This window comes from Leptonotus elevatus, chromosome 22 (assembly GCF_054856555.1).
Source record: "Leptonotus elevatus isolate MCC_2025b chromosome 22, RoL_Lele_1.0, whole genome shotgun sequence".
NCBI classification, from domain to species: Eukaryota; Metazoa; Chordata; class Actinopteri; order Syngnathiformes; family Syngnathidae; genus Leptonotus; species Leptonotus elevatus.
In genome coordinates, this window is record NC_141260.1 from 8636002 (window position 1) to 8708090 (window position 72089).

The 72089-nt window shown below is 41.0% G+C and overlaps 2 long non-coding RNA genes across 2 annotated transcripts; one reads left to right on the plus strand and one right to left on the minus strand.

Annotated features, from left to right (window-relative positions):
• The first annotated feature begins 31251 nt into the window (after positions 1 to 31251).
• On the plus strand, positions 31252 to 33673 carry LOC147155480 (uncharacterized). The gene is made up of 3 exons (XR_015092301.1): positions 31252 to 31653; positions 31731 to 31774; positions 31860 to 33673. It is a non-coding gene; the product is annotated as an uncharacterized LOC147155480 (long non-coding RNA).
• Positions 33674 to 41622: 7949 nt separating this feature from the next.
• Positions 41623 to 46350, minus strand: LOC147155481 (uncharacterized). The gene is made up of 5 exons (XR_015092344.1): positions 46242 to 46350; positions 45950 to 46114; positions 44609 to 44750; positions 42398 to 42512; positions 41623 to 42029 (listed from the first exon to the last, which is right to left on the minus strand). It is a non-coding gene; the product is annotated as an uncharacterized LOC147155481 (long non-coding RNA).
• Between the last annotated feature and the right edge of the window lie 25739 nt (positions 46351 to 72089).

The window sequence follows — 72089 nt, forward strand, 5'->3', positions numbered from 1 at the left end:
ATAGTTTAAAACCCTACTTTGAAACCCTAACTCGAGTTTAAACCCCTACTTAAGAACCCTAACCCTAGGTTAAAACCCTACTTTGAAACCCTAACCCTAGTTTAAACCCCTACTTTAAAACCCTAACTCTAGTTTAAAACCCTACTTTGAAACCCTAACCCTAGTTTAAACCCCTACTTTGAAACCCTAACCATAGTTTAAAACCCTACTTTGAAACCCTAACCCTAGTTTGAAACCCTAACCCTAGTTTAAACACCTACTTTGAAACACTAACCCTAGTTTAAACCCCTACTTTGAAACCCTAACCCTACTTTAAACCCCTACTTTGAAACCCTAACCCTAGTTTAAACCCCTACTTTGAATCCCTAACCCTAGTTTAAACCCCTACTTTGAAACCCTAACCTAGTTTAAAACCCTTTCTTGAAACCCTAACCCTAGTTTGAAAACCTAACCCTAGTTTAAACCCCTACTTTGAAACCCTAACCCTAGTTTAAACCCCTACTTTGAAACCTTAACCATAGTTTAAAACCCTACTTTGAAACCCTAACTCGAGTTTAAACCCCTACTTAAGAACCCTAACCTTAGGTTAAAACCCTACTTTGAAACCCTAACCCTAGTTTAAACCCCTACTTTAAAACCCTAATCCTAGTTTAAAACCCTACTTTGAAACCCTAACCCTAGTTTAAACCCCTACTTTGAAACCCTAACCATAGTTTAAAACCCTACTTTGAAACCCTAACCCTAGTTTGAAACCCTAACCCTAGTTTAAACACCTACTTTGAAACACCAACCCTAGTTTAAACCCCTACTTTGAAACCCTAACCCTAGTTTAAATCCCTACTTTGAAACCCTAACCCTAGTTTAAAACCCTACCTTGAAACCCTAACCCTACTTTGAAACCCTAACCCTAGTTTAAGCCCCTGCTTTGAAACCTTAACCATAGTTTAAAACCCTACTTTGAAACCCTAACTCGAGTTTAAACCCCTACTTAAGAACCCTAACCCTCGGTTAAAACCCTACTTTGAAACCCTAACCCTAGTTTAAACCCCTACTTTGAAACCCTAACCCTAGTTTAAACCCCTACTTTGAAACCCTAACCATAGTTTAAAACCCTACTTTGAAACCCTAACCCTAGTTTAAACCCCTACTTTGAAACCCTAACCATAGTTTAAAACCCTACTTTGAAACCCTAATCCTAGTTTAAACCCCTACTTTGAAACCCTAACCATAGTTTAAAAACCTACTTTGAAACCCTAACCCTAGTTTGAAACCCTAACCCTAGTTTAAACACCTAGTTTGAAACCCTAACCCTAGTTTAAACACCTACTTTGAAACATTAACCCTAGTTTAAACCCCTACTTTGAAACCCTAACCCTACTTTAAACCCATACTTTGAAACCCTAACCCTAGTTTAAACCCCTACTTTGAAACCCTAACCCTAGTTTAAAACCCTACTTTGAAACCCTAACCCTACTTTAAACCCCTACTTTGAAACCCTAACCCTAGTTTAAACCCCTACTTTGAAACCCTAACCCTAGTTTAAAACCCTACTTTTAAACCCTAACCCTAGTTTAAACCCCTACGTTGAAATCTTAACCCTAGTTTAAACCACTACTTTGAAACCCTAACCCTAGTTTAAAACCCTACTTTGAATCCCTAACCCTAGTTTAAACCCCTACTTTTAAACCCTAACCCTAGTTGAAACCCCTACTTTGAAACCCTAACCATAGTTTAAAACCCTACTTTGAAACCCTAACCTTACTTTAAACCCCTACTTTGAAACCCTAACCCTACTTTAAACCCCTACTTTGAAACCCTAACCCTAGTTTAAACCCCTACTTTGAATCCCTAACCCTAGTTTAAACCCCTACTTTGAAACCCTAATCCTAGTTTAAACCCCTACTTTGAAACCCAAACCCTAATTTAAACCCCTACTTTGAAACCCTAACCCTAGTTTAAACCCCTACTTTGAAACCCTAACCCTAGTTTAAACCCCTACTTTGAAACCCTAACCCTAGTTTGAAACCCTAACCCTAATTTAAACCCCTACTTTGAAACCCTAACCCTAGTTTAAACCCCTACTTTGAAACCTTAACCTTAGTTTAAAATCCTATTTGAAACCTTAACCTTAGTTTAAACCCCTACTTTGAAACCCTAACCCTAGTTTAAAACCCTACTTTGAAACCCATAACCCTAGTTCAAACCCCTACTTTGAAACCTTAACCCTAGTGTAAAACCCTACTTTGAAACCCTAACCCTTATTTACACCCTACTTTGAAACCCTAACCCTAGTTTAAACCCCTACTTTGAAACTCTAACCCTAGTTTAAACCACTACTTTGAAACCCTAACCCTAGTTTAAAACCCTACTTTGAAACCCTAACCCTAGTTTAAACCCCTACTTTGAAACCCTAACCCTAGTTTAAAACCCTATTTTGAAACCCTAACCCTAGTTTAAAACCCTACTTTGAAACCTTAACTCTAGTTTGAAACCCTAACCCTAGTTTAAACCCCTACTTTGAAACCCTAACCCTAGTTTAAGCCCCTTCTTTGAAACCTTAACCCTAGTTTAAACCCCTATTTAAGAACCCTAACCCTAGGTTAAAACCCTACTTTGAAACCCTAACCCTAATTTAAACCCCTACTTTAAAACCCTAACCCTAGTTTAAAACCCTACTTTGAAACCCTAACCCTAGTTTAAACCCCTACTTTGAAACCCAAACCATAGTTTAAAACCCTATTTTGAAACCCTAACCCGAGTTTAAACCCCTACTTAAGAACCCTAACCCTAGGTTAAAACCCTACTTTGAAACCCTAACCCTAGTTTAAACACCTACTTTGAAACACTAACCCTAGTTTAAACCCCTACTTTGAAACCCTAACCCTACTTTAAACCCCTACTTTGAAACCCTAACCCTAGTTTAAACCCCTACTTTGAATCCCTAACCCTAGTTTAAACCCCTACTTTGAAACCCTAACCCTAGTTTAAAACCCTACCTTGAAACCCTAACCCTACTTTGAAAACCTTACCCTAGTTTAAACCCCTACTTTGAAACCCTAACCCTAGTTTAAACCCCTACTTTGAAACCCTAACCCTAGTTTAAACCCTTACTTTGAAACCCTAACCCGAGTTTAAACCCCTATTTTGAAACCCTAACCCGAGTTTAAACCCCTATTTTGAAACCCTAACCCTAATTTAAACCCCTACTTTGAAACCCTAATCCTAGTTTAAACCCCTACTTTGAAACCCTAACCCTAGTTTAAACCCCTTCTTTGAAACCCTAACCCTAGTTTGAAACCCTAACCCTAATTTAAACCCCTACTTTAGAACCCTAACCCTAGGTTAAACCCCTACTTTGAAACCCTAACCTTAGTTTAAAATCCTACTTTGAAACCTGAACCCTAGTTTAAACCCCTACTTTGAAACCCTAACCCTAGTTTAAAACCCTACTTTGAAACCCTATTCCTAGTTTAAAACCAGACTTTGAAACCCTAACCCTAGATTAAACCATTACATTGCAACCCTAACCCTAGTTTAAACCCCTATTTTGAAACCCTAACCCTAGTTTAAACCCCTACTTTGAATCCCTAACCCTAGTTTAGATCCCTACTTTGAAACCCTAACCCTAGTTTAAACCCCTACTTTGAAACCCTAACCCTAAGTTAAACCCCTACTTTGAAACCCTTACCCTAGTTTAAACCCCTACTTTGAAAACCTAACCCTATTTTAAAACCCTACTTTGAAACCCTAACCCTAGTTTGAAACCCTAACCCTAGTTTAAACACCTACTTTGAAACACTAACCCTAGTTTAAACCCCTACTTTGAAACCCTAACCTTAGTTTAAGCCCCTACTTTGAAACCTTAACCATAGTTTAAAACCCTACTTTGAAACCCTAACTCGAGTTTAAACCCCTACTTAAGAACCCTAACCCTAGGTTAAAACCCTACTTTGAAACCCTAACCCTAGTTTAAACCCCTACTTTAAAACCCTAACTCTAGTTTAAAACCCTACTTTGAAACCCTAACCCTAGTTTAAACCCCTACTTTGAAACCCTAACCATAGTTTAAAACCCTACTTTGAAACCCTAACCCTAGTTTGAAACCCTAACCCTAGTTTAAACACCTACTTTGAAACACTAACCCTAGTTTAAACCCCTACTTTGAAACCCTAACCCTACTTTAAACCCCTACTTTGAAACCCTAACCCTAGTTTAAACCCCTACTTTGAATCCCTAACCCTAGTTTAAACCCCTACTTTGAAACCCTAACCTAGTTTAAAACCCTTTCTTGAAACCCTAACCCTAGTTTGAAAACCTAACCCTAGTTTAAACCCCTACTTTGAAACCCTAACCCTAGTTTAAACCCCTACTTTGAAACCTTAACCATAGTTTAAAACCCTACTTTGAAACCCTAACTCGAGTTTAAACCCCTACTTAAGAACCCTAACCTTAGGTTAAAACCCTACTTTGAAACCCTAACCCTAGTTTAAACCCCTACTTTAAAACCCTAATCCTAGTTTAAAACCCTACTTTGAAACCCTAACCCTAGTTTAAACCCCTACTTTGAAACCCTAACCATAGTTTAAAACCCTACTTTGAAACCCTAACCCTAGTTTGAAACCCTAACCCTAGTTTAAACACCTACTTTGAAACACCAACCCTAGTTTAAACCCCTACTTTGAAACCCTAACCCTAGTTTAAATCCCTACTTTGAAACCCTAACCCTAGTTTAAAACCCTACCTTGAAACCCTAACCCTACTTTGAAACCCTAACCCTAGTTTAAGCCCCTGCTTTGAAACCTTAACCATAGTTTAAAACCCTACTTTTAAACCCTAACTCGAGTTTAAACCCCTACTTAAGAACCCTAACCCTCGGTTAAAACCCTACTTTGAAACCCTAACCCTAGTTTAAACCCCTACTTTGAAACCCTAACCCTAGTTTAAACCCCTACTTTGAAACCCTAACCATAGTTTAAAACCCTACTTTGAAACCCTAACCCTAGTTTGAAACCCTAACCCTAGTTTAAACCCCTACTTTGAAACCCTAACCATAGTTTAAAACCCTACTTTGAAACCCTAATCCTAGTTTAAACCCCTACTTTGAAACCCTAACCATAGTTTAAAAACCTACTTTGAAACCCTAACCCTAGTTTGAAACCCTAACCCTAGTTTAAACACCTAGTTTGAAACCCTAACCCTAGTTTAAACACCTACTTTGAAACATTAACCCTAGTTTAAACCCCTACTTTGAAACCCTAACCCTACTTTAAACCCATACTTTGAAACCCTAACCCTAGTTTAAACCCCTACTTTGAAACCCTAACCCTAGTTTAAAACCCTACTTTGAAACCCTAACCCTACTTTAAACCCCTACTTTGAAACCCTAACCCTAGTTTAAACCCCTACTTTGAAACCCTAACCCTAGTTTAAAACCCTACTTTTAAACCCTAACCCTAGTTTAAACCCCTACGTTGAAATCTTAACCCTAGTTTAAACCACTACTTTGAAACCCTAACCCTAGTTTAAAACCCTACTTTGGAACCCTTACCCTAGTTTAAACCCCTACTTTGAAACCCTAACCCTAGTTTAAACCCCTACTTTAGAACCCTAACCCTAGTTTAAACCCCTACTTTGAAACCCTAACCCTAGTTTAAACCCCTACTTTGAAACCCTAACCCTAGTTTAAACCCTTACTTTGAAACCCTAACCCTAGTTTAAACCCCTACTTTGAATCCCTAACCCTAGTTTAAACCCCTACTTTTAAACCCTAACCCTAGTTGAAACCCCTACTTTGAAACCCTAACCATAGTTTAAAACCCTACTTTGAAACCCTAACCTTACTTTAAACCCCTACTTTGAAACCCTAACCCTACTATAAACCCCTACTTTGAAACCCTAACCCTAGTTTAAACCCCTACTTTGAATCCCTAACCCTAGTTTAAACCCCTACTTTGAAACCCTAATCCTAGTTTAAACCCCTACTTTGAAACCCAAACCCTAATTTAAACCCCTACTTTGAAACCCTAACCCTAGTTTAAACCCCTACTTTGAAACCCTAACCCTAGTTTAAACCCCTACTTTGAAACCCTAACCCTAGTTTGAAACCCTAACCCTAATTTAAACCCCTACTTTGAAACCCTAACCCTAGTTTAAACCCCTACTTTGAAACCCTAACCTTAGTTTAAAATCCTATTTGAAACCTTAACCTTAGTTTAAACCCCTACTTTGAAACCCTAACCCTAGTTTAAAACCCTACTTTGAAACCTTAACCCTAGTGTAAAACCCTACTTTGAAACCCTAACCCTTATTTAAACCCTACTTTGAAACCCTAACCCTAGTTTAAACCCCTACTTTGAAACTCTAACCCTAGTTTAAACCACTACTTTGAAACCCTAACCCTAGTTTAAAACCCTACTTTGAAACCCTAACCCTAGTTTAAACCCCTACTTTGAAACCCTAACCCTAGTTTAAAACCCTATTTTGAAACCCTAACCCTAGTTTAAAACCCTACTTTGAAACCTTAACTCTAGTTTGAAACCCTAACCCTAGTTTAAACCCCTACTTTGAAACCCTAACCCTAGTTTAAGCCCCTTCTTTGAAACCTTAACCCTAGTTTAAAACCCTAATTTGAAACCCTAACCCGAGTTTAAACCCCTATTTAAGAACCCTAACCCTAGGTTAAAACCCTACTTTGAAACCCTAACCCTAATTTAAACCCCTACTTTAAAACCCTAACTCTAGTTTAAAACCCTACTTTGAAACCCTAACCCTAGTTTAAACCCCTACTTTGAAACCCAAACCATAGTTTAAAACCCTATTTTGAAACCCTAACCCGAGTTTAAACCCCTACTTAAGAACCCTAACCCTAGGTTAAAACCCTACTTTGAAACCCTAACCCTAGTTTAAACCCCTACTTTAAAACACTAACCCTAGTTTAAACCCCTACTTTGAAACCCTAACCCTACTTTAAACCCCTACTTTGAAACCCTAACCCTAGTTTAAACCCCTACTTTGAATCCCTAACCCTAGTTTAAACCCCTACTTTGAAACCCTAACCCTAGTTTAAAACCCTACCTTGAAACCCTAACCCTAGTTTAAACCCCTACTTTGAAACCCTAACCCTAGTTTAAACCCCTACTTTGAAACCCTAACCCTAGTTTAAAACCCTACTTTGAAACCCTAACCCTAGTTTGAAAACCTTACCCTAGTTTAAACCCCTACTTTGAAACCCTAACCCTAGTTTAAACCCCTACTTTGAAACCCTAACCCTAGTTTAAACCCTTACTTTGAAACCCTAACCCGAGATTAAACCCCTATTTTGAAACCCTAACCCGAGTTTAAACCCCTATTTTGAAACCCTAACCCTAATTTAAACCCCTACTTTGAAACCCTAATCCTAGTTTAAACCCCTACTTTGAAACCCTAACCCTAGTTTAAACCCCTTCTTTGAAACCCTAACCCTAACCCTAATTTAAACCCCTACTTTAGAACCCTAACCCTAGGTTAAACCCCTACTTTGAAACCCTAACCTTAGTTTAAAATCCTACTTTGAAACCTGAACCCTAGTTTAAACCCCTACTTTGAAACCCTAACCCTAGTTTAAAACCCTACTTTGAAACCCTATTCCTAGTTTAAAACCAGACTTTGAAACCCTAACCCTAGATTAAACCATTACATTGCAACCCTAACCCTAGTTTAAACCCCTATTTTGAAACCCTTACCCTAGTTTAAACCCCTACTTTGAATCCCTAACCCTAGTTTAAACCCCTACTTTGAAAACCTAACCCTATTTTAAAACCCTACTTTGAAACCCTAACCCTAGTTTGAAACCCTAACCCTAGTTTAAACACCTACTTTGAAACACTAACCCTAGTTTAAACCCCTACTTTGAAACCCTAACCATAGTTTAAAACCCTACTTTGAAACCCTAACTCGAGTTTAAACCCCTACTTAAGAACCCTAACCCTAGGTTAAAACCCTACTTTGAAACCCTAACCCTAGTTTAAACCCCTACTTTAAAACCCTAACTCTAGTTTAAAACCCTACTTTGAAAACCTTACCCTTGTTTAAATCCCTACTTTGAAACCCTAACCATAGTTTAAAACCCTACTTTGAAACCCTAACCCTAGTTTGAAACCCTAACCCTAGTTTAAACACCTACTTTGAAACACTAACCCTAGTTTAAACCCCTACTTTGAAACCCTAACCCTACTTTAAACCCCTACTTTGAAACCCTAACCCTAGTTTAAACCCCTACTTTGAATCCCTAACCCTAGTTTAAACCCCTACTTTGAAACCCTAACCTAGTTTAAAACCCTTTCTTGAAACCCTAACCCTAGTTTGAAAACCTAACCCTAGTTTAAACCCCTACTTTGAAACCCTAACCCTAGTTTAAACCCCTACTTTGAAACCCTAACCCTAGTTTAAAACCCTACTTTGAAACCCTATCCCTAGTTTAAACCCCTACTTTGAATCCCTAACCCGAGTTTAAACCCCTACTTTGCAACCCTAACCCTAGTTTAAAACCCTACTTTGAAACTATAACCCTAGTTTAAACCCCTACTTTGAAACCCTAATCCTAGTTTAAACCCCTACTTTGAAACCCAAACCCTAATTTAAACCCCTACTTTGAAACCCTAACCCAAGTTTAAACCCCTACTTTGAAACCCTAACCCTACTTTAAACCCCTACTTTGAAACCCTAACCCTACTTTAAACCCCTACTTTGAAACCCTAACCCTAGTTTAAACCCCTACTTTGAAACCCTAACCCTAGTTTAAACCCCTACTTTGAATCCCTAACCCTAGTTTAAACCCCTACTTTGAAACCCTAATCCTAGTTTAAACCCCTACTTTGAAACCCAAACCCTAATTTAAACCCCTACTTTGAAACCCTAACCCTAGTTTAAACCCCTACTTTGAAACCCTAACGCTAGTTTAAAAACTTCTTTGAAACCCTAACCCTAGTTTAAACCCCTACTTTGAAACCCTAATCCTAGTTTGAAACCCTAACCCTAATTTAAACCCCTACTTTAGAACCCTAACCCTAGGTTAAACCCCTACTTTGAAACCCTAACCTTAGTTTAAAATCCTACTTTGAAACCTTAACCTTAGTTTAAACCCCTACTTTGAAACCCTAACCGTAGTTTAAAACCCTACTTTAAACTCTAACCCTAGTTTAAACCCCTATTTTAAAACCCTAATCCTAGTTTAAACACCTACTTTGAAACACTAACCCTAGTTTAAACCCCTACTTTGAAACCCTAACCCTACTTTAAACCCTTACTTTGAAACCCTAACCCGAGTTTAAACCCCTACTTTGCAACCCTAACCCTAGTTTAAAACCCTACTTTGAAACTATAACCCTAGTTTAAACCCCTACTTTGAAACCCTAATCCTAGTTTAAACCCCTACTTTGAAACCCGAACCCTAATTTAAACCCCTACTTTGAAACCCTAACCCTAGTTTAAACCCCTACTTTGAAACCCTAACCCTACTTTAAACCCCTACTTTGAAACCGTAACCCTACTTTAAACCCCTACTTTGAAACCCTAACCCTAGTTTAAACCCCTACTTTGAAACCCTAACCCTAGTTTGAAACCCTACTTTGAAACCCTAACCCTCGTTTGATACCTTACTTTGAAATCCTAACCCTAGTTTAAACCCCTACTTTGAAACCCAAACCCTAATTTAAACCCCTGCTTTGAAAACCTAACCCTAGTTTAAACCCCTACTTTGAAACCCAAACGCTAGTTTAAAAACCTACTTTGAAACGCTAACCCTAGTTTGAAACCCCTACTTTAGAACCCTAACCCTAGGTTAAACCCCTACTTTGAAACCCTAACCTTAGTTTAAACCCCTACTTTGAAACCCTAACCCTAGTTTAAACCCCTACTTTGAAACCCTAATCCTAGTTTAAACCCCTACTTTGAAACCCTAACCCTAGTTTAAACCCCTACTTTGAAACCCTAACCCTAGTTTAAACCCCTACTTTGAAACCCTAACGCTTGTTTAAAAACCTACTTTGAAACCCTAACCCTAGTTTAAACCCCTACTTTGAAACCCTAACCCTAGTTTGAAACCCTAACCCTAATTTAAACCCCTACTTTAGAACCCTAACCCTAGGTTAAACCCCTACTTTGAAACCCTAACCTTAGTTTAAAATCCTACTTTGAAACCTTAACCCTAGTTTAAACCCCTACTTTGAAACCCTAACCCTAGTTTAAACCCCTACTTTGAAACCCTAATCCTAGTTTAAACCCCTACCTTGAAACCCTAACCCTAGTTTAAACCCCTACTTTGAAACCCTAACCCTAGTTTAAACCCCTTCTTTGAAACCCTAACCCTAGTTTGAATACCTAACCCTAATTTAAACCCCTACTTTAGAACCCTAACCCTAGGTTAAACCCCTACTTTGAAACCCTAACCTTAATTTAAAATCCTATTTTGAAACCTTAACCCTAGTTTAAACCCCTACTTTGAAACCCTAATCCTAGTTTAAACCCCTACTTTGAAACCCTAACCCTAGTTTAAAACCCTACTTTAAACTCTAACCCTAGTTTAAACCCCTACTTTGAAACCCTAATCCTAGTTTAAATCCCTACTTTGAAACCCTAACCCTAGTTTAAACCCCTACTTTGAAACCCTAACCCTAGTTTAAACCCCTACTTTGAAACCCTCACCCTAATTTAAACCCCTACTTTGAAACCCTAACCCTAGTTTAACCCCTTACTTTGAAACCTTAACCCTAGTTTGAAACCCTAACCCTAATTTAAACCCCTACTTTAGAACCCTAACCCTAGGTTAAACCCCTACTTTGAAACCCTAACCTTAGTTTAAAATCCTACTTTGAAACCTTAACCCTAGTTTAAACCCCTACTTTGAAACCCTAACCCTAGTTTAAAACCCTACTTTGAAACCCTAATCCTAGTTTAAACCCCTACCTTGAAACCCTAACCCTAGTTTAAACCCCTACTTTGAAACCCTAACCCTAGTTTAAACCCCTTCTTTGAAACCCTAACCCTCGTTTGAATACCTAACCCTAATTTAAACCCCTACTTTAGAACCCTAACCCTAGGTTAAACCCTAACCTAACCCTAACCCTAGTTTAAAACCCTACTTTGAAACCCTAACCATAGTTTAAACCCCTACCTTCAAAACCTAACCAGAGTTTAAACCCCTACTTTGCAACCCTAACCCTAGTTTAAACCCCTACTTTGAAACAATAACCCTAGTTTAAACCCCTACTTTAGAACCCTAACCCTAGGTTAAACCAATACTTTGAAACCCTAACCCTAGTTTAAAACCCTACTTTGAAAGCCTTACCCTAGTTTAAACCCCTACTTTGAAACCCTAACCCTAGTTTAAAACCCTACTTTGAAACCCTAACACTAGTTTAAACCCCTACTTTAAAACCCTAATCCTAGTTTAAACCACTACTTTGAAACCCTAACCCTAGTTTAAACCCCTTCTTTGAAACCCTAACCCTAGTTTAAACCCCTACTTTGAAACCTTAACCCTAGTTTAAACCACTACTTTGAAACCCTAACCCTAGTTTAAAACCCTACTTTGAAACCCTAACACTAGTTTAAACCCCTACTTTGAAACCTTAACCCGAGTTTAAACCCCTACTTTGAAACCCTAACCTTAGTTTGAAACCCTACTTTGAAACCCTAACCCTAATTTAAACCCCTACTTTGAAACCCTAACCCTAATTTTAAAACCTACTTTGAAACCCTAACCCTAGTTTAAACCCCTACTTTGAAACCCTAACCCTAGTTTGAAACCCTACTTTGAAACCCTAACCCTAGTTTGAAACCCTACTTTGAAACCCTAACCCTAGTTTAAACCCCTACTTTGAAACCCTAACCTTAGTTTGAAACCCTAACCCTAATTTAAAGACCTACTTTGAAACCCTAACCCTAGTTTAAAACCCTATTCCTAATTTAAACACCTACTTTGAAACCCTAACCCTAGTTTAAAACCCTACTTTGAAACCCTAACCCTAGTTTAAAACCCTACTTTGAAACCTTAACTCTAGTTTGAAACCCTAACCCTAGTTTGAAACCCTAATCCTAGTTTGAACCCCTACTTTGAAACCCTAACCCTAGTTTAAACCCTTACTTTGAAACCCTAACCCTAGTTTAAAACCCTACTTTGAAACCCTAACCCTAGTTTAAACCCCTACTTTGAAACCCTAACCCTAGTTTAAACCCCTACTTTGAAAACTTAAACCTAGTTTAAAACCCTACTTTGAAACCCTAACCCTAGTTTGAAACCCTAATCCTAGTTTAAAACCCTACCCCTAGTTTGAAAACCTAACCCTAGTTTAAACCCCTACTTTGAAACCCTAACCCTAGTTTAAACCCCTACTTTGAAACCCTAACCTGAGTTTAAACCCCTACTTTAAAAACCCTAACCTGAGTTTAAACCCCTACTTTGAAACCCTAACCTGAGTTTAAACCCCTACTTTGAAACCCTAACCCGAGTTTAAACCCCTACTTTGAAACCCTTACCCTAGTTTAAACCCCTACTTTGAAACCCTAACCCTAGTTTAAACCCCTACTTTGAAACCCTAACCCTAGTTTGAAACCCTAACCCTAATTTAAACCCCTACTTTAGAACCCTAACCCTAGGTTAAACCCCTACTTTGAAACCCTAACCCTAGTTTAAAACCCTAACCCTAATTTAAACACCTACTTTGAAACCCTAACCCTAGTTTAAAACCCTACTTTGAAACCCTAACCCTAGTTTAAAACCCTACTTTGAAACCTTAACTCTAGTTTGAAACCCTAATCCTAGTTTAAACCCCTACTTTGAAACCCTAACCCTAGGTTAAACCCCTACTTTGAAACCCTAACCCTAGTTTGAAACCCTAATCCTAGTTTAAACCCCTACTTTGAAACCCTAACCCTAGTTTAAACCCTTACTTTGAAACCCTAACCCTAGTTTAAAACCCTACTTTGAAACCCTAAACCTAGTTTAAACCCCTACTTTAAAACCCTAACCCTAGTTTAAAACCCTACTTTGAAACCCTAACCCTAGTTTAAACCCCTACTTTGAAACCCTAAACCTAGTTTAAAACCCTACTTTGAAACCCTAACCCTAGTTTGAAACCCTAATCCTAGTTTAAAACCCTACCCCTAGTTTGAAAACCTAACCCTAGTTTAAACCCCTACTTTGAAACCCTAACCCTAGTTTAAACCCCTACTTTGAAACCCTAACCCGAGTTTAAACCCCTACTTTGAAACCCTAACCTGAGTTTAAACCCCTACTTTGAAACCCTAACCCGAGTTTAAACCCCTACTTTGAAACCCTTACCCTAGTTTAAACCCCTACTTTGAAACCCTAACCCTAGTTTAAACCCCTACTTTAAAACCCTAACCCTAGTTTGAAACACTAACCCTAATTTAAACCCCTACTTTAGAACCCTAACCCTAGGTTAAACCCCTACTTTGAAACCCTAACCTAAGTTTAAAATCCTACTTTGAAACCTTAACCCTAGTTTAAACCCCTACTTTGAAACCCTAACCCTAGTTTAAACCCCTACTTTTAAACCCTAACCCTAGTTTAAACCCCTACTTTTAAACCCTAACCCTAGTTTAAACCCCTACTTTGAAACCCTAACCCTAGGTTAAACCCCTACTTTGAAACCCTAACCTTAGTTTAAAATCCTACTTTGAAACCTTAATCCTAGTTTAAACCCCTACTTTGAAACCCTAACCCTAGTTTAAAACCCTACCCCTAGTTTAAAACCCTACTTTGAAACCCTATTCCTAGTTTAAAACCAGACTTTGAAACCCTAACCCTAGATTAAACCATTACTTTGCAACCCTAACCCTAGTTTAAACACCTACTTTGAAACCCTAACCGTAGTTTAAACCCCTACTTTGAATCCCTAACCCTAGTTTAGATCCCTACTTTGAAACCCTAACCCTAGTTTAAACCCCTACTTTGAAACCCTAACCCTAGTTTAAACCCCTACTTTGAAACCCTAACCTGAGTTTAAACCCCTACTTTGAAACCCTAACCCTAGTTTAAACCCCTACTTTGAATCCCTAACCCGAGTTTAAACCCCTACTTTGAAAGCCTAACCCTAGTTTAAAACCCTAGTTTGAAACCCTAACCCTAGTTTGAAACCCTAACCCTAGTTTGAAACCCTAACCTTCGTTTAAACCCCTACTTTGAAACCCTAACCCTCGTTTGAAACCCTACTTTGAAACCCTAACCCTAGTTTAAACCCCCACTTTGAAACCCTAACCCTAGTTTAAACCCCCACTTTGAAACCCTAACCCTAGTTTAAACCCCCACTTTGAAACCCTAACCCTAGTTTAAACCCCCACTTTGAAACCCTAACCCTAGTTTAAACCCCCACTTTGAAACCCTAACCCTAGTTTAAACCCCCACTTTGAAACCCTAACCCTAGTTTAAACCCCTACTTTGAAACCCTAACTCTAGTTTAAACCCATGCTTTGAAACCCTAACCCTAGTTTAAAACCCTACTTTTAAACCCTAACCCTAGTTTAAACCCCTACTTTGAAACCCTAACCCTAGTTTAAACCCCTACTTTGGAACCCTAACCTTAGTTTGAAACCCTAACCCTAATTTAAACACCTACTTTGAAACCCTAACCCTAGTTTAAAACCCTATTCCTAATTTAAACACCTACTTTGAAACCCTAACCCTAGTTTAAAACCCTACTTTGAAACCCTAACCCTAGTTTAAAACCCTACTTTGAAACCTTAACTCTAGTTTGAAACCCTAACCCTAGTTTGAAACCCTAATCCTAGTTTGAACCCCTACTTTGAAACCCTAACCCTAGTTTAAACCCTTACTTTGAAACCCTAACCCTAGTTTAAAACCCTACTTTGAAACCCTAACCCTAGTTTAAACCCCTACTTTGAAACCCTAACCCTAGTTTAAACCCCTACTTTGAAAACTTAAACCTAGTTTAAAACCCTACTTTGAAACCCTAACCCTAGTTTGAAACACTAATCCTAGTTTAAAACCCTACCCCTAGTTTGAAAACCTAACCCTAGTTTAAACCCCTACTTTGAAACCCTAACCCTAGTTTAAACCCCTACTTTGAAACCCTAACCTGAGTTTAAACCCCTACTTTAAAAACCCTAACCTGAGTTTAAACCCCTACTTTGAAACCCTAACCTGAGTTTAAACCCCTACTTTGAAACCCTAACCCGAGTTTAAACCCCTACTTTGAAACCCTTACCCTAGTTTAAACCCCTACTTTGAAACCCTAACCCTAGTTTAAACCCCTACTTTGAAACCCTAACCCTAGTTTGAAACCCTAACCCTAATTTAAACCCCTACTTTAGAACCCTAACCCTAGGTTAAACCCCTACTTTGAAACCCTAACCCTAGTTTAAAACCCTAACCCTAATTTAAACACCTACTTTGAAACCCTAACCCTAGTTTAAAACCCTACTTTGAAACCCTAACCCTAGTTTAAAACCCTACTTTGAAACCTTAACTCTAGTTTGAAACCCTAATCCTAGTTTAAACCCCTACTTTGAAACCCTAACCCTAGTTTAAACCCCTACTTTGAAACCCTAACCCTAGTTTGAAACCCTAATCCTAGTTTAAACCCCTACTTTGAAACCCTAACCCTAGTTTAAACCCTTACTTTGAAACCCTAACCCTAGTTTAAAACCCTACTTTGAAACCCTAAACCTAGTTTAAACCCCTACTTTAAAACCCTAACCCTAGTTTAAACCCCTACTTTGAAACCCTAACCCTAGTTTAAACCCCTACTTTGAAACCCTAACCCTAGTTTTAAACCCTAACCCTAATTTAAACCCCTACTTTAGAACCCTAACCCTAGGTTAAACCCCTACTTTGAAACCCTAACCCTAGTTTAAAACCCTAACCCTAATTTAAACACCTACTTTGAAACCCTAACCCTAGTTTAAAACCCTACTTTGAAACCCTAACCCTAGTTTAAAACCCTACTTTGAAACCTTAACTCTAGTTTGAAACCCTAATCCTAGTTTAAACCCCTACTTTGAAACCCTAACCCTAGTTTAAACCCCTACTTTGAAACCCTAACCCTAGTTTGAAACCCTAATCCTAGTTTAAACCCCTACTTTGAAACCCTAACCCTAGTTTAAACCCTTACTTTGAAACCCTAACCCTAGTTTAAAACCCTACTTTGAAACCCTAAACCTAGTTTAAACCCCTACTTTAAAACCCTAACCCTAGTTTAAAACCCTACTTTGAAACCCTAACCCTAGTTTAAACCCCTACTTTGAAACCCTAAACCTAGTTTAAAACCCTACTTTGAAACCCTAACCCTAGTTTGAAACCCTAATCCTAGTTTAAAACCCTACCCCTAGTTTGAAAACCTAACCCTAGTTTAAACCCCTACTTTGAAACCCTAACCCTAGTTTAAACCCCTACTTTGAAACCCTAACCCGAGTTTAAACCCCTACTTTGAAACCCTAACCTGAGTTTAAACCCCTACTTTGAAACCCTAACCCGAGTTTAAACCCCTACTTTGAAACCCTTACCCTAGTTTAAACCCCTACTTTGAAACCCTAACCCTAGTTTAAACCCCTACTTTAAAACCCTAACCCTAGTTTGAAACACTAACCCTAATTTAAACCCCTACTTTAGAACCCTAACCCTAGGTTAAACCCCTACTTTGAAACCCTAACCTAAGTTTAAAATCCTACTTTGAAACCTTAACCCTAGTTTAAACCCCTACTTTGAAACCCTAACCCTAGTTTAAACCCCTACTTTTAAACCCTAACCCTAGTTTAAACCCCTACTTTTAAACCCTAACCCTAGTTTAAACCCCTACTTTTAAACCCTAACCCTAGTTTAAACCCCTACTTTGAAACCCTAACCCTAGGTTAAACCCCTACTTTGAAACCCTAACCTTAGTTTAAAATCCTACTTTGAAACCTTAATCCTAGTTTAAACCCCTACTTTGAAACCCTAACCCTAGTTTAAAACCCTACCCCTAGTTTAAAACCCTACTTTGAAACCCTATTCCTAGTTTAAAACCAGACTTTGAAACCCTAACCCTAGATTAAACCATTACTTTGCAACCCTAACCCTAGTTTAAACACCTACTTTGAAACCCTAACCGTAGTTTAAACCCCTACTTTGAATCCCTAACCCTAGTTTAGATCCCTACTTTGAAACCCTAACCCTAGTTTAAACCCCTACTTTGAAACCCTAACCCTAGTTTAAACCCCTACTTTGAAACCCTAACCTGAGTTTAAACCCCTACTTTGAAACCCTAACCCTAGTTTAAACCCCTACTTTGAATCCCTAACCCGAGTTTAAACCCCTACTTTGAAAGCCTAACCCTAGTTTAAAACCCTAGTTTGAAACCCTAACCCTAGTTTGAAACCCTAACCCTAGTTTGAAACCCTAACCTTCGTTTAAACCCCTACTTTGAAACCCTAACCCTCGTTTGAAACCCTACTTTGAAACCCTAACCCTAGTTTAAACCCCCACTTTGAAACCCTAACCCTAGTTTAAACCCCCACTTTGAAACCCTAACCCTAGTTTAAACCCCCACTTTGAAACCCTAACCCTAGTTTAAACCCCCACTTTGAAACCCTAACCCTAGTTTAAACCCCCACTTTGAAACCCTAACCCTAGTTTAAAACCCTACTTTGAAACCCTAACCCTAGTTTAAAACCCTATTAACGTGATGTAGTTTAAGATGGGGGAAAACTGGCAAAATCTCACTTATAGCATTATACATCAGACTAAAAATAATTGCCGTGCAACACTTACCTCAGACGAGATGAAATGGGACGAGACCGTCGTCGAGAACCTTCTAAAATAGTCTCATTCAAGCGTCTCTAATTGGCCACAGCACAGACAAGCAGAAAACGACCAATCAGGGAAAAGAGATAGGACAACACGAACTCCAACTATCAGCAAGAGGGGTCCGTCGTCTAGAACCTTCCAAAATCAAGCGAATGTCATTGGCCACAGCACAGACAGGGAAAAAAACGGACCAATCAGGGTTAGGATTAGAAAAAAACGCGCGAGAGAAGACAACGCGAAGTCCCAACTATCACAAGATGGGTTGCAGCCCGATGGTGAGGTTGGAGCGCGCTGCATCCGAGGAGACCAGTTTAAGGGGGCAAATGCGCTGCGTGCAGCTGCAAGGTTCAATAATGCGGATTGTGTCATACAACACTCGCGGGTTGCGAGTAGGACATACTGCTACATACAGGACAGGCTGTCTGGTGGTGGATGCGCTGCTTGACCAATTGTATGTGTTTTTTGCACATCAACATAAAAAAATAAATACATATAAAAAGATAAAAATTGTAATTCAAACATCCACTTTTTTAACCACTAAAAAGAACCAACCATTGTCTAATTCATATCTTTGTTTTCAGTGTTAAGGGAGTGACACATATTTTAATTACTATGCATTTAAAAAAATCTGATTAATCTGTTATTTTAATTTCAGCAATTATCACCTGTCTAAATTATTCAACACAGACAAGCGATGAAATATTTCTACAAAAAATCCAATATTATATATTTTATTATTGGCTACATTGTACATGTCACAGATTTTTTTTTTTAAGTATATTGAACATAAAACAATCTAGTTAAATGAACCTTCCAATTTGAATTTGTTGATTTACACCATTAACCCAATTTTATCAACATCTTACAAATTACTTTTATATGTGTATGTGTGCCCTGAGGAAACTGTGGAGACAACATGCGCACAGTCACTGTTTGTGCATCTTGAAGAACTCATCAATATTATAAAAGAAAACATTTACTTTAGCAAAGGAAATGGACAATTTTTAGTATTAAATAATAAACCATAATCAGCAAAAAACACAGTAATAGTCACGCTACAAATTTGGAAAATAATCAAATAAAAACATTTTGTGACTGAAAAGTCCTGGCTGTACCTAATCAATTGGCCAAGATGGCCGCCGCCCCGGGTGGGCAGAGGGGAGAGAATCCTTGGTGTACCTAATTAATTGGCCAAGATGGCCGCCGCCGCCCTGGGTGGGCGGAGTGGCGAGAATCCAGGGTGTACCTAATTAATTGACCAGAATCCTGGGTGTACCTAATCAATTGGCCAAGATAGTAGTAGTAGTAATAGTATTTGCAATAGTAGTAGTCGTATATAGGCCAAGCCTTGAGTACACCAAGAAAAAAAGGGGCTGAGTTGAGCTCAACAGTGAGAGATGATTGGCTGAGGCAGTTGCTATGCAAAAGTGACAGACCATTCACGCACACACATTTGATTTTAACTTGTTGCGAGACGTCACGCACCCACATTCCATTGATTTTGTATAGGATTACGCTCACCTCAAACAAAAGCCTCTCACGACTTAACGGTTGAAGATGCAGATTCCAGAAATGGCTCGTTAGAACGGCAAGGGTTTGGGGTACGCGAGCATGTTCTCAGTTTTTTTAATCGGATGAAAAATGACCAAATGAGAGCAGGTTAAAAACTTATGATTGATCGAAAACGAAAAGGGAAAAACGGAGAAAATAACATTGAAAAGAGATTGAAATAGTCCGACTTCTCCTCGCTTAAAGTGAAAATAAAGGTACTAAATGACACCTTAGCCAAATAAAACTTAGTTTTTCAGAAAGCAGAGGCTTGTGGCTACAAAATGTGCCAATTTGATGTCTAGTGAGCAAAGATTGTGGCCATGGTGACGAGTTGAAGTGAAACTTTTGGAAATATATTTTTTGGTTCCCGTCACTGAAGCCTTAATTAGTCACACTGTAAATAGGCGACTTTCACCCCTTTGCTCACTGTCTTTGAACCCGCACAGGGGGGAGAGCTTTCATTCCTTAATTTTTTTTTTGACACTGAGCTAAAGATGACAAAAATTCCAACAAAATGAGCTAAAATTCATATCGGTCGGTCAACGTATGTGCGCGCAGCGTGTCTTGGAAAAAGGTGCTTGATTGGAGTTGATCTCTTTCGGTTTCCCATTCATTCCTATGGGACTTTATTTGGGAGTTTTTTGGGAATAGCGTCCCCATGGTAACTGGGAATTCCCTTGCGGAAAAATCGGTGGAAGATTAAAAAAAATAATAAAAAGAAGAAGAAGAATAATACTAGAAAAATTTCCGCGGAAATTTTGAATGGGCCTGCTGACTCTTGCAAGGTGGAAAGATGCATGCTCTGAACTGTTTGCCAAATGTTGGTGTACTTTACCTCTCAATTTGTGTCAGCAGGAATAGAGTTCAGGACAATTTGTAATAACTGCAGTTATTACATGTGTAATGGCTTCCCTTATGTCTTGATTGACATTTTAGTCATATCAAAAGGGAATCAGTTTAATTTCTTGCTTATAGTGTAAGTGATTAACTAAAATATAAAATGCAATATACTGTATCATGGAGCAAATACAGTATGAATGCAGTGTTTAAATTTGACATTGCATATTAAAAGGCATGTTGGTGCTGATCAATATTGCAGGAATATTACTCCAAAGTACATGTAAAACGGCTCTTAAAAGAGCCGTTTTGGGTCTTTGTTACACAGCATCTTCATCTTTTCCTGAGCACACAAAGGAACAAGTTGTTAGAAAATAGGCAGCAAAACTGAACAGTTAAAACTTAATCTAAATACTCATCCAATACACATGTGACGGTTTTTCAGTGAGGAATCCTGTAGAATAAATCATTTTGGTCTACGTTTGCGGGATCCCTTTTTTCATCTTTTCTCTCCACCAGTTGTACCAGACATAACAACCTTGATATCCTTGGCCATGTCAAGTAGCGCCCCTTGCTGCGCTCCATCCACCTGTATTGCATGTGAAAATGAAAAATGAGTGTTCAATGTTTGCCTAGATCAATTCAGTAATCAATCATCACTTACCCTCGCAGTTCATCCCTTACCATCGCAGTACCTCACTGACACCAACACTTTTCATTGTGTTGTAGTCACAATCACAATAAGGACAAACAAAACATTCAAGTCCAAATGCACGATGTCCTGCTAACAGAAAAGCACACTGATTAAAAGTACCGTCATACAACACTGCTCAAAATAAGGGAGCGCTTAAATGGCATATCCCATGTCTTAAATTCAATTTAAAGCTCAATACGTTTAGAACTAACTAAATGATAAATATGTCTACAAAAAAATTGATTGGCCGCTCTGATTTTGAGTGTAGTTCTGTTATGACACAAATTTTGAACGAGCAAAGGATTTAACTTTTCGGCCTTTACAATTTAAAGTACAGTATCCCCCTCTTTTGAGCAGTGGTATGAAAGGCTCAATAACATTTGCAAAGGCACACTTGTGAAAATGGTGCCCTTGCGATCTACAATGAGCTGACACAAGAAGTTAACACACAGTAGACCGGACTGTGGTAACTGTAATAAGTGTGCAGAACGCCTGATTGAACACAACAATCTGGGCGAGATATGTAAATGTGATCAATCAGTGTCTGCTTTCCAGTTGTGGCCTGGGTGATCAGCTGTGAAAAGCCACTGGACTGAAACAAGTCCAGAATGGATTTCTTTCCCTTTGAAAGCAAATCCTCATTAAAGTCTCCGCAAACAACAATAGGCTGGCAGTCCATCACGGCCAAGGCATCCAAGAGACTTCCAAGGTTTGGAAGAAAGGTGCCAAGACTCAGGTTGGGTGGCCTGTAGACAGTAGCTATCAAAGCCTGGACGGGAGCGTCAACCCTGATGACAGCAAATTCCAGGTCAACCACATTCCGAATAAACCGACGGGGCTCCGCTTGAAGACAATCGCGATAATAGACTGCGACTCCGCCACCCTCTTTTTGGGCCATGTCCAGTCTATTTGAATATGAAACTTGTCTGTTGCGCACAAAAGTGCTGCATGCCTCCAGTTGCAAGGGAGGGGGGAAGAAGGATCCAGACAAATGAGTTTCAGTGAGGCAAAGGACATCTGCCAGCCTCAACTCATGATGAGACTTTAAGTCGTCAATATGAGATGGAAGGCCCTCTGTGTTGTGATGAACAATGGTCAAGGTGGGAAAAGCAGTTTGCGGCATTTTGGAAAAGTACAACAATGGTCTTGTACTTTGGAAAGAAGCGCGCGTCATACTGTCCATTGCCGTCGTGATGTTAAGATTTGCATAGATTTTGGATTCGTCAAAGTCTATGACCCTCAATCCCTGAAGTGACGTCGTGCGGCTTAGGGCAACATAGGCCATTCCAGGTTCAAACACACGCTTAAGAGACACCACTGCAGAGGTCATCGTCATGCCTTGCACTTTGTGAGCCGTGCATCCAAAGGCAAGCTTCATGGGGAATTGCCGCCTGACCACGCCTTTCATGCCCAGGTTTTCTTCCGACCTTTCGATATAGACCAAGTCATCCGTCGGCCCCAGAATTTTATCACGCAATTTCTGGCCCGCTTCGGGATTGTCTAGCCTCAGTCCGAGCAAGGTCACTTTCTCCGCCGACCCCTTTGGGGCGCTTTGAACAATGTTGCCTATTGTGCCAAAGGTCCCGTTCACCAATCCGTCCTCGACATCCAAATTCCGAAGAAGCATAACCCGTGCTCCTATACCAGCTTGAAGGGCATCCGGTAGATCCCTTCTCGACCCCATGATCACTTTGGTCACAGTGACCATCGCCCCCGACCGTGGGCTCTTCCTGTAGTCCTCTGCGGGAATATTGACCACAGTCAATTTGAGAGCAGCCACAGTTGCTGCATTGTGCCCATCAACCTCTTTATTGGTGGCAAAGATATGCAGAGTATCCGCAGGGAGGTCTCGCGCATCCGTGACAGCCGTGGTGAGTAACGCCCTGTCACCATCGCCAAGCGGATCAGCCTTCCCCTTCTCCCTGATCCTGTTCAAAAGCTCGGCAAAAGCGACGTCGTCTTTTTGCCGCATGATTTGTGTAAGCTTGACCATCTGAAAATCTGTCCAGAGGTCAAGAAGATCGTTGTCAGAAACGCAGAGGGGCTTACACCTTCCGAGGGGTGGCAGTTGGTAGAAGTCCCCAACTGCAAGAACGGAGATGCCCCCAAATGGTCTCTGGTTGCCCTTGATTTGCTGAAATCTCCGGTGGACATAGGCAAAGAGTTCCTTGGAGACCATGGAGATCTCGTCGATGATCAAAATTTCCACGTTGCAAAGGGTTGCTCTCAATGCGTCCAACGTATTCCCCAGCGCCTGGTAAGGAGGCTTTAGAGTCCTGGGGAGTTTCAAGAGGGAATGAAGAGTTTTCCCTGAGATGTTGTAAGCCGCCGTGCCAGTAAACGACGTCAGCAGCACAGCAGGCTTGGCCATATCCGCTTCGTCGCGGAACCTGGGAAGCTGTCGGAGAATCTTACTGGCCTCCTGGTAAATGCACTTGATGACATGCGATTTACCACAGCCAGCTCCTCCGGAGATGAAATAAAAGAAGGGCTCGAGGAGACGATCCGAAACGCGTTTCAAACACCACTCGCGCACAGCGTAAAAGACGGACGCTTGCGTTTCATTGAGACTGCGGTACATGTTCCTCACAAACTCGGCGCTCAACTTTGGCGCCTCAAACGCCGGCAAGACCGCGCCGCTACCAGGAGCGTCCTGGTAGGCCGGAACCTCATCTTGCGGGTCTTCCTGTAACGGATTAGATTCGCGTTCGGCAACACACTCCAAACGCTCTGCTTCTACCTCCGGCGCAAAAGTGCTCCACGCGTTGAGAACCGCACGAAGCTCTTTCAATTTTTCAAAGGCATTGTCCACGGTCTTTCCCCGTCCTTCGTACCGCCCCCGATTGCGGTCGACGATAGCCCGCACCCGACCGAACTTTGAATCCCCGGCACCGTAGAACTCCTCGTACTTTTTGAGGTTTTCAGACCTGAGCTCGGCGTCGTCTCTGTGGGGGAGGTACAATTTAAGCTGGGTCCTGTAATACTTCTCAGCATACTTTTTGATCGAGAAGCGAGTGAATCTGATGACGGCATCTTTTCCAATCCGCTTCTGGATGAATCCCTTGCCGTGTGAGAGGGGAATGACATTCTTGCCCTCAGTCTGCTGACCGTAGACGACTCGGTATTCGGATGCGAATTCGGCGAGACACATCCGCTCAAACATTGCCGTTCTAGGTCTTGCCACATATTTGTCTGGCAGACCAGACATCCACACGTTGTCTGCGTCCGGATGCATGGTCTTCAGTCTACTCATGGGTAGACTCAATTTCACGCCATCCTCAGCAGTCTGGATGAAAACTACGCTGCGCGAGCACTTCTTCTGAGGGAGACTGCATGTCCGCGCCACCGCTTCTTGAGCGCTCACCTCTCTGTGCTTGGAATACGCCGCCATTATTTTCCTCATCTCGTCCTTTTTGTCGACAAGAGGCTTTGTCTTCAAGTCTTTGACGACAGACGTGAGGAACTCGGACATCTCGTGCTCCGGTTTGGAAATGTACGACATCATGTACATGAGACACGCGACGTCATCGAGCACGTACTGAATATCCATGTTGGCGTTCCATGCCCGCAGCAGATGTGGGTTGTAAGCATTGATCCAGCTTTCCGTTGGAGCACGCTTCTTGACAACATCTGGGGTCGGGTTCTTCGATGACTGGCGCACCCTTAATCCAGAGCAGCATGTGAGCGTGCGGACTTCCCCTGGCTTGAAATTCCACACGATAGAAGTGGTCTTCTACCGGACCGAGGGGCTGTGCGGGAGACAGGATGAATGCCATAAGAGCATCCATCCTTTTCTCAAAAAGGCGCATCACTGTGACCGGATTGCTGCGAAGAACATCGCATTTGGCATTCCAGTCGAGATGGGAAAAGTCCCCTTGTTCGCCTTGCTGCGCTTTGACTATTTCGATTACTTCGGGCCATCTCATTTCCGCAGCAGAAAAGGTAAGGAAGAATGTGGGCTTGCCCAACTGCCTGGTCATTGCATGGAGGTCCCTAAGGGCACCCTCCCAAAAAGCCGGCGTGCCTCTCAAGGGCTGCATGAAGCGCATCGCATGCTCTCTTTGGATGAGCTTCTCCAGTTCGTCTTTGTCCTGAAGCATCCGGTTTGAAATCTTCTTCCCATCCCAAGTGAGGGCTGTCCCCTTGCGGGCCTGAATGGACATGCTGTTGGTGGCCAGATGCGTTTCTGTCACAAACTGCGCAAAGAAAAGGTAACTTTGATCTTTGGCAAATCGAGTGTCAACGGAGAATAACCTTGCATTGAAATACAAACTGGGTGACAGCTTAATTTCTCTCGCCTCATCGAGTGAATTCTGTCCTGTTGGGAACTGAACGGGAAAGGCCATGGCTTTGAGGTTTGGCACGGCAAAAAATCCCACCGGCTTGTTTCCTTGGGCAGGAGCGATGCTAAATATGCCGTCCCCATATGACAGCTTTTCCTGCGCGATGTCAGGAGGCTGCATACAGGTGTCGAGTGTCAAGCCCGGCCTGAGCTCCTCTTTGCTCTCTTGGGGAGTCTGTTGCTCTTTGTTTGCGGGGGTGTCGCTGCTCTCTGGCTGTGCATCGGCCTCAGGGATGTCCTCTTCTCCTACCCCCTCGTCTTCCTCTTCCTGGAGACTTTCAAACTGAGCGCTTTCATCTATCGATACAGTTTTGTATTCTGCATGAATGCGTTTCAGTGTCCTCAGCGCTGCCAAGACATTTGTCATGTTGACAGTGTAAAAATGCTGGTAACCTTTGTACACATTGCGGCGCTTCAGCTTCACCTGGAGAAGCTGGGCCTCACTGCGCGGCCTTGGGAGGGAGTTCACTACGGCTTCCATCTCTGATGGAACGCACACCACAGAACCGTGTACGGCCCTTTGCCGTCCTTTGGGCAACGCAACAATCTTTGCAAAAGGGATGATTTTTGCAATTAGCTGTCGTTCAAGTACATTTAATTCCGACAGCTCTTCGGGAATGGGCGCCAGTGCCAAGTTATTTGCCACCGCCTGGGGTGGCATGCCACCTCTGAACAGATGGTTGTCACAGGTATGACAAATCCACTCCTGCACCCGTTCTTGAGGAACGGTACATGGGGCGGGGCAACTACAAGTGTGAACAAACTGGCCTGTCAAGCACGCAAGCGCCACATCAACATTTTTGGTGTATCTGGCTCGTTTGCAATGCTTTACTTGATTGGGGAAAAGCGCACGGTGGCACACTGTGCAGATATACGTCGGCCCATGCCGAACCCTTTCCCGGAAAGAAGCGATGGTGGCTTCCATTTCCGGATCTACGAGTGCCTGCTTCATTTCCGCAGAGACGTCTACTACACCGTTTGCCTGATCCTGCTCAATTTCCTGACACTGGGGAATGACGCGACTATATTTATTTTTGATTTTCACAGCACAATTTAACTTGTGGCGAATACGTTGCAGCGCGTTTGAATCACGCCTGTCCTTTCTTTTTTGTAAACAGCGCCTAATATGAGAAGGCCTGAAAGCCGAATCTTTTTAGTACCTCTCTCGCATGTAATTTTTCTGTTTACTTTGAAATGAAATGTCTCTCCTGTACCTCTCTCGCATGTAATTTTTCTGATGACTCTGAAAAGATATATCCTTTCTGTACCTCTCTTGCATGTACTTTTTGTGTTTACTTTGAAAATAAATATCCTTTCTGTACCTCTCTTGCATATAATTTTTGTGTTTACTTTGAAAAGAAATATCCTTTCTGTACCTCTCTCGCAAGTAATGTTTCCGTTTACTTTGAAAAGAAAGGTCATTTCTGTATTTCTCTCCTACGTACCTTTTCATCAATATCTTCTGCTTTTGCTGAAAAGCAAGATTGTGTTGGTATTTGCCAATCAGATATTGCTGCCGTTTTGCCTTAAAAGCAGAATCACTGTTATATCTATTCTTTTGATAGAGCTTCTTTTTTTCCTTAAAGCAAGGATCACTGTGATATTTAGAATTAGATGACAGTTGTCGTTGGCACTTACGAATGTGTTGACGTTCCCTATACAAATGTTTTGCACGCTGACTTTTACTACATTTGGAAATATCTATATTAACATGCAGCAGTTTGAGTCCTTGCTGAGGTTCCGGAATATTTTGACTCTCATTAATTTGACTTGCTTGGCTATTTGGTTCAACATGTACCGCACTATGTAGCTCTTGATTTGGTACAATACCGATCACAATTTGTATCTCTTTAGTTGGGGAATCACCTAATTCAATTAGTAGCTCTTCATTTGCCTTTGATATGGTTGTAGTAGAATCCCGATGCGTGTTAATGGAACTGCCATCAATATGAAAAGAGACTGGCACAAACTCATAGGTTGCAAACCGGCTATGTCTTTCAAAAAGCTGACGCAAATGCTCAACCAAGCCACACAAGTGAGAAAAAGTCAACATAATTGCAGTTCCGTTTGGGTGTGGCAAGCCCACTTCAGATCTGGAATGTGAATCAAATAACCCAAAGTATCCTGATGTGTTACGGAATACTGCAAAACACTCTGGATTCACAATCAAGAAAGCAAGAGTGACATTTTGTGACAAGCACTCAAGCTGAGCTCCAAGAGACAATCCCAAGTCTCTTTGGGAATGACCGTCATCTATGACATAACCAACGCTGAGCTCATGCATCTGTACATTATAGACATTGGTGTCCGTCATGACTTGTTTTGGCATCTCCTCGACAGTCAAGTGATCATTCCCAAAGTTATGGTCCAAAATCAATTGCTGTTTAGCACCCACGTAAAGAGAGTCCCCGTGTTCAAGCACTCTGTCAAGTTCAAGCGAATTAAACTGCAACCCCTCAGCATGGAAGGCCAAGAAAGTGAGAGCCATACAAGTACACTGGTGGTTGCGAGAAAAACTTGAGTACCTTTCATCCATCTGTGAATGTGTGGCCCTCACGGATAGCGTGCGTTGAGGAAGTCCCACAGCAGGATCCTGAAATGATTGAAACCATTTTAATTATCTTAAATTCTAACTAATATAATTTTAAACATTTCATATGTTAATGGTTAATGTTGTGAGTATAAAAAAAATTACCTCAGTCCCAGGACGACGGGGCGATGATGGTCTGGAAGGAACCTCCGCAGGGGCTGGCCTTTCCTCTGGCTGAAACGACAAGCAAACAATAATTCTTTAACACACAGCACTTGTGTGAAGAGTCACTAATTTCTGTTTGTGATTTTAAGTAAGACTTCTCAGGGCTGATAAGAATGCAATGCAAACCTGGTGCTCTCTCCGTGTGCTCTTATGGGCTGGCCGCTGTCGTCTGTGCCCTGCGGTGGATGTCTATCAAGAAAGAGCAAAAAAAAAAAAGAAAAGAGAAATATATATATATATATTTTTGCTTTTACTGCGAAGCATTGTTACTACAAGAATGGACAATTAACTATACTTTTTTTTTTGTCATGAAGATAGATATGTAAACATAACGGGCAAACAAAATAGGAAAACTGAAATACCTTCTTGTCCTTTGGAACAACTGGGCAGTCCTCAGGGCTGGAAAGATGAGCTGGAGACAGCTTGTCCATCGCCTCCAACATGGGTGGGCTGAACCAGAGAGGGTTCAATGGGATGTTGCACTGTAAAAAACACAACAAAATAGAAATAGAGAAATAGAATTTTAACATGTGCCATGGTAAAAGGCTGAATGAATCCATGATCACCATCACAAACCTGGAGAGTGCCCATCCACCCAGTGGGCCCACAGGTGACCTCAGAGTCCACAACCGAGCTGCTCTGAAATGACTAGTGACATTATTGCAACACACACATTCATAAAATTTAAGGTTTTCAAAAACATGTTAGGAGGTTTTCAAAAACATGTTAGGCTTGCGTTTACCTCCATGGCCTTCCCGACGAGTGTCCAGTCAAAAGGGTTGGAAGGCTGAGGCGCAGTGACCTCACCCTTAACAACCACTTTTGGTCTGAACACTCGAGCTGGTGGCGAACGCTGAGGAGCAGCCGGTGCAGGTGGTGCAGTCCTCTCACTCCGCAGGTTGACGGCAGCCCACAGCAACCGCGCAAGCACCGGCATCCCATCGCTGTCACTGAGGTGTACCTTCCAGACATGATCAGAAAAAATATTATACATCTACAAACATACTTTTGATAGGAGGAGCACTAATAAAATGTTTGTTTGTTTTTTGCAGCAACTAATGTACTTACCCCGTCTCTACACCACAAGTGAAGATGTGACAGCGGGAAGTGGCCAGCAACAGATAGGTAGCGAATACCTACAGTAACAAAGGAAAAAACATTATTAGCTCAAGAGTCCTCCCCCCCGCTGAGACACCAATGAAATCAGATCAGGAGGTGACTTAAAGAAAAGTAGAACTTTGTGTGTGAAAACTATTTTCAACATGGAACGTACCCATAAGTGCTGCCACCCGGTTGTACTCCTGGCGAAGAAGGTCCTGCTGGTCCAGCTCGACGTTCAGACGAGGGGGGAAGTCCAGCACAACGACCTGCACAAAGTTTAAAACTGTAAAATATACATCTGGAGCAAGATGAACTTTCATTCATATTCCATCCTTCAATATTCATTAACTGTTTAACTACGGGAAAAGGCTGAAATGTATTTTAAACAGAACATATTTGACATATGCAAGTACATACTTGAAATTTAAATGTATGATCTATATGAAGGAAATGTGTGAACTTACGTTGGGCCAGCGGCTGCAGACGGTGTGCAAGAACTGGCCAAAGTCAGCCGCTGCCTCAGCGATGGGGCGGCCCAAGTTGTTGCTGGGAGCCAAAATGCAGACCACCTCGGGTGACCGAGGCAGAACAGCATTCAGCACCTCAGCACGCAACTCGGAGGCCCTGGCACCCGGGGTGGACATCACGGCAAACGAGAAACGTCCCTCCGGCATCTTCACAACCCCATCGGCAATGGCTCGCAGGTGGGAGTCACCAACAACCAGGACAAACTATTACAAAAGAAAAAAAAAAAGTAGTAATTGAAAAAAGGAAAGAGGTAATTTAAAAAAATAGACACAAATGAAGGTTGTTAATTTGTTATAAAGGCAGAGTTGATTATAAAACATACCGTGTTGTCCTGGTTCAGTGCTGGAATGACCAGTTTGTGCCTCCGCCCAGTCACAGCTGAAACTGGCCATTCCCGAACTCTGTGGCGCCAGCCAGTGCCTCTGCCTAAAATGATGCACACACAGAATACCATGTCAAGTCTCAACTTCAATTGCTGACAATGCACAGTACAAGTACATGTTCCACTTTGAGTGTATATGAACCTGCAAAATATTGGAATTGTTTAAAATAATCGATTGTAAAACTGCTGCAAAAGCAATTAAAATTATGACTGACCTGGTACCAGAGCCTTGGCACAAACAAGGGACACCTAAAACATAAAGCATAGACATTACACAATTGTAGGCATGTGCAGTCACCACAATGCAGAGTAAATAGCAAACATAGGTTAAATTAGTTTCAATTTAAATTGACCAGGTATTTTGTACATACAAGTGATGTTAATTCAGGCCAGGTTTATTAATGAAATTCTTAATCACAAAAGAGATTCAAGGACTTAACTGATACTTTTGTTTGTGTCTGAAATGCAGTCACAATTGCTCAATTTTGCTAGAATTTTCTGATCAAATACATGAGCAGAAAGGCAGCAGATTGTACCAGATTAGATTATAGTATAAAGGAAGTATATAGAAATATGTTTTTGACAAAACAATGACATACACTGTTTAGATAGACATGAAGTCTAAAACAAAACATTAGTTATTAAATATAACCGTCTTAGTTATTATTTACATCTGGTCTATGTAACTTAAAAGAAACCATGTGAAATATCTGTGTCCGGGCTAGGCACCTCACAAATTTGTGATCAATGTTAGTGAGTTTATTTTTGACATTAGTAAAAATTTTGAAATCTTGTAGAAAACAGACTTCATCACAATTAAATTCAGAATTAGTTTGACATGAATAAAGCAATGCACAAATATCGCTCAGTCATACACTCTATATTTGTCAAACTATGCCCTGGTGAAGACAATCTTGTGTTGAAACATGTTGGTAGTCCATTTTAAATAAAGGATTTTTTTTACATTACTAATGAGTGTCTTGAATACACAGACTGCTTTTAACTCTTTGACCGCCATAAACGTTATAAAACGTTTAGCATAAACCTAGGGATGGGCGCCGAGGACGTTAAAAGACGTCCCCTATGTTTTTTTGGTTTTTTTTGAAACGGGTGGAGGGAAGCCTTGGGCAGCTGTGCTGAAAATATCAAGCAGATCAAGTAAGTTTAATGACTCGTTTTGGCCTCTAGATGGCAGCGATGACTCTCCTTGCACTTTGGGTGTGCCGCCCACCGTGGGCGTCGGTATAAAAGGTGAGGCGGAGCTAGAGTGGAGTGGAGAGGATAATGGAGAAAGCAAAAAGCATGGAGGAAGAGAAAGCAAAAATGACGACCGGTGGAAAGCAGCTCACGCTTGATCGGTATTTTCAAAAAGAAACCAGTGCTAAATTGAATGTTGGTGGCGATGATGATGATGGCGACAACGAGGTTGATGCCGAAGTTGCGGCTTTGACGCGACGTCTTCGGCCACGTCTTAAAGCGACGCCGGTTAGCGATGCTAACGCCGGAAAACGTGGTGCACGTCCAAGTACTTCTGCAAACGCGGACGTTGATTCGGACGACGAAGAGTACCCCGAGTCGGATGGCTATTCTTCGGAGGAGTGGGTACAGTCGGATCTTCGAGAAAGTGATTCGGACAGCATTTCATCCGCAGAAGACTGTGAAGGTAAGCGCAAACTTGCTATGAGATACTTTTCCTGCACGCTGCTAGCACCTCGTGTAACGTGAATGTATAATTCATAGATCGTGCTCACAGCGACAACCTACAGTTTCCACGACAAAGAGAGGTATAAAAAACGTGTTTTCAATACACTGCAACAACAAAAGAAAACGGTCTTTCGATATGATTGTAATTGTATATATTTCTTTCAGCTGCAGCTCGTCGGGCTCAAGGTGACGCGTCTCACAGTGAGCAGAATAAAGGTAAAAAAAAAATGATTCTCCAACTCAGCACGAGTAAAATATTTGATGGTAAATGTCTTCTATAATTTCAACCAGTGGATCCAAGAAAAAAGGTAAACATATATATATATTGCTTCACACTGATCTAAAATAAATATTATATGATATTGAAATGTATATTTGCAGATCCCAAAAGTTCTGGCTGGCATGAAACAGGCTGGCAGCCAAACACATTCCTGTTTACTGAAACTCCAGGACCAAGGGGTGCCGCAGCAGAGCTAAATTCAACCCTGCCAGCTGACTTCCTGCAACTATTCATCTCAAACGAACTTCTCCAGCACATTGCTGATCAAACAAATTTATATGCACGTCAATCCATGCAGAAGCAGACTGAAAGTCTGCCACACTGCAGGAGTCGTGCTTGGAAGCCAGTGTCTGTATTAGAATTGAAAACATTTTTTGCACTCCAATTTCTTACTGGGTATATAAAAAAGCCCAGTATAGAAATGTATTGGACTCAGGATGAAATTGAAACCACACCATTTTTTTAGTCGCGCGATGCCTCGAAACCGCTTCCTGCTTATCTGGAGTTACCTACATTTTAACAATAATGAGAGACATAGTTCAGATGACAAATTATTTAAAATCCGTCCTGTGTTCAACCATATTGTAAATAAATTTAAAGAACTGTTCCAACCCGGTAGGAATGTATGTATTGATGAGGGAATGATGAATTTTCAGGGCCGTCTATCGTTTAAAGTTTACAACCCCCAAAAACCAATCAAATATGGAATTAAGTCATACATCCTGTGTGACTCCCAAACAGGATATTGTTTTAATATGCAACCTTATGTTGGTACTAGTTGTTCTCTGCCGGATACCGTGTTTAATTTGCTAGATCGTCTGCCAGGAAATGGGTACACGCTCTTTATGGACAATTTTTATAATTCAATTGGGTTGTGTGAACGTCTCCTGGCAGCACGTACAAATGTTTGTGGAACACTGAGAAAAAATAGGGGTGAACCAAATGAGATCACTTCTCTTACAAACACTGGCCTTGGGGTGGGGGGGGAATTGGTGAGACACAACACAAATGTTTTGGTTGTGGCATGGCAGGACAAGCGTTTGTTGAGGATGGTGACTACTTTTCACAAAGATGAAATGCGGACAGTTGATGTGTAGGCACTAAAAAAAAAAAAGAGTGCCTTTCCCGAAACCTGTATGTGTTTTGGACTACAATTCCACAATGAATGGCGTGGATAAGATGGATCAAAACATTTCTTATCACCCATTCACGAGGAAGACATTGAAATGGCACAAAAAATTTGTTGCCTATCTGTTTCAAATATGTTTGTTCAATGCCTTTATCCTGTACAAAGCTAAACATCCTGGCAAATGTCAGCATTTTTTGGAGTTTATCCAGCAGGTGGTGAGAGGGTGGCTCTTACCACAGGACCAGGAGGAGGACATTGCTACAAACATACAAACAGAAGGACATGAGGAAGCCAGACAGAACACCAGGTCACCGTATAACGATCCTGAAAGTCGACTTGATGGCAACATGGCAAAACACACACTGCAATACATACCTGCTACCCCCCGGAAAAAAAAGCCAGCAAGAAAGTGTAGGGTCTGCACTCAAAGGGGCATTCGCAGCGAAACAAATCTGTGGTGCAAATCCTGCTGCGTCCCCTTGCACCCAGGGCAATGTTACACTATATACCACACCAAAAAAAAACTTGTGTAGTTGAAACATCCACAGAATTGTAAATAGAAACACATACACACACCACACATGCACAGTTGCACAGTTGCACATGTTTGTTGTATTACACTGTTGAATGTTGAATGTAAATAAACTGTTATTTTGCTATCAAAAAACACTTTTTCATTCTTGGTGGTAGTGTTTTATAGAAGTAAAGCACTATTTAGGTGTTTGTGGCATCATTCATGGACAAAAAGAAGTGTAAAATTCACTAGAATGCATGAAATAATATCGTTTCACTAAAAGCTTGATTTCTCCGTATTTTGGTCCAAAAAAGGCGAAATTGGGTGAAACTAACCATTTTCTATTGTTGATTACTAAAGAACGGAATAAGATAGAAACAAACTTTTTTTTTCTGATGATGCACAAATATCGCTCAGTCATACACTCTATATTTGTCAAACTATGCCCTGGTGAAGACAATCTTGTGTTGAAACATGTTGGTAGTCCATTTTTAATAAAGGATTTTTTTACATTACTATTGAGTGTCTTGAATACACAGACTGCTTTTTACATAAGCATTTTAGCATTTTTTTCTGCTTGACTCTATATTTGTAGCCGGAAATAATGTGTATTGCACATTAACAAAGTTAATTGCATTTTGCCTGCTGTGGAACATACCTGGTGGGCAGCCACAGTAGAGGTATGCGGTGGGGAGCGGGCGTCCACAGTGGCGAGCCGACTGGCTGGAGCTGAAGTTCGGATTCTGGCCTTCTAAATACACATTGCAAATGTTTAGGATATTAAAAAAAAGTGTAATAGTGATAAAAAAAATGATAAACTCTTGCTAAAATATGGCGTGAAACTCGTACCTTGTTCACTGCAGACTGCATCGTGGTCCCATCACTGGTGGCAGAGGGTGGGGACCGAGGCTGAAAACAAAATATACAGCACATTGAGGACCTAGCAGTGTGACTCAAAATAACTCAACACAGAATACACCACCGCCAAGTGCAGAATTGAATAGAGGCAAAGTACCTGCTGGGGTGCGATGTTTGGGCTCAGTTCCGGAGCAGCAAGGTCCAGCTTCTTCCATCGGCGCTTGGCTGCCTCGGAACGCTTCCCCTCCCGCGGCATGCTGCTACAGCTACCTTTACTGTAAGCAAAAAGAAAATAAAAAAAACTTCCCAAGACAAAGTCAAAAGTAAACTGGCAGTAAAAAAAGGAAATCAATTCAAACACAACAAAATAGTAAAGTAATGATATTAGAGTGTTTGTAATGTGCTGTTGAGTGCAAGTTCAGCTGTATTTGCGTTCTAGACTCTGTGATGTAGATCTTATATATGTATTATGTTGTTTGAGGGCAAGATGGAAGCAGGTAGATGAGGTGGAAGTCCAAGGCGGTGCTGAAGGTTTGAAATCCAAGTATCACGGTCAGCAGCTTTCCAATTCGCACAGTGCTCAGCGGATCGCTAAAAGATTCAAGATAAAATTTGTAGTTAATCTCAGATGTGTATGAAACATTAAAAATGTACATTGAGTCTAATGAGGCAGTGGTGTCATTGTAATAAAAATAAGAAACCGTCATCAATTGAAGTATAGTAACATCACACATTGTATAGTTCATTGATTATAAATAATGGATGGGGTGAGCAGAGCCTTCAATAAATCCTCAACTGTCATGATTGGGGTCAGCTGTTTCTGTTTTCACTTGCAGTTGCTGGGGAAACAGCTGGAGGGCGGATCCCGCCAAACACACCTGCTGCCCATTAGCTCGTCAGGTCAAGATAAAAGCCTGACAGAAGCAGCAAGGAGTGTCGGGTTATTACTCCGTGATGCTACTCTGTATCCCACACTACTCGCTGTTCTAGCCGCCCTCGGGCGTGATTTTGTGTTTCCTTGTTTTTGATTAAAACTAAAGTTATCAGCATCACTGCCGTGGCTCTCCTGCATTTGGGTCCTCCACTCCGTTTCGTGACAGCCAACTTCAACCGTGACAGATCGTGACATCAACAATAGAAAAAAATGGATCCACTATAGACTTCCTTGTTTACTTATTAACAAAGAAAACGGTATTGTAATAACATTGTTACTTTTTTTTTCTTTTACATTAATTTCCATGAGGTGAAACGGTTTGGCAAAATGGATGGGTATTCTGGATGGCCGTGAAAAAAACGATCGCTACAGAAACCAATGGTAATCTTTCAAGGGGGAAAATAAAGGCAGCTTTAACAATTTACAAATGTGTGCTGTAGTCAATCAATGAAGGTCATTTAACAGTGTAAAATACTTCCAAAATCCCTCATCGGCGCCGCTCCGCTACACGATCGAGCAGGACACGCCACTCAACAACCGACGCCCCCCTCCCCCACCCCCACCACGACGACGACAGACGAGACAAAAGCCTTACTGTGTATTGTAGCAACGATGGATATACACAATTGAGATTTACAGCATACTCAAACATATGTATATATATTTTTTTTTTACTGCACATTAAAACCTTAATGTAACATCTGCTAGCTCTAGTCCACTACACAGTTGAGCAGGACACGCAACTCAACAACCGACGCCCCCTCCCCCACCACCACCATAACGACGACAGAATAGACAAAAGCCTTACTGTATATTGTAGCAACGAGGGATATACACAATTGAGATTTAGAGCCTACTCAAACTTTTCTTTGTTTTTGTTTTCTTTTACTGCACATTAAAACCTTAAAGTGAGATCTGCTAGCTCTAGCTAGCGCTAGCAGGTGTAGTTAGCATGTAGGCTACCATGTCTAGCACTTAACTTTACCTATCTTGTTAATACAGCAGCCGGATAACACAACGTTCAAATATGGAGGTAAATATGGTGCAAAACTAACTTGTGCAAAAAATTTGTACCTGTAGAAAAAAGTCTAAATTTGTGATTTGTATCTGTAAAAAAAATGTGTGCCTGTAAAAAAAAAATTGTGTCTGTAAAAGAAATTTGTACCTGTAAAAAAAAAAAATGTGTATGTGTAAAACAAATTTGTATCTGTAAAAACAAATTTGTACCTGTAAAAGTCATGATTTGTATCTGTACAAATTTTTTTTGTACCTGTACAAAAACTATAAATTTGTATCTGTAAAAGTTGTGATTTGTACCTGTAGAAATGACAACTTGTAGTCAAAGAAGTCGCCACTAGGAGTCACAAGTGGGCTTTCTGCTGCTGTTCAGTGACGTGAGTTTTGCCCCATTTGTCGCGCTACAAATGGAGCAAAACTAATTTGTACTTGTAGAGCGCCGTGATTTGTACTCGTAAAGAAGGGGCGGGCTCTGGTGTAATGAAGGGTTGTCTTGACCAATCAAGTGAGAAGGATTTGAGCGGATTGGAGCGCAACCTCATTGGTTTAGCGAACGACGGTGGCGGGACTCGCGGAAGGATACAAGCAGGACACATCGTCGCCAACCAACATACATATTAAGAATACTTCAGTCTCTTTTGGTTTTTGCTATTACAAGGTAAGTATTATGTTACTTCATCATTCTTTCAAATATTGACGATGGTCATCCAACCTGTTTTTATGATTAGCATCACATATTTAGCTTTCTAGCTAGCTGGCATTTGATTTCATGCTAAAGCAGTCTAGTCATTATCGTCATTTCTGGCGCCACGGACTTAATTGCATCTCATGCTTTGGAATATTGTGGCTATATGACAACAATGAACAACTAAACTACTTCATTATATGCCAAGAATGGTGCAGTGCGCTGCTCCCCTGTGTTGGTTAAAATTGTTATTTCTTGTATTAGTTAGCTGGCTAACAAACGAATTCATGTAGCTCACATATGCGCCATTGACAGGTACTGGAGGGAAGATGCACCCAATCGATGTTATGTATGTACACATTTGACTCCATAGTGTTCTTTATCTTGTTTTGCCTTCTAGAAAAATGACCGATCAGAGCAACAGCTCTTCGCTGCAGCAGCAGGTGAGCGGAATATCGCTACTGTCTTGACATTAATGGTGTGTTTTTTGTTATTATTTCTTCCTGTTTGCATAATAATGTAATCAATAATAATGCACATTACACACGACCTATACAGAGTGTCCCAAAAGTCTCTTTACAATTATAACAATTTTGAGATATTTTAAGTACCTTCATTTGTGTGAGTTTTTTTTTAAACTTAATTTAATAGACCTCTATATGGGCATCATCATTTACACCAAGCACATGAAAACGGTACTCGATTTGTTGCCATGTTTGCTGCAGGTTTACCATCCATCAACACAGTATCTGAAACAAATAAATTCAATATGAATGAATACTTTAATTAACAAACACTGGTTAAAATAAAACAAATCTGTTTAAGACATCTCAACAACTGCCTTTGTAATATATTGTTTTAAAAATTGTAAACATGTTATGGACACCCTATATTTCTCTCTAGGAACTGCTGCTGAATCTTTTACTGGCCCGAACTCCATAACAGACTATCGGCTGCCCTTGAGCGTGCCCCTCTGGACCTGGACTATCTACAATTTATAATTTCACAGGACATGGTTTTACTGAGTGCACTAGCTAACCAAATTCAGATCCCTCAGCAAGTGTATGAAGCCCTTACTGATGTGCATGGTCTACTCTCTGCCCAAGATGAAATGGAGCTTCATGTAACGGTTCCTGTGGGGAGAACAAAACCTGGTTGTCCAAAAATTTTAATATGTAGGGAATATGTTTCGGAGCTCCTCAGCATAGGGCTATCTGCAGCGTACATTGCCAGACTTTTAGGAGTTTCTCGGTGGACGCTGCAGAGAAACATGAACAGCTGGGCTATGTCTGTTAGGGCCTTGTACGGTCAACTGACTAATGATGAGCTTGACAACCTGGTGTCACAAACACACCACTGCAACCCACATGCTGGGTACAGATTAATGATGGGATTGTTGCGGGCACAGGGGCATCGTGTACAGTGGCAGAGGATTCGTGCATCGATGCATAGGGTTGACACAGCAGGAATTGTGCTGAGAATGTCAGCATTGAGGTGTGTTGTTCGCAGAACATACTCTGTCCCAGGCCCAAGATCGCTGATGCATATAGACACAAACCACAAACTTATAAGGTTGGTTATGTTTTTCAAATCAAAACATATTACCTGTACATGACTTAACTATGTGCAAAAAAGTGATAATACCTAATGTTTTTCTTTATCTCAAATGTCATTGAAGGTACAATATGGTGATATTTGGAGGAATCGATGGTTTCTCAAGGAAGGTATAAATAATTGGATATTCCCTTTAAACGTCTAAACTTTTTGTCATTGAATCAGGCATTTCAATTGTGATTAGTTGTTTTTTGTTTTTGAAGACCTTCAGATTGTAGTACTAGTTTAGGATGGCTACCTCAGAAATCGGTTTCATTTTCTTTGGGAGCACCTTTGCATTTGTATTCTTCAATGGTAACATAATAGTACTGTAATACTCTTACTTACAGTCATTTTAGTTGAAAAGCTTTAATTGCACTTACAGTAACAAATCAAAACTCCATCATGTTACCTGTGACTTTATGCTAAGACTTCGCTGGCACTCTTTGTCTGAGAATTAGATTACATGTTTTCTTTGTTGACATTTTATAAAGACTCATTTCTTATGGAATCTCTTAAAACAGATGCAAGGTAGAGAATGAGATATTCTCAAGTGCCATTACACCAATTGCATTGAGTATTATTGTTGCATTTTACCTTTTTAAATATAATCCTGTTTTAACTACTACATGACTGTTAAAGGTTATTGAAATTGTATTTGTTAAGAGCTTTGAAATTGACACTTAAAATTGATATTGTTATTGTTAACGTACTTTGATCATTTGAAAATAAAAAGTACAGTTGTTTGAAGTCACAATGGGACAATTCCATTCTTCTCACATAGATAATGTATCTTGCTGTTGCAAATAATAACAGAGCCTCCACAACCCTTGCCTTCTTCAATGAAGCTGTTGAGAAGTATGGCTTACCTCAAAGGTTAGTCAGACATCATCACCTAGCCTATCCTACCCTTAATAGTGTAAATCTACCTGTTCTAACCATTGACTTGTTTTAAGGTTTTCGTTTCAGTGAAGTGTAATGCATAATTAATAGGAGTTCTCATTTTTGTTACATTTTCTTAAGGGTTCGTGGTGACCATGGGGTGGAAAATGTGGATGTAGCCCAGCTGATGTTCTCCACAAGAGGAGTTGGCAAAAACAGCTTCATTGCAGGGAAAAGTGTGCATAATCAGAGGTACTTTAGAAGACACTTCATTTTTATGGAACTACCACATTCATAACCTTGTAAGTTTACAGGGTGAGTAAAAAAAAAAGAAAAAATAATACGCCAAAATCTATGCAATATTAAAAAATAATAATAACAACAACACAGAAAACTTCCGGTTAGACACATGTAAATACATTCAAATTATTCTTGTTTTTGAAGTGGTTAATGTGGCCACCACCAGCAGCACGGGCAACATCTAGCCTATTTGAAGAAGAGAAAAGAATGAACTGAATGAAAACTTCACTTAGCAGTCGATGGCTGTAATTGGCCTGGCAGAACCTCTGTGTGTGTGATTTAATTTTTTTCTTCTTGTGGTGGTATGTTAAAGACAAAGTTTATGTTCCACCACTTCCATCAAATATCAATTACATGAAAGACCAAGTAACAGTTGCAATCAACATTGGCAACTTACGGTTGTCTTTACTGCCAGTGGTAAACACTAACACTTGTAAAACCTAAAAACTTGAATCTATTTACGACACAAGTCCAAGCTACAGTTTTTCATTTTTGCAATATCGCATGATTTTAAATTTTCATTTGATTTGTAGCTTTATAGGATATCCCCTTGAGATGCAACATCTAATTTTCAAAGGTGACATTCCAACACATACAAATAGTAATAATGTACAAAATAAAGGTAAAGAATTCTGCTATGTTCTTTTTTTTAATCACCCTTACTTTCTCATTACTTGAAATTAATGGAATGTTTGTTTCATTTATGAAACTGCATTTATCATTTTAAACTACTTTTTTTGTTGATAATAGAAAAAAAACATTTGCCATTGAAATGCTTAAATTTAAAAGGATTTAGAACAATTCAAACATGCTCTCAAAAATGATTAAATAATTAATTGGATAGCCAAGTAGTTGATTAATTGTTGCACCCAGTTGCTTGTTTGTCCAAATATGATTCACTTTTTTACATGGTTTAAAATGTCTTCTTTAATTAAAAAAAAAAGGGGGGGGGGCACAATTACATTGACATTACAGAATTGAACGTCTTTGGCGAGATGTCTACACAGCAGTCACTTGCCTCTACTATGCTGCGTTGCACCAAATGGAGGAAGATGATCTCCTGGACCTGTCCAGCAGTGTTCACCTTTTCTGCTGCCATTATGTCTTCATTCCTCGCTTACAAGCCCAGCTTGATGTTTTTAAAGATGGCTGGGACAGTCATCCCATGAGCAGCGAGGGAAATCGTACCCCGAACCAACTGTGGCACATGGGACTGCACTATAATGTACAAGAGTCTAATGATGTTGTAAGTACTTTTAAAAAATTGGTAAGCAAAACTTACTTTAAACAGTAGACAATGAATTGTTTTTCATATCAACTACAGGATTTGAACATCCCCCTGATAAACTGGGAGAGTAGTGGCCTTGTGTCCAGCAACACCGACTCTTGTGTCTATGTGCCTGAAACTGACTGCCCTTTGACACCTCAAGAACTGGCTGGACTCCATGCTGCTGTGGATCCAGCAGGCCCTTCTACACGCATGGGAGTAGACCATTATTTGGCTGCAGTGAACTACATGCACAGTATAAACTATGTGTAGGGTCTAGCCAAGCGCTTCTGGGCTGTTATTTGTTTAAAACTGCCTGCACTAAATTACATTTTATAATTTAGTGCTATATAAAGTTTGTATTATTATTATTATTTTTTTTTAATTGCTTACACTTTAAGAAAACAACCTGTTAAAAGTGGAGCACATTAATTTACAGTAAATGTATATTTAAAAAGAAACTATTCAATCAGCAAGCAGACTCTTTATTGACACTGACATAACAATTTGGTTCATTGATTGTGCTGCAAACTACACTAAAACGCTGATAGTTATTTGAATTGTCTTTTCGTACAAATTGACAATGAACTGTAATAAGAACCTATCTAGCAAAACATCAGAACTACATTATTTAAAGTAATGAAATAAAGATTTTGATCTATACCAAACCAAAACCAGTATCAGTTGTGGCGATGCAGTTCTTTAAATGGTCACTGAATTCTGTGTAATGGCTGTAGTGGCCAGGTAACTTTAAGTTTTGGAAGCATGTAGAAGACGTGGGATGTTCCGCTCTCACCACCTCCACTTTCATATCTGGCATGGGTATCTCCCATCCCACCCAGAACTTCAGGAGTCTTTTAAGATTCTCTTGAGACCCTAAAAAAAAGGAGAAAAAAAGTGGAATTAAGCTGTGCATGCTATTAAGTAACAATAATCAATTAGATTACTGTTTTTATAATTTAATTTATGTATTTTTTTTGAGAAAAAAACAGGTTCTGCAACATCTGGGAAAAAAAGTGATCCCTGCTAGAGGATGATCATTTAAGAAAATCAAATCACAGATGTATCTATAAATTAAAATTCTGCCTTGTAGCAATATGTGTATGCTTATGCTTAATACTCATAATACAACTTGTGTTCATAAACAAGAAAAAAATGGTTAAAAAAAACTTGATTTTCAACCACATTTGAAAATCTGCATTTATGCATTACAAAATGTGCACAAATATCAACATGTAATTTACCTGTCCTCACAAACTGACGCAAGTACCCCATTATTCTACATCTACAGTCAACGGAGTAACCATCTTCATCGTCCAACCCAGATTCCTCAGGCCATTTGATTAGGTCCAAAACAACCTAGGACAGCAAATGAGACAATCATTATGGCACCATAGTTGGCATTGAACCAATTCATTCTATTTTACAATTTTCTCTCTAATTTATACATATGTTCAATCCACACATGGGTGTTAATTGTGTGAAGGCTGATGTTGTGGTCTCAACAGCCTAACAATGAAATGTGTATCCTGCTGAGGAGAACATGTGATTGTTGATTTCTCGTCAGACTTTGTTCAAGGTTGGAATTGTTCACTGAAAATGATTCCAAATCAAAATTTCCTTGGAACAAGGAAAAAACATTAAAAATGTTTAAATAACTGAACATATGATGACGAATATTCAATAATATAACCCTAACCCTAAGCAAACACTCTCCCTCTCATTTGGATATGGGCTTAAAGGTTGTATCTAACTGTGCATCAAAAGTTTGCATGCAAGGGACTGTGCATTGTTGAATTATTAACATTGTTTTTCTGTTTCAATATATATTCTTCAAAGTGTTTTTGATTTTAGTTAGATAAATACAACTGTGGTAGAATGTGGTCTGTTTTCCCCCTAAGGAAGTGAGGTGTTTGACTTAATCTGAATAATCTACAGGGCAGATATGCGGGAATCTCTGGTGCGAAGCTGCTACAGAGTTCAATAGTTTATCTAGGAAGCCAATAATTTACCTCACATCTGTTAAGGACTGAAAGAACTCAATGGGAGATGGCCTGATTGTATTTCACTCTGCTGACAGGACAAGATCAAAGGGGGGGGCACAGTCTCTTCCTCCGGGGCTGTGCTCTGTGTGGGGTTTTATGGGGGGTCCCTGGTGCAGGGAGATGGTGGGGGCAAGGTGTTTTGCCCACATCCTTGAGGAAGTGTTTAAGATAGGGAGAGGGGGTGTGTAGACTTGTTTAGACAGGAAATGTTACATGTTCTGATAGACCAAATGGTACTTTCTTTGTCAATGAAGGGGGAGGGAACGTTTTCTGTATATATGCATGCATGAACTTTGAGAAGAACACATTTGTGGGTGAGCTGCATGATTGAGCAGTAGCTCCAAGTGGCTTTCAGAATCTGAAATAAAGCTGGCAAACTTGTTCACAGATTTCAACTTTGAATTTATTTGAACACGCAGAAATCAAAGAAATGATTTCCAACAGCATGTAGCGAGTTTTTCTTTGTTGTCAGTTTTTTATTATTATTTATTCTAAGGTTGCAAAGATGTTCTCAAGACACTTGCAAAGTATATTTACGGCACCAAACATTCTATGTAAATCGCAAAGGAATAATGAACATGTTGAAATTTCTTTGCGAGTGTCTGCCAAACAGCGGCCAAAATGAGTTTCTTCCGTTGGGTGTCCGGGCTTTCCCTTAAGAGATTTGGTGAGAAGCTCAGTCATCCGGGAGGGACTCAAGGTCGAGCCACTGTTCCTCCGCGTGGAAAGGAGACAGTTAAGGGGGCTGGGGTATCTGGTTCGGAAGCCTCCTGGACGCCTTCCTGGAGAGGTGTTCCGGGCATGTCCCACCGGCGGGAGACCCCGGGGATGACCCAGGACATGCTGGAGAGACTATGTCTCTGGGCTGGCCTGGGAACGCCTTGGGATCCAGCCGGAGGAACTGGTTCAAGTGGCTGAGGAGGTCTGGGCTTCCCTCCTAAAGCTGCTGCCCCCGTGAATCCGACTCCGGATTAGCGGTAGTAAATGGATGCATGGGTGGTGGGTCTGGCAAACATCTTTGCAACCTTGAACTAACCCTAATGAAAAAATAAATATTTTTTTGTTTTGCCAGACTGTCACATCAAATCAAAATTGATATAGCTCCTTTCATACATTACATTGCAACTCAAAAGCGTTGAGTGAGTAAAACATCCATAGTACAGCACAAAGAAAACCCTAACCTTCCCCCCAACATGCCCATGAGCAGGCTCACTCAAACTCGCACAACCTTTAAAAAAAAAAAAAAAAAAAAAGGTATTTATTTAACCCAAGTGTAATTAAGTTATCTGGTCAATCTTGACCTAATGAATTCCGTTTGCATTCCCATAAATTCCAGTTAATTCCCACGCAAAAAATGTTATTTTGAAAATTACAGACATTTTAAAATCCTAGACATGCTTCATTGAAAACCTCCACACTGCACTCAGACTTTGTTTCTGTTGGAAAAACTGATGCCACTGCATCGGGTCGAGACTCCAATAACAGCATAATGAGGGTTTCTTTTAGTCCTTGCTTCAGCTGTTTGAGTTGGCGGGAGTTTCGGCCGAGCACCCTAAAGTATCACAGGGGTGAGTGAGGTATGGATGAAGGGACTCCAAGTAAATATATACATGCAGTAAATTCAATTCAATTATTACTCTGTGCACATTCAAACACTGGTCTGTATATATTGCTGTACAGCCGATCGCCCATACACACCGTGCAAGCCATTGAAGCCACAGGGCGACCATCTTACCTCTCCCATCCTGAGAGAAGACTACTATATATACTATAGGTATACATACAGATTAGACATATACAGCTCCTAGGCTCTTAGTGTTGGGCCGGGAGGCAGGTGTGGCAAGGTGGTCACAATTTTTTTAACAAGTGGACACTGGACAGTATGTGCTGCTTTGACAACCCCTTTTTTCTTTTATCGCTCAGTTCTTTAGACCCCAATATTAGATTTGGCAGAGGCATCTTTTGTTGAGTTAGTTATAATTCATTTATTAAAAAATATACAATTTTCCTCCTACAACCCTCATTAAGCATATAATGTATACATGTATTTAAGGCAAGTTGTAAAATGTCTGAAGTCCTCTTGTTTATGTTTAATAAATTTATAAACATCGTAAATCAAATGTTCTCCAATTTCAATACGGTAAATATATTCGAGGATCGTGTGTGACATATTGTTCATTGTGACGTATTGTGATGGCTGCGAGATATCAGGAGGGTATAATTTGATGCTCAAAGCCTGGTTTCCAGCTGATGCTGACAGGGTTTGTGAGGCTCACTTTATTACCGGTAATTACTTGAGCCTATAGATTTGTTATTTGGAGAGGATTTAAAAAACGAAGAAATCGAGTTTGTGCAGTAGCTATAAAAAAACACTAAGTCATATTTCTTTTTCAGTCTTATTCAGGTGTTCCAAAGCATGATCAACAGCCACCCTGACTTGTTCCTCGCCTTGAAATGGGCGATATTGTTTGACGTCTCATCTATACAGCGCGACTGAGCCCGCTATCATTTTCTGTCACACAACCAACCGCGCATGCGCAAACATTTTTCATCAAAGATCCTCCTATAGGATTGTATGCCGAGAAACATTTCTTGAGAGTAGTAATATGGAATTGGCCTATCGGCTATCCAGTTACATATACAGAGGTAATGTGTAAAATGTACATTTATCAAAGCATGATATACTGTTAGATAGGAGACACTTAAGTAGGACAACTTTTGATGGATATAACGCTAGTCAGCCACACTTACTGCATGCTGAAGTAGATTGTGAAGGAGCCAGGTGCTGTTACTAGCCGTTAATATAGGCATGTCCCATGCCAATGCCAGGTCATTAACAGCCGTTGTCTGACACTCATTGAGTCCTCTTTTTTCACTTGTTTCTTCCTTTCCAGCAGATTCTTGATTCTCAAACAGCTTTAAAAAGAAAATACCGCACATTTATTTCCAATAAATTACATTTAAAAAGTAAAAGTATAGTCCATATTTTTTCATTGAATGACAATGTTTTCCAATGGATAACCTTGCACTTTACCGTACTTACCGGGCGTATGGTCTCCCTGATGTCCATGTCTGCCACATCTTCTAACATGATTGTCGCTGTCTGTGGTGATTTACCAAGCAACACATGAATTACTGCTGGGCTAATACCTAACAGACAAGGGCCCCCCCATGAAGGAAAGAATGCCCAATCATTCTTCCTGCCATGACAAACAGGTCATTCTGTGCAAATACTTGGGAAGTGGCAGGAATTAAATGATCTGGTTGGCCTTCAAACAGCACAGTGCCGCATGCGGTTCCTATAAAAAATTAAAAAAAATGTTAATGGGGTTTGCCATTTTATGTTCAATACGGTTATAATAACCACATGATTGCAATTTCCTGCCTATGATTGTGTATTAATCTTTAGATTGACAGATTTGTCATGTGTTATGGCTATGCTGTCTGTTGTTAGTTATTCATAGTATAGCTGAATGATAACTTGTATTTGCTGAATGATTAATTTACAATAATTTGCAATATAATCACTGACCATAACTAAAGCTGTCTGCCAGGATGGTGCACGTAATTCCTTCATAAAATCATGAGTCAATTATCTAACATTTATGTTCTATTTTGCCTTGCAACTTAAACAAACAAACTTTAGTGGAGTTGGGCCAGTGTCTTTAGGATTCTTTAAGACCTACCGCAATCAAGTTTGAAACCATGTTGTAACTTGTGCATTATCATACTGAAGAAGTGTCTGTTAACCCCTTCTCCAATGGCCACATCTCCTAAAAACACAAGCAATCACATCCATCTTTCAGGTCATGGGTTTTCTGGCCTTCAAATTTGTATTTTTCATGTTTTCATATGTTCATGTGGGATTGCTGTTACAGCATTATACTCCCACAATAAAAATATTCATGCAACATGCAACATGGACCACTTTCGTGTCATTACATATTTTGAATGACTGCCGTAGCCACAGTACAGTGATGCGAAGATAACTGTCCTTCTGGCAGCACTTGTACGACGCCTTCAGCCACATCTCCATGAAAATGCATCAGTTTCCAGGGAGATAGGCTACTCAAGCTAGCTGTCTTAGCGGTTGTTCATAGAAAGCTTTAAGTGTGAACTTAAAAAAAAAAAATAAGTTTAACAAGTACATTACTACATTATTGTAATTTTGGTGCTCATGCGCACTAACATGCTACTTATCTGCACCCCTGCAAATATATAAAAAGCAAAACATGTTACGAATACAATACTCAAAAACAACATGTTTGAATTGAGGTTTGTTTACAGCACCTTTTAGTTTAGCTTGAAATGGTTTGGCCCAATCTATATTGGGAGTCTTGTAAAAAGTGAGGATTCTGGCTTCCTGGTCCATTACGTCTTCTCCAATGTCTATTATTATTTTTAGGTATGGCTTATCTTCATTGGTTTGCAAACACTGCCTTCTGTACTGGTCAGCTGCTAATTCAGGAATCCACTACGTTTTGCCATGCTGTAGTAACACACAAAAAATAGAAGAAAACAACTGTTTATTATAATTGAAGTTGTAATTTAAAAAGTAATGAATTGCACAACATTCACTACTCTACAAATTGTGCCTATAACCAATTTGTAGAATAAACAAAGACATATGCAAGTCTATGACAAACTCAATAATTGTAATTCGATTTTTGGTGAGATGGAAAAAAAATTACAGCACTGTAATGAATATTGGCATTTTAACATCTTTCAATGTGATTGTTTTTCTTAACTTTCACCAAACATGTCATTATTTATTCATAATTTTTTTTAGACAAATACTAACGCATCTCATCCATTTCATCAGGTCTGGACTGTAAAAGGGTATTGTCTGTTGAGAGGGTCGCTGTTGATGTCGTTATATCAGGTGATGAGCAGATAACTGATGCACCAGTGCTGCTTTGAGTCATGTGGTCACTCGGCATATATGATTGTGCAGAAGTGGAGCTACCACATGGAAATCTTGAAAAGGATTGAATGAACACATGTTTTAGCACACATATTAAGAAAAAAAAAACATTTTATACTGTTTGATTATCACACTTGCATCATCCAAAAAGGAAAACTCATACACAGTCGTCATGTGTCAAATTATGTACAATTTTATATCTTGAAAATGTACCTGACGATTTACATGAAGAAATTTACGCTTTACTTTTTTTTTTTTTTTTTCTTAAAGAGCTCAGTATTGTTCATTCGGAAATGTCATCATCATTGCTCTTCATTTATTTTTATTTTTTTATTTTTTTTGTGTGTGTGTGTGGGTGAGTATGTGTATGTGCGTGCGTGCGTGTGTGCGTGCGTGCGTGTATTTGTTAGCTCACCAAAAAAACCTATTAGAAAAAATCTCATACCGTTCACCTAAACCGAACACCGCCGTCAGGAGACCCGAGGGGACCAAAGAAAACCAAGGAAGGTGAAATCCAGCACCGACCAGGCACCACCCACCAGAACTCCTCCCCAACCCAAGAAACATCCAGACCCCAACAAATCCAAAAAACATAAAATCAGGGAGGCCTCAAGAGACCGAAGGAAAGACCGAGAAAAGGAAGGAAGGACAGACGAAGCCGAGTGAGATCCACAGACACCAGCCTCCACCGATTCAATGACCTGAGGAGGAAACAGATTGTGTCTGAGTTTCGGTAGATGCTGGTGTGGTGGATCTGGCATGCTTGAAAATCTCCACCAAAGAGGGGAGCCGTCGACCCCTGCCGGAACAGAGCAAGCGCAACACCTCAGGGCCCCCCAGGCCGCGGCAGCGCCAAAGGACGACCCCCGGGCCCCGCCAGGGCCACCGGCCGAAGAGCAATCCCAGGAGCAGGAGCGCCCCCCGCCCCAACACGGCCCGCGCCCCCGACCCAACGCAGCAGAACGGGGCACTGCAGGCCCGCCAGGCACCCCACCGGCCCCCAACCCCCGCACCCCCCACGAAAAAAGTTTTTTTTTTTATTGATTTATATCAACCACCGCGTATATTAGCAGATATGGGCAACATGCCACGGACTTCCAACTTCTGTAACGCTGTTTACGGTTACTGTTGCGACATATAGGTTGCGCCCCAATAATTGCACTTCCACCCTTGTGCCCCTCAATTGAACGTTGCCGTTGATAGGTGTGAGTGGAGTGTGTAGGCCAGGGTGTCTCAGTTCTCCAAAGCACTTCGGAGAACTGAAACACCCTACACACGAAAACAGCATAGGTGTCTGACTTACTCAATGCTGACTGAAAAAGAAGTGGGTATACTCAGTATACCCGCGTATACCCTGGACTTCACCACTGGGTGTTATCAAGGGCTTAAAGTTAAAAATAAAATCCTGAGCCTGAACTTTTCCAGGGAGCGGTGGTGCAGTGTCCAACATGCCGATTCGTTGTTCGACCGGCATCAAGCCGTTACTATTTGATTTGTCGCCGTGGATGGACTGGGCATTTGGGAAACTCATTAAATTCCCAATTGGCCAGTCCTCCCCAAGCGTCAGGTCATCTCTTTCATTATCCATTTATATTATGTATGGTACAGTATAGCATCCCCTCTAGTGCTGCAGCTATCAAATATTTAGGTATTCAAACATCATATGGAAAATTCTATTGAATAATCAGGTATTTGGATTAAAAATAAATATTTTCGCACGGTGAAAGAACAATTATGAATAAAGAAGACAATAAAAATATATTGCCACTTACTAATGATCGACCAACTTTCATTTCTAGATAATCAACTTTTTTGTTTTACTTAAATTTAACTTAACAGCACATTATTTTCCTCTAGAAAGTTTGGGAGATTTTACAAAAATCTCTCCCCATGGAAAAGAACTTCCGTTAAATATTAGGACACTTTCATCTCTACCCACTCTTAAAACACACTTACTTACCTACTTTTTTTTCATTTAATTGACTTATTCATTTACCCGCTTAAGATAATTATTGATTTTTTGGGTGATATTTTTGTTTTACCTCTTTACACACTTTTATATCCGCTGTCGCACACACTTGTTTTTCCCACGGACTCTTAGAAACAACCCCCAAACACTTCACCTTACCAGCGCTTCTGCAGAGCGTGAGAGCGTGCAAACGCCTGACGTCACGCTCAAGAAGAAACCTTACGTTTCCGTCCCGAAACCGTCATCATTATTTGACAAAACAGGAAAAATAGGGGCAACAGCCATTGTGCCACAGTAGTGCCTCCTGTCCTTTAACATTTTTCTTAAGCATGTGTGGGTGATAAATATGGTTGTTTTAACACTCCAAAATTTGACATGCACCTTTAAGTTACGTGAACTTCCTGCTACGCATATTCAGCCAACATTCAGCCAGTCACGAATGTACGTATGTATGTAGGCCGTGTGCCTCACAATTAACTGAAATAATAAGTAGAGCCATTATCATTGGCCAGTAAAGGAGTAGTCAAATACAACAAAAATCAAACCAAGTGCAGAGTAGACTGAGCTTTGCACTACATTAGAGCTGGGTACGAAAAGATAGCCCTTAGACTACAAAGATAAAGGGAAAAAATGCTACCACAGCTGAGCAAATGTAATAATTTGATTTTATCTATTAGGGAAACATTTGTAAAGACAACTTACATGAGCTCTACAGGACTCAATGTGGACCTGGATCAGGGGCAATGGAACCATCTGGCCACAGGTCATGCATCCATTTTTGGGCATTTTGTTGAACTCAGCAGCATCATACGGCAGTGGGGTAGTATCTATTTCTTCTTGAAGAGGGACAATGTACAGCACATTTTTCCCATTGTTCGAAGCAGTTTTGAGAGATTTGGCAGTGTATCCTTGTGAACCTTGAGCCACAGGATTTAATCTTCTTTGTCAACCGCCTCCTTAAAAAGTAAGAAAAACAAACAAAGAAACTGAGATCTGGTTTTGGTTGAGGGTCCCGATTGGTCCTGAGTGGGTTCCAGCCTTTCCGCGGGTTGACCAATCCGGGCCCTCAGCCACTTGTGCCTGGCCCCAGGTGTGGCGAGTTACCCAATTAGTGTGGGTGTATTTAGTTCCCGGGTGGTGATCAGTCGGCGTGCGATCATTGCCGCTTGTCACGGTCACCAACGGAGTTCTGGCTGTCAGTTTGAGTTTGTAACTTTTCAGTTTGTTGTTTAGTTAGCATTAACCAGTACCCTGGTTAGTGTTTTCTGAAAAATAAAGCACGCCAGTCTCGCTCCTGCTGTGGTTCTCCTGCCTCCCTGCATTTTGGGTCCTCCACTTCACACGCCGACAGACACCACACCGCCCCGTGACCACACCGTAACAGAAACTATACAAATTTGAAGGGCTTTCATCAACAAACAAAATATACCACCATAACCTTTTCAGATATTCACAAAAAATATATATATATTTCTGATATGCCGCAAACTATCGGTAGTTTGCAATTCCACTGATCACAAACAGTTGTGGCGATTACTTGACTACTTAGATCATGTTCAGAATAATAACGCATCACCAACTTGCTGCAGTTAAATAACCATCATTACTTTACAGCTTCAATTCGTTGGTGTATGCACATAATTATAATAAAGACAATTACTATGATGGTTAAATTTGCAGCTTGTAACAGCATTCCAGACATTAATAAATAAAATGTTACACTCACAATTAATTCAACTACGCAAAGTTGCAATAATACTAGGAAACCATTCTGTGGCATTAGTAGGCATAATTTAGAAGTATTAAATTGATCAACAAAATTAAAAAAAGAGGTATGTACCTGAAAGGGGGGGATTTTCAAAGATTATGAGTTTCTGCTGAGGCCTTGTGACAAATATGTCATGTTTTGTAACTTTCAGTGTTTTCATTGACAATTGTGATGCTACGTCAAAATGGCAGTCATATACTGCATATGGTTTGGAGTCAGATTTATCCCACTGGGAGTGACCCAGTTCTGGCCTAAAAGCGTTAGAGGCAAATGTAAACAGCAAAGATTGCTGATTACAGTAATTTATTTGTTCTGGTTAATACAGTCATTCCAAAACACATTGTGTCACATGTACATATTATATCATGTATTTACTGTGCATTTTCCTTGAACGCTTTGAGGTCGGAACTGACAATCTAAGTGGGATAAATCCGATTTTCCACTTTCCTCAAGTGCAGAAATTATCGTTGGTGAAATGAAGCTTTCCACTCGTTGAAAAGTATTAGACTTTGGATCGTCGTAATTTGATTTGTGAGGATTGTTTTGTTTTGAGAACGTGAAAAACTATAATTTTAACAATATGCCTGCTTTGTATGCTTGTCACGTTGTTGTCACGGTGTTACATTGTGGAAATATAAGAGATGCCAGAACTTCGGAATTGTCAATTTGAGTTCGTAAACGGAGAAAGTTGTGAGCAAGCATGTGTGTTCCTGTTTTGATGTTAACTACGGGCGTACAGTAGCTTTGTTTTAGCTGTTAAAAAACACGAGTTAACTGACTAATGTTTACATTACACGTGGCAGTGTGTTAGCGCACCAAACAGGACATCGTGTACCATTACATCAAACACACATGACAACCTGTGTGTGCTCAGGCTATCTTACTGACACGAATGTACCAATGGATTCAGGCATCATCCGCAACGTGCTTTTCTTTTTATATATCACATTTGATAATGCAATTAATTGTCCATGTAGTCATGATTAACCAACTTATCTTAATTTGCAACAACTGGCAGCGTTGAACCTGAACAAGTTAAACGAACAAAAGCCCATTAATGCATGTATATTGCTGCCCGATGCACACTTAAGTTAGTGTGGTTAATTTTGGCATCTGAGAATGGCAGTTCATTTTCATTATACACTGCCAGGTTTCACTAGACATCAATGAGAAAAGCTGTAAACAAGGCTTCAGATGAAGGGGACCAAATGCCTTATTTGGCAACCACAGCCTCGAAGTGTCACACTGTCGGATAATTTAGAGCTTGGTATAAAAAACAAAATTAAATCAAAGAAAATTGAAGTATGTATTGTTAGAGTTTACAATATTTGTATTCTACTCTTTGCGTGTTCAATTAACTGAATGGTGAGATTCTGTCCCTTTGCAAAGGTATTATAATTATCAGAAGCTTCTGATCACACAAATGAAGTCACCCAAGCAGTGTTCTGTTCAAAAGTGTGTGTCCCTCCTTCTCCTGCACATCATTATTTATTGAAAAGTGGGTGAATACGAAAAGTCTCCTCTCCCCTCCCATTCATAAAAAGGCAGAAGTTCCCAGGAATACAAATCAGATTAGACCTAAACAATAATAAGTCAGCCTGTCCTTGGACTCGAACGACTGAGACTGGTACAAACTCTACTCCCTCTTTCCCAGGCAAGAGAGACAGATAAGAATACAATAGACAATACTATTCATTGAGCTACACAGCTATAACTAAATCCAAAACGGCTAAAATATAAATTGAAACTGAAAAACAATGTTAATAATTCAACAGTATCCAATGAAGAACCATATCTGTAACTTTTTTAAGAAACCAGCCACCTTGTAAATCTCGCATCCTGGGATATTCTTCTTGGAGCAGTCTGCTTATCTGAAAGTAGTAAGCAAGTGCTGCTGACATAGTTAATTGTTATATGTATAAATTTTCATAAAACTTTGTTAGCTGCAAATGAAAATTAACAGTTTTGCGATATGGTGGAAAATTCAAATGACGGTATCGGGAGGGTAACCAAACAGACCGACCGACATCTTGTGATTATAATTCGTTGTCCGTTTGACAGAGGGAGTCAATGCGCGCACAAGGATCAGAATTTATTTATTTATTTGCAGTAATTGCGGAGCAGTTTTGCGTATCATGACTTCATTTGAGGAGCAAATTTATTTTTTCCTCTCCTTTTTTTTTCTTTCTTTAAGGAGCGAATTTAGAATTTTGTGGAACAATTTCTTTTTTCTTTTTGTACCCGGTTAATTCCAGGGACGCTTAGCCTGGCGGAGGGTCAAGAAAAGCCTGGCGGCTCGCCGCTCTATTAAAACGCTGGGGAAAACACTGGTTTCCATTTAGTCTTTTCACGATACCGAAATTTTGACTTTGATACTAAAACCTGCATAAAATACCTCAATGCCGGTACTGAAATGCTAGACAAAACTCTAAAACATCAGCAAAAGCAGCAAAATTAAAACTGGCTAAAGAACTTCAAATTATTTTTACTTATTATTAATTTGAAATATTGGGATGTATACATGTTAAATTTATGTACATACGGTATATATTTATGTTTATACTGTATGTGCTTTCACATTGCATTCTGTATTCTTGAAGTGCTATATTTGACTGCATTTGATGTCATCCGTTTTAAAAATTGGCAATAGTGGCACTCCAATAACTCAATGTAACGTTGCTTGATTGTTCGTGCATGTCTCGGCTCTTCTCCATTTCGCTCCTAATTAGTCGAATGCATCATCAAATACTACAAATTGGGAACAAAATAATTCAAACTCCACTTATTTTTAAGGGAAGTGTGAAAAATGCGTCACAACCTGTGTCTGTTGCTCTGTCAGTCGTCTGAGCTTTTACTATGCATAAGTGTGATATCCTACTGTGTGCCTGTTCATTGAACGCACCGTGCCTAAGTCCACTGCAGGAATGATTGCTGCTTTTTCTTCTGCTTCTTCACGAAAAACATTTGCTCTTGTCACAAAACCTTTCTAAAACTGAAAATTGAAAACCACACGTGTTCTTCGTGTGCTGATTGAAAACATGCGTAGGCAATGCCAATGCTGTTGCATAGCTTACGTGGACGTCCAGCGAGCACTACACTTAATAAGCTTAATTAGCGCTTCATGCTTCTCCACGAGGAGTGCACGTCCAGCAAGCGCTTCAGTGCGTGAAGCTATCTTCCTGCGCCCTCTCGCACACACGCTAAAAGAGGCGTGTCGCTTACTTAAGGCGTTTTCCACATATCGGTAGATAGAAAACAAGAGTTGGCGGGCTGTCTCGTATTTTTTTTTTTAAGTACCGGTACTAAGAAAAAAATTATACCGAGCCGTTTTTGACACCAAAACATAAAGGTACGGTACTGGCACCGGTATCCCGTGCAACACTATTTTCATTACACTTTTGCGAAATACTTGTATTTAGACATGTCTCAAAAACCATGGGAAAATAAAAAATTTTGGGCCGATATTTGCATTTTTTTTAAAATTACAGTGTTTCCATTAACAGTTTGCTTTTGCACAACTTGCATTTTGCGCAAATCTGAGGGTAATGGAAACACACATATACAGAAGGAAACAAAACATTAAAAAACAATACAATGGCAAGACTCAAATGTAGAATTGTCTTTTAGGCTTACCTCTGCGTGATCGGCATTGTCACCCATATTTATGGTCCTCCTCCCAAGACCCGCTTCCAAGAGAAAAGTTTCCTCTTTTGGCGTTTTTTCCAGGTTTGTTGATAGCAGACAGAACTGCAGTTCTATCAACTTACACACAGAAACATTAGGAGGATTTGCCAAACTTCTTTTGCGCTTCTGACCTCGAGAAGCAAACACTGGGAAACATCTATGAAGCACAAAAAGTTTTTAATTAGTGAACATTAAATTGTCAAGGATCTAATATCTGTCAGTGACTCAAAGACAAATATATATTCTAAATATATTATATTTAATAAAAAAAATTAAATTCAATGGTACAAAGTTGTTGTTTTTTAAAGCTACATACCACATGAGTACTCTCATTCTAAAATCGTAATATCGTTAACCAATGTAATATGGGCTTCCATTTTTCAAAAACAAGCTAGCACATTGTAATGGCCACTTACCTCTGCATCTCTTGCTGCACTGTGCCTGGTCTGGCTATGACACTGCTGGTAGGCCTCATAGCTGCTGGTTGAACAGTGTGCTGGGATGTAGGTTGAGCAACAGGTGAAGAACTTGTGGTGCTTCAAAGCTGATGACTTAAGCAGTCAAGCAGCACACGGACTGCTGATTCCACATTTAGTGTATTCTGAAAATATAGAGGTATGTGAAGGCTGCATACAGCAATTAGAGACAGCTGGAACATGAGATTTTTGAGTGACTAAATGGATGTGTTGTCACATGTGCTGAACAGCTGAAAAATGAAAATATACATTAATTAAATAATTGTTTAATGGATCAAATACAAGACATTCCCAAAAAAGAGGGGGAAACAACCAACTACAGCACTACAAATCACACAAAAGGGCTCATCTCGATTGTCTTAATTGAAACATACAACTACGAGCTCCAAGTTGTCCTTCAAATCTTTGGAAGCAACTCAAAAGATTTTCTTATGCAGCCGTTTTAAGGAGGGAGTAAATTGTTTTAAAGACACATCTTGGAACAAGGATGGACCACTGAAAAGATTTCATGGGTCAGCTTAAGTAACGGGTCCGCTGATAGATCCTCTAAGGAAGTCATATAGCTTCTTGATGTTGAGGTTTGAAAACCAGCTGGACTGTAAATGATCATAAACTAATATTGCATTGTTTATCATATTGGATAGTACATCATATTTCAGATTTAATATACAGTAAATATTTTGTTGCAGTATGTCTGTTCTTTTTTGTGAAGTGTTTGATACTAATATGACTTAATTATATGGGTGTTAAAAAAAGATTCAGCAATATATCACGAAATTACAGAGCACAGCACAATTCTTGAATTGATTTGATACGCGGCCGAATCTATTTTTAAACCTCAATTTTTTTAATGGAAATATTCAACCAACGTCTTACTTTAGGGTTAGGGTTCATACGTTAAACATGTATGAATGTTATATTAATGGACATTAAGCCTTAATATTTTATTTCAATACTGTTCAAACATCAAACAGATTTCAACAGGTTGTTGTTAAATACAGTGGCTCACAGTTATGAACCTGAAGTTTAGTATTAGTAAATAAATAAATGTTCATACAAATCTTACAGTGTACACGTACAAGTTAACTGATGAGTATTTTCTAAATTTGAGTTAAAAACAAACACACGCAATAAACAATTTATAGATTCGTATCAGGATTAATTGGTATCGAATAGAATCGTGACCTATGAATCGTGGTACGGATCAAATCGCCACGTACTAGGCAATTCACACCCCTACTTAATTACACTGGCTCATGATTACCACATCTAAGAAAGTGATACCACCTACGCCTGAGGAATTTGTCAAATTACACAATCAAGGGATGACGTCTCATTTTCCTGAATTATTTACAAAAGGCCAGTTGTTGTTTTTTAAGGTTGGTTGGGTTATTCGAAATGCTCGTCCTGTTGAGTGTAACAGTAGTAGTAGTACGGCATCATAACTGATAAATTAATATTAAAAATGGAAACTCCCGTTAGTTGTTATGTAACTATTGTATGCATATATGCTATACATATAAACTTGCTACCGGTAACTCTCCTAAATTAAACTACATCAGGCTCACAACTTTGCGTTTAGACTACTGCATAACTATTACTTTGACAAGAACCGTACCAGGCCCATGGTGTGCGTGCTGAATACTGTATGCAAAATAGACCTGAAAAGAACTCAGACACTGAGTTGAAGCTACGAGAAAATCAAGGGAGCGCTGGTGAACTATATGTCGACCACCCACTTAAAAAAAACACACCATTAATGTCAAGACAGTAGCGATATTCCGCTCACCTGCTGCTGCAGCGAAGAGCTGTTGCTCTGATCGGTCATTTTTCTAGAAGGCAAAACAAGATAAAGAACACTATGGAGGCAAATGTGTACATACATAACATCGATTGGGTGCATCTTCCCTCCAGTACCTGTCAATGGCGCATATGTGAGCTACATGAATTAGTTTGTTAGCCAGCTAACTTATACAAGAAATAACAATTTTAACCAACACAGGGGAGCAGCGCACTGCACCATTCTTGGCATATAATGAAGTAGTTTAGTTGTTCATTGTTGTCATATAGCCACAATATTCCAAAGCATGAGATGCAATTACGTCCGTGGCGCCAGAAATGACGATAATGACTAGACTGCTTTAGCATGATATCAAATGCCAGCTAGCTAGAAAGCTAAATATGTGATGCTAATCATAAAAACAGGTTGGATGACCATCGTTTAAACAACAATATTTGAAAGAATGATGAAGTAACATAATACTTACCTTGTAATAGCAAAAACCAAAAGAGACTGAAGTATTCTTAATATGTATGTTGGTTGGCGACGATGTGTCCTGCTTGTATCCTTCCGCGAGTCCCGCCACCGTCGTTCGCTAAACCAATGAGGTTGCGCTCCAATCCGCTCAAATCCTTCTCACTTGATTGGTCAAAACAACCCTTCATTACACCAGAGCCCGCCCCCTTCTTTACGAGTACAAATCACGGCGCTCTACAAGTACAAATTAGTTTTGCTCCATTTGTAGGGCGACAAATGGGGCAAAACTCACGTCACTGAACAGCAGCAGAAAACCCACTTGTGACTCCTAGTGGAGACTTCTTTGACTACAAGTTGTCATTTCTACAGGTACAAATCACAACTTTTACAGATACAAATTTATAGTTTTTGTACAGGTACAAAAAAATTTTTGTACAGATACAAATCATGACTTTTGCAGGTACAAATTTGTTTTTACAGATACAAATTTGTTTTACACATACACATTTTTTTTTTACAGGTACAAATTTCTTTTACAGACACAATTTTTTTTTTACAGGCACACTTTTTTTTTACAGATACAAATCACAAATTTAGACTTTTTTCTACAGGTACAAATTTTTTGCACAAGTTAGTTTTGCACCATATTTACCTCCATATTTGAACGTTGTGTTATCCGGCTGCTGTTTTAACAAGATAGGTAAAGTTAAGTGCTAGACATGGTAGCCTACATGCTAACTACACCTGCTAGCGCTAGCTAGAGCTAGCAGATCTCACTTTAAGGTTTTATTGTGCAGTAAAAGAAAACAAAAACAAAGAAAAGTTTGAGTAGGCTCTAAATCTCAATTGTGTATAGCCCTCGTTGCTACAATATACAGTAAGGTGTTTGTCTATTCTGTCGTGGTGGTGGGGGTGGGGGAGGGGAGATACAAATCACGACTTTTACAGATACAAATTTAGACTTTTTTCTACAGGTACAAATTTTTTGCACAAGTTAGTTTTGCACCATATTTACCTCCATATTCAAACACATCAAATACACGTTTCAATACATCGCCAGTATTAACGTGATGTAGTTTAGGATGGGGAAAACTTGCAAAATCTAACTTATTTGCATTATACATCAGACTAAAAATAATTGCCGTGCAACACTTACCTCAGACGAGATGAAATGGGACGAGACCGTCGTCGAGAACCTTCTAAAATAGTCTCATTCATGCGTCTTTAATTGGCCACAGCACAGACAAGCAGAAAACGACCAATCAGGGAAAAGAGATAGGACAACACGAACTCCAACTATCAGCAAGAGGGGTCCGTCGTCTAGAACCTTCCAAAATCAAGCGAATGTCATTGGCCACAGCACAGACAGGGAAAAAAGCGGACCAATCAGGGTTAGGATTAGAAAAAAACGCGCGAGAGAAGACAACGCGAAGTCCCAACTATCACAAGATGGGTTGCAGCCCGATGGTGAGGTTGGAGCGCGCTGCATCCGAGGAGGAGTCCAGTTTAAGGGGGCAACTGCGCTGCGTGCAGCTGCAAGGTTCAATAATGCGGATTGTGTCATACAACACTCGCGGGTTGCGAGTAGGACATACTGCTACATACAGGACAGGCTGTCTGGTGGTGGATGCGCTGCTTGACCAATTGTATGTGTTTTTTGCACATCAACATAAAAAAATAAATACATATAAAAAGATAAAAATTGTAATTCAAACATCCACTTTTTTAACCACTAAAAAGAACCAACCATTGTCTAATTCATATCTTTGTTTTCAGTGTTAAGGGAGTGACACATATTTTAATTACTATGCATTTAAAAAAATCTGATTAATCTGTTATTTTAATTTTAGCAATTATCACCTGTCTAAATTATTCAACACAGACAAATCTTTACAAATGATGAAATGTTTCTACAAAATATCCAGTATTATATATTTTTTTATTGGCTACATTGTACATGTCACTGATTTTTTTTTAAAAGTATATTGAACATAAAACAATCTAGTTAAATGAACCTTCCAATTTGAATTTGTTGATTTACACCATTAACCAAATTTTATTAACATCTTACAAATTCCTTTTATATGTCTATGTGTGCCCTGAGGAAACTGTGGAGACAACATGCGCACAGTCACTGTTTGTGCATCTTTAAGAACTCATCAATATCACAAAAGAAAACATTTACTTTAGCAAAGGAAATGGACAATTTTTAGTATTAAATAATAAACCATAATCAGCAAAAAACACAGTAATAGTCACGCTACAAATTTGGAAAATAATCAAATAAAAACATTTTGTGACTGAAAAGTCCTGGCTGTACCTAATCAATTGGCCAAGATGGCCGCCGCCCTCGGCGAGCGGAGTGGCGAGAATCCTGGTCATACCTAATCAATTGGCCAAGATGGCCGCCGCCCCGGGTGGGCAGAGGGGAGAGAATCCTTGGTGTACCTAATTAATTGGCCAAGATGGCCGCCGCCCTGGGTGGGCGGAGTGGCGAGAATCCAGGGTGTACCTAATTAATTGACCAGAATCCTGGGTGTACCTAATCAATTGGCCAAGATAGTAGTAGTAGTAATAGTATTTGCAATAGTAGTAGTCGTATATAGGCCAAGCCTTGAGTACACCAAGAAAAAAAGGGGCTGAGTTGAGCTCAACAGTGAGAGATGATTGGCTGAGGCAGTTGCTATGCAAAAACGACAGATCATTCACGCACACACATTTGATTTTAACTTGTTGCGAGACGTCACGCACCCACATTCCATTGATTTTGTATAGGATACGCTCACCTCAAACAAAAGCCTCTCACGACCTAACGGTTGAAGATGCAGATTCCAGAAATGGCTCGTTAGAACGGCAAGGGTTTGGGGTACGCGAGCATGTTCTCAGTTTTTTAATCGGATGAAAAATGACCAACTTAGGAGCAGGTTGAAAACTTATGATTGATCGAAAATGAAGAGGGAAAAACGGCGAAAATAACATTGAAAAGAGATCGAAATAGTCCGACTTCTCCTCGCTTAAAGTGAAAATAAAGGTACTAAATGACACCTTAGCCAAATAAAACTTAGTTTTTCAGAAAGCAGAGGCTTGTGGCTACAAAATGTGCCAATTTGATGTCTAGTGAGCAAAGATTGTGGCCATGGTGACGAGTTGAAGTGAAACTTTTGGAAATAGATTTTTTGGTTCCCGTCACTGAAGCCTTAATTAGTCACACTGTAAATAGGCGACTTTCACCCCTTTGCTCACTGTCTTTGAACCCGCACAGGGGGGGAGCTTTCATTCCTTAATTTTTTTTTTTGACACTGAGCTAAAGATGACAAAAATTCCAACAAAATGAGCTAAAATTCATATCGGAGCTAAAATTCATATCGGTCGGTCAACGTATGCGCGTGTCTTGGAAAAAGGTGTTTGATTGGAGTTGATCTCTTTCGGATTCCCATTCATTCCTATGGGACTTTATTTGGGAGTTTTTTGGGAATAGCGTCGCCATGGTAACTGGGAATTCCCTTGCGGAAAAATCGGTGGAAGATTAAAAAAAATAATAAAAAGAAGAAGAAGAATAATACTAGAAAAATTTCCGCGGAAATTTTGAATGGGCCTGCTGACTCTTGCAAGGTGGAAAGATGCATGCTCTGAACTGTTTGCCAAATGTTGGTGTACTTTACCTCTCAATTTGTGTCAGCAGGAATAGAGTTCAGGACAATTTGTAATAACTGCAGTTATTACATGTGTAATGGCTTCCCTTATGTCTTGATTGACATTTTAGTCATATCAAAAGGGAATCAGTTTAATTTCTTGCTTATAGTGTAAGTGATTAAAATATAAAATGCAATATACTGTATCATGGAGCAAATACAGTATGAATGCAGTGTTTAAATTTGACATTGCATATTAAAAGGCATGTTGGTGCTGATCAATATTGCAGGAATATTACTCCAAAGTACATGTAAAACGGCTCTTAAAAGAGCCGTTTTGGGTCTTTGTTACACAGCATCTTCATCTTTTCCTGAGCACACAAAGGAACAAGTTGTTAGAAAATAGGCAGCAAAACTGAACAGTTAAAACTTAATCTAAATACTCATCCAATACACATGTGACGGTTTTTCAGTGAGGAATCCTGTAGAATAAATCATTTTGGTCTACGTTTGCGGGATCCCTTTTTTCATCTTTTCTCTCCACCAGTTGTACCGGACATAACAACCTTGATATCCTTGGCCATGTCAAGTAGCGCCCCTTGCTGCGCTCCATCCACCTGTATTGCATGTGAAAATGAAAAATGAGTGTTCAATGTTTGCCTAGATCAATTCAGTAATCAATCATCACTTACCATCGCAGTTCATCCCTTACCATCGCAGTTCCTCACTGACACCAACACTTTTCATTGTGTTATAGTCACAATCACAATAAGGACAAACAAAACATTCAAGTCCAAATGCACGATGTCCTGCTAACAGAAAAGCACACTGATTAAAAGTACCGTCATACAACACTGCTCAAAATAAGGGAGCGCTTAAATGACATATCCCATGTCTTAAATTCAATTTAAAGCTCAATACGTTTAGAACTAACTAAATGATAAATATGTCTACAAAAAAAATGATTGGCCGCTCTGATTTTGAGTGTAGTTCTGTTATGACACCAATTTTGAACGAGCAAAGGATTTAACTTTTCAGCCTTTACAATTTAAAGTACAGTATCCCCCTCTTTTGAGCAGTGGTATGAAAGGCTCAATAACATTTGCAAAGGCGCACTTGTGAAAATGGTGCCCTTGCGATCGACAATGAGCTGACACAAGAAGTTAACACACAGTAGACCGGACTGTGGTAACTGTAATAAGTGTGCAGAACGCCTGATTGAACACAACAATCTGGGCGAGATATGTAAATGTGATCAATCAGTGTCTGCTTTCCAGTTGTGGCCTGGGTGATCAGCTGTGAAAAGCCTCTGGACTGAAACAAGTCCAGAATGGATTTCTTTCCCTTTGAAAGCAAATCCTCATTAAAGTCTCCGCAAACAACAATAGGCTGGCAGTCCATCACGGCCAAGGCATCCAAGAGACTTCCAAGGTTTGGAAGAAAGGTGCCAAGACTCAGGTTGGGTGGCCTGTAGACCGTAGCTATCAAAGCCTGGACGGGAGCGTCAACCCTGATGACAGCAAATTCCAGGTCAACCACATTCTGAATAAACCGACGGGGCTCCGCTCGAAGACAATCGCGATAATAGACTGCGACTCCGCCACCCTCTTTTTGGGCCATGTCCAGTCTATTTGAATACGAAACTTGTCTGTTGCGCACAAAAGTGCTGCATCCCTCCAGTTGCAAGGGAGGGGGGAAGAAGGATCCAGACAAATGAGTTTCAGTGAGGCAAAGGACATCTGCCAGCCTCAACTCATGATGAGACTTTAAGTCGTCAATATGAGATGGAAGCCCCTCGGTGTTGTGATGAACAATGGTCAAGGTGGGAAAAGCAGTTTGCGGCATTTTGGAAAAGTACAACAATGGTCTTGTACTTTGGAAAGAAGCGCGCGTCATACTGTCCATTGCCGCCGTGATGTTGGGATTGGCATAGATTTTGGATTCGTCAAAGTCTATGACCCTCAATCCCTGAAGTGACGTCGTGCGGCTTAGGGCAACATAGGCCATTCCAGGTTCAAACACACGCTTAAGAGACACCACTGCAGAGGTCATCGTCATGCCTTGCACTTTGTGAGCCGTGCATCCAAAGGCAAGCTTCATGGGGAATTGCCGCCTGACCACGCCTTTCATGCCCAGGTTTTCTTCCGACCTTTCGATATAGACCAAGTCATCCGTCGGCCCCAGAATTTTATCACGCAATTTCTGGCCCGCTTCGGGATTGTCTAGCCTCAGTCCGAGCAAGGTCACTTTCTCCGCCGACCCCTTTGGGGCGCTTTGAACAATGTTGCCTATTGTGCCAAAGGTCCCGTTCACCAATCCGTCCTCGACATCCAAATTCCGAAGAAGCATAACCCGTGCTCCTATACCAGCTTGAAGGGCATCCGGTAGATCCCTTCTCGACCCCATGATCACTTTGGTCACAGTGACCATCGCCCCCGACCGTGGGCTCTTCCTGTAGTCCTCTGCGGGAATATTGACCACAGTCAATTTGAGAGCAGCCACAGTTGCTGCATTGTGCCCATCAACCTCTTTATTGGTGGCAAAGATATGCAGAGTATCCGCAGGGAGGTCTCGCGCATCCGTGACAGCCGTGGTGAGTAACGCCCTGTCACCATCGCCGAGCGGATCAGCCTTCCCCTTCTCCCTGATCCTGTTCAAAAGCTCGGCAAAAGCGACGTCGTCTTTTTGCCGCATGATTTGTGTAAGCTTGACCATCTGAAAATCTGTCCAGAGGTCAAGAAGATCGTTGTCAGAAACGCAGAGGGGCTTGGACCTTCCGAGGGGTGGCAGTTGGTAGAAGTCCCCAACTGCAAGAACGGAGATGCCCCCAAATGGTCTCTGGTTGCCCTTGATTTGCTGAAATCTCCGGTGGACATAGGCAAAGAGTTCCTTGGAGACCATGGAGATCTCGTCGATGATCAAAATTTCCACGTTGCAAAGGGTTGCTCTCAATGCGTCCAACGTATTCCCCAGCGCCTGGTAAGGAGGCTTTAGAGTCCTGGGGAGTTTCAAGAGGGAATGAAGAGTTTTCCCTGAGATGTTGTAAGCCGCCGTGCCAGTAAACGACGTCAGCAGCACAGCAGGCTTGGCCATATCCGCTTTGTCGCGGAACCTGGGAAGCTGTCGGAGAATCTTACTGGCCTCCTGGTAAATGCACTTGATGACATGCGATTTACCACAGCCAGCTCCTCCGGAGATGAAATAAAAGAAGGGCTCGAGGAGACGATCCGAAACGCGTTTCAAACACCACTCGCGCACAGCGTAAAAGACGGACGCTTGCGTTTCATTGAGACTGCGGTACATGTTCCTCACAAACTCGGCGCTCAACTTTGGCGCCTCAAACGCCGGCAAGACCGCGCCGCTACCAGGAGCGTCCTGGTAGGCCGGAACCTCATCTTGCGGGTCTTCCTGTAACGGATTAGATTCGCGTTCGGCAACACACTCCAAACGCTCTGCTTCTACCTCCGGCGCAAAAGTGCTCCACGCGTTGAGAACCGCACGAAGCTCTTTCAATTTTTCAAAGGCATTGTCCACGGTCTTTCCCCGTCCTTCGTACCGCCCCCGATTGCGGTCGACGATAGCCCGCACCCGACCGAACTTTGAATCCCCGGCACCGTAGAACTCCTCGTACTTTTTGAGGTTTTCAGACCTGAGCTCGGCGTCGTCTCTGTGGGGGAGGTACAATTTAAGCTGGGTCCTGTAATACTTCTCAGCATACTTTTTGATCGAGAAGCGAGTGAATCTGATGACGGCATCTTTTCCAATCCGCTTCTGGATGAATCCCTTGCCGTGTGAGAGGGGAATGACATTCTTGCCCTCAGTCTGCTGACCGTAGACGACTCGGTATTCGGATGCGAATTCGGCGAGACACATCCGCTCAAACATTGCCGTTCTAGGTCTTGCCACATATTTGTCTGGCAGACCAGACATCCACACGTTGTCTGCGTCCGGATGCATGGTCTTCAGTCTACTCATGGGTAGACTCAATTTCACGCCATCCTCAGCAGTCTGGATGAAAACTACGCTGCGCGAGCACTTCTTCTGAGGGAGACTGCATGTCCGCGCCACCGCTTCTTGAGCGCTCACCTCTCTGTGCTTGGAATACGCCGCCATTATTTTCCTCATCTCGTCCTTTTTGTCGACAAGAGGCTTTGTCTTCAAGTCTTTGACGACAGACGTGAGGAACTCGGACATCTCGTGCTCCGGTTTGGAAATGTACGACATCATGTACATGAGACACGCGACGTCATCGAGCACGTACTGAATATCCATGTTGGCGTTCCATGCCCGCAGCAGATGTGGGTTGTAAGCATTGATCCAGCTTTCCGTTGGAGCACGCTTCAACATGACAACCATTCCGGAGGTCAGATTAGTGACGCTGTCCTTGTAGCTGTCCATTGTCAAATTGGCCTTTTTGAGAAGCTCCGGCAAGTCCTGCGGGACATCCGCGTCCATGAGGATCTCTGATGCGTTTGAGCTCTTCTTTAGCCTCCCTTTGTTTTTCGGTGAGGCGCGCCGATTTGGCCGCCTGCTTCCTATGCTGGCCTTCCACACTCTTGTCCGTTGGGACGTCTTCAGTCTCCGTCTGGAATGGCAACGTGATGGTGGTTTGGTCCATCGGCAGTTTGGGGTACCCAAATCTGCAAGAAACGTTTCCTTTCCGACAAGACTTTGTGTGGTTTTTGCTGTGTGCCTGAACGCTGGTGACAATGTCGTGCAGTTCAGGGTCCTCAATCGGGTCTGGTATTTTGCAAGTGATGTACTTGTCGATGAAGTCAATGGCTTCTTGACAACATCTGGGGTCGGGTTCTTCGATGACTGGCGCACCCTTAATCCAGAGCAGCATGTGAGCGTGCGGACTTCCCCTGGCTTGAAATTCCACACGATAGAAGTGGTCTTCTACCGGACCGAGGGGCTGTGCGGGAGACAGGATGAATGCCATAAGAGCATCCATCCTTTTCTCAAAAAGGCGCATCACTGTGACCGGATTGCTGCGAAGAACATCGCATTTGGCATTCCAGTCGAGATGGGAAAAGTCCCCTTGTTCGCCTTGCTGCGCTTTGACTATTTCGATTACTTCGGGCCATCTCATTTCCGCAGCAGAAAAGGTAAGGAAGAATGTGGGCTTGCCCAACTGCCTGGTCATTGCATGGAGGTCCCTAAGGGCACCCTCCCAAAAAGCCGGCGTGCCTCTCAAGGGCTGCATGAAGCGCATCGCATGCTCTCTTTGGATGAGCTTCTCCAGTTCGTCTTTGTCCTGAAGCATCCGGTTTGAAATCTTCTTCCCATCCCAAGTGAGGGCTGTCCCCTTGCGGGCCTGAATGGACATGCTGTTGGTGGCCAGATGCGTTTCCGTCACAAACTGCGCAAAGAAAAGGTAACTTTGATCTTTGGCAAATCGAGTGTCAACGGAGAATAACCTTGCATTGAAATACAAACTGGGTGACAGCTTAATTTCTCTCGCCTCATCGAGTGAATTCTGTCCTGTTGGGAACTGAACGGGAAAGGCCATGGCTTAGAGGTTTGGCACGGCAAAAAATCCCACCGGCTTGTTTCCTTGGGCAGGAGCGATGCTAAATATGCCGTCCCCATATGACAGCTTTTCCTGCGCGATGTCAGGAGGCTGCATACAGGTGTCGAGTGTCAAGCCCGGCCTGAGCTCCTCTTTGCTCTCTTGGGGAGTCTGTTGCTCTTTGTTTGCGGGGGTGTCGCTGCTCTCTGGCTGTGCATCGGCCTCAGGGATGTCCTCTTCTCCTACCCCCTCGTCTTCCTCTTCCTGGAGACTTTCAAACTGAGCGCTTTCATCTATCGATACAGTTTTGTATTCTGCATGAATGCGTTTCAGTGTCCTCAGCGCTGCCAAGACATTTGTCATGTTGACAGTGTAAAAATGCTGGTAACCTTTGTACACAATGCGGCGCTTCAGCTTCACCTGGAGAAGCTGGGCCTCACTGCGCGGCCTTGGGAGGGAGTTCACTACGGCTTCCATCTCTGATGGAACGCACACCACAGAACCGTGTACGGCCCTTTGCCGTCCTTTGGGCAACGCAACAATCTTTGCAAAAGGGATGATTTTTGCAATTAGCTGTCGTTCAAGTACATTTAATTCCGACAGCTCTTCGGGAATGGGCGCCAGTGCCAAGTTATTTGCCACCGCCTGGGGTGGCATGCCACCTCTGAACAGATGGTTGTCACAGGTATGACAAATCCACTCCTGCACCCGTTCTTGAGGAACGGTACATGGGGCGGGGCAACTACAAGTGTGAACAAACTGGCCTGTCAAGCACGCAAGCGCCACATCAACATTTTTGGTGTATCTGGCTCGTTTGCAATGCTTTACTTGATTGGGGAAAAGCGCACGGTGGCACACTGTGCAGATATACGTCGGCCCATGCCGAACCCTTTCCCGGAAAGAAGCGATGGTGGCTTCCATTTCCGGATCTACGAGTGCCTGCTTCATTTCCACAGAGACGTCTACTACACCGTTTGCCTGATCCTGCTCAATTTCCTGACACTGGGGAATGACGCGACTATATTTATTTTTGATTTTCACAGCACAATTTAACTTGTGGCGAATACGTTGCAGCGCGTTTGAATCACGCCTGTCCTTTCTTTTTTGTAAACAGCGCCTAATATGAGAAGGCCTGAAAGCCGAATCTTTTTAGTACCTCTCTCGCATGTAATTTTTCTGTTTACTTTGAAATGAAATGTCTCTCCTGTACCTCTCTCGCATGTAATTTTTCTGATGACTCTGAAAAGATATATCCTTTCTGTACCTCTCTTGCATGTACTTTTTGTGTTTACTTTGGAAAGAAATATCCTTTCTGTACCTCTCTTGCATATAATTTTTGTGTTTACTTTGAAAAGAAATATCCTTTCTGTACCTCTCTCGCAAGTAATGTTTCCGTTTACTTTGAAAAGAAAGGTCATTTCTGTATTTCTCTCCTACGTACCTTTTCATCAATATCTTCTGCTTTTGCTGAAAAGCAAGATTGTGTTGGTATTTGCCAATCAGATATTGCTGCCGTTTTGCCTTAAAAGCAGAATCACTGTTATATCTATTCTTTTGATAGAGCTTCTTTTTTTCCTTAAAGCAAGGATCACTGTGATATTTAGAATTAGATGACAGTTGTCGTTGGCACTTACGAATGTGTTGACGTTCCCTATACAAATGTTTTGCACGCTGACTTTTACTACATTTGGAAATATCTATATTAACATGCAGCAGTTTGAGTCCTTGCTGAGGTTCCGGAATATTTTGACTCTCATTAATTTGACTTGCTTGGCTATTTGGTTCAACATGTACCGCACTATGTAGCTCTTGATTTGGTACAATACCGATCACAATTTGTATCTCTTTAGTTGGGGAATCACCTAATTCAATTAGTAGCTCTTCATTTGCCTTTGATATGGTTGTAGTAGAATCCCGATGCGTGTTAATGGAACTGCCATCAATATGAAAAGAGACTGGCACAAACTCATAGGTTGCAAACCGGCTATGTCTTTCAAAAAGCTGACGCAAATGCTCAACCAAGCCACACAAGTGAGAAAAAGTCAACATAATTGCAGTTCCGTTTGGGTGTGGCAAGCCCACTTCAGATCTGGAATGTGAATCAAATAACCCAAAGTATCCTGATGTGTTACGGAATACTGCAAAACACTCTGGATTCACAATCAAGAAAGCAAGAGTGACATTTTGTGACAAGCACTCAAGCTGAGCTCCAAGAGACAATCCCAAGTCTCTTTGGGAATGACCGTCATCTATGACATAACCAACGCTGAGCTCATGCATCTGTACATTATAGACATTGGTGTCCGTCATGACTTGTTTTGGCATCTCCTCGACAGTCAAGTGATCATTCCCAAAGTTATGGTCCAAAATCAATTGCTGTTTAGCACCCACGTAAAGAGAGTCCCCGTGTTCAAGCACTCTGTCAAGTTCAAGCGAATTAAACTGCAACCCCTCAGCATGGAAGGCCAAGAAAGTGAGAGCCATACAAGTACACTGGTGGTTGCGAGAAAAACTTGAGTACCTTTCATCCATCTGTGAATGTGTGGCCCTCACGGATAGCGTGCGTTGAGGAAGTCCCACAGCAGGATCCTGAAATGATTGAAACCATTTTAATTATCTTAAATTCTAACTAATATAATTTTAAACATTTCATATGTTAATGGTTAATGTTGTGAGTATAAAAAAAATTACCTCAGTCCCAGGACGACGGGGCGATGATGGTCTGGAAGGAACCTCCGCAGGGGCTGGCCTTTCCTCTGGCTGAAACGACAAGCAAACAATAATTCTTTAACACACAGCACTTGTGTGAAGAGTCACTAATTTCTGTTTGTGATTTTAAGTAAGACTTCTCAGGGCTGATAAGAATGCAATGCAAACCTGGTGCTCTCTCCGTGTGCTCTTATGGGCTGGCCGCTGTCGTCTGTGCCCTGCGGTGGATGTCTATCAAGAAAGAGCAAAAAAAAAAAAGAAAAGAGAAATATATATATATATATTTTTGCTTTTACTGCGAAGCATTGTTACTACAAGAATGGACAATTAACTATACTTTTTTTTTGTCATGAAGATAGATATGTAAACATAACGGGCAAACAAAATAGGAAAACTGAAATACCTTCTTGTCCTTTGGAACAACTGGGCAGTCCTCAGGGCTGGAAAGATGAGCTGGAGACAGCTTGTCCATCGCCTCCAACATGGGTGGGCTGAACCAGAGAGGGTTCAATGGGATGTTGCACTGTAAAAAACACAACAAAATAGAAATAGAGAAATAGAATTTTAACATGTGCCATGGTAAAAGGCTGAATGAATCCATGATCACCATCACAAACCTGGAGAGTGCCCATCCACCCAGTGGGCCCACAGGTGACCTCAGAGTCCACAACCGAGCTGCTCTGAAATGACTAGTGACATTATTGCAACACACACATTCATAAAATTTAAGGTTTTCAAAAACATGTTAGGAGGTTTTCAAAAACATGTTAGGCTTGCGTTTACCTCCATGGCCTTCCCGACGAGTGTCCAGTCAAAAGGGTTGGAAGGCTGAGGCGCAGTGACCTCACCCTTAACAACCACTTTTGGTCTGAACACTCGAGCTGGTGGCGAACGCTGAGGAGCAGCCGGTGCAGGTGGTGCAGTCCTCTCACTCCGCAGGTTGACGGCAGCCCACAGCAACCGCGCAAGCACCGGCATCCCATCGCTGTCACTGAGGTGTACCTTCCAGACATGATCAGAAAAAATATTATACATCTACAAACATACTTTTGATAGGAGGAGCACTAATAAAATGTTTGTTTGTTTTTTGCAGCAACTAATGTACTTACCCCGTCTCTACACCACAAGTGAAGATGTGACAGCGGGAAGTGGCCAGCAACAGATAGGTAGCGAATACCTACAGTAACAAAGGAAAAAACATTATTAGCTCAAGAGTCCTCCCCCCCGCTGAGACACCAATGAAATCAGATCAGGAGGTGACTTAAAGAAAAGTAGAACTTTGTGTGTGAAAACTATTTTCAACATGGAACGTACCCATAAGTGCTGCCACCCGGTTGTACTCCTGGCGAAGAAGGTCCTGCTGGTCCAGCTCGACGTTCAGACGAGGGGGGAAGTCCAGCACAACGACCTGCACAAAGTTTAAAACTGTAAAATATACATCTGGAGCAAGATGAACTTTCATTCATATTCCATCCTTCAATATTCATTAACTGTTTAACTATGGGAAAAGGCTGAAATGTATTTTAAACAGAACATATTTGACATATGCAAGTACATACTTGAAATTTAAATGTATGATCTATATGAAGGAAATGTGTGAACTTACGTTGGGCCAGCGGCTGCAGACGGTGTGCAAGAACTGGCCAAAGTCAGCCGCTGCCTCAGCGATGGGGCGGCCCAAGTTGTTGCTGGGAGCCAAAATGCAGACCACCTCGGGTGACCGAGGCAGAACAGCATTCAGCACCTCAGCACGCAACTCGGAGGCCCTGGCACCCGGGGTGGACATCACGGCAAACGAGAAACGTCCCTCCGGCATCTTCACAACCCCATCGGCAATGGCTCGCAGGTGGGAGTCACCAACAACCAGGACAAACTATTACAAAAGAAAAAAAAAAAGTAGTAATTGAAAAAAGGAAAGAGGTAATTTAAAAAAATAGACACAAATGAAGGTTGTTAATTT